General features: G+C 36.9%; 2 protein-coding genes across 2 annotated transcripts in view; both read right to left on the bottom strand.

Moving 5' to 3' along the window:
* LOC134844239 (uncharacterized) overlaps positions 1 to 12,928 on the bottom strand; it is a 13,455-nt gene extending 527 nt beyond the window's left edge. Inside the window, exons 1-4 of the mRNA XM_063860824.1 lie at positions 11,499 to 12,928; positions 9,078 to 9,251; positions 8,251 to 8,563; positions 1 to 135 (exon numbers count right to left, since the gene is read on the bottom strand). The exon at positions 1 to 135 is cut by the window's left edge and continues 527 nt beyond it. Coding sequence (XP_063716894.1) covers positions 1 to 135; positions 8,251 to 8,563; positions 9,078 to 9,251; positions 11,499 to 11,961 — 1,085 coding nt within the window. The 5' untranslated portion in view covers positions 11,962 to 12,928. The remainder of the gene's footprint in view (positions 136 to 8,250; positions 8,564 to 9,077; positions 9,252 to 11,498) is intronic.
* A 23,125-nt stretch (positions 12,929 to 36,053) lies between these two features.
* Positions 36,054 to 59,165, bottom strand: LOC134844434 (phospholipase D2-like). The gene is made up of 9 exons (XM_063861111.1): positions 58,884 to 59,165; positions 57,672 to 58,083; positions 56,896 to 57,234; positions 54,037 to 54,262; positions 52,888 to 53,795; positions 50,688 to 51,849; positions 49,984 to 50,210; positions 49,312 to 49,498; positions 36,054 to 36,332 (listed from the first exon to the last, which is right to left on the bottom strand). Exons 1-9 carry the CDS (start codon positions 59,089 to 59,091, stop codon positions 36,147 to 36,149), a joined length of 3,855 nt encoding a protein of 1,284 aa, XP_063717181.1. The 5' UTR covers positions 59,092 to 59,165; the 3' UTR covers positions 36,054 to 36,146.
* Between the last annotated feature and the right edge of the window lie 12,924 nt (positions 59,166 to 72,089).

Raw genomic sequence — 72,089 nt, 5'->3', positions numbered from 1 at the left:
TGTAGTGGTATTTCGTCGGCACAAAAGTGAGGAGAGGGCGGAGCGTCTAAGTCTTCGGAAGAATCGAGTCCGCATTCACCGCACAGACGTGGACAACTCTTCTTCAGGTAGCGCTGGTACCAAGATGTATTATCTCTATAAAACATAAACAGGTTACCTGATTTGCACCAATTACGGCCTATGAAAGATGATTTCCCCCCAATTTTGATCACCGGAAGCAAAACTTCTAGAGCTTCAGCTCTAATATCATTTAAAATCTCGTTCACTTGTTGATTGGATTCGAAAAACAACCTAAAAATTTTTATTTTTCGAGAAAATATTTTCTGAACTTTTGCATTTTTCAGACAAAATTCCCGAAAAATGATGATATATAACTCAAATTTTGATGACACCCAATTCAATAAAATTGAATGTTTTCAGTTTTCAGCGATAATTGACTCTCATTTTTGCTGTTTTTACACAACTCAATCACCATTCACTTTTAAAAAATGTATAGGAAATTCAGAGGACAAAGCTTTGTTTTAAATGAGAAACAAAATTGGATTTTTAATTGTATTTTTGTTTTTCTCTACTTCCAACGGGCTATCCTTATCTTTTTGCATGCAAAGATAATTGCATTTTTATGTTCAAGTCATGAAGTTACTCAAAATTATACCCACAATTTTTGCTATTTTTTATTTTTTTTGTATTATAGCTTCTGCTAGCTACTAATAGGTTCTCAGCAAAGCCTAAATTTGTTTCCCCAAGCAAGCCAAAATGTGTTTCCCCAATCAAAAGATAAAAATTGGAAACGCTTAGGTAGCGCATGAAAATCAAAGTTTTGACAGGTCTTCTAACAGTTTTTGAAAACTTTGGAACACAGTTGAAAAAGAAATTTCTACTTAGAAAAAAAAACAGTTTGTGAAATTTTTCGGAATTCTTTTTTATCGCTAGTTAATCAAAACATATAATTGAGTATTGCAGAAACAACAAAAAATTAAAAAAAATTTTTTGCTCGAATTGCATAAATAACAATTTAACAAAGGATTCTCAGTTCTGATTTCAGATCTGAAATTTTGTTTTTTAGGGTTATTTCAGATCTGAAATTTTTTACTTCAGATCCAGATTTCACATTTGAGAATCAACTTATGTAATAATTATAAAATTTCAGATCTTGCACAGAAAAACCCCTGGTTACGGGTATTTTAAGGTTATGAAACATACGAGCCAGGAAAAAATCTAGAGACAAGTGGCTAAAACGTAGCGCAGCTCCAAATGATAAGCTCAAATCTTTGATCTTTTCCTCATTTCTTTGATCTTTTCCCTCGTTGTTGATTCCGCAACACATTTAATGTTCCAACGAAATTTACGTTAAAGTATTTGTTGTGATTCCACAGAAATTTGAGAAGAAGGGTAACCATTTGCAAATTTTGACATATTACAAAGCATGTCTCAGAATTCCACAGTCATATACGGCCTCGAATTGATTTCAAATGAAAACAAGACTGCTCGTATCAGTGCAAAGCCCTGAATGTTCCGACTGCCTTTTAAGGTTTATGGAGCAGTAATAAAATTTAAAAATTCACTGAAATAAAACAAAATGAAAACAAAAAAATTTCTAAAATTTGAATTTTTTCATGAAAATCATCCCCCACACGCCATATAAAGTACATAAGGATAGATTTCGCTCCTTGTAACAAACTAACTATGGCAAATAAGCTTCTTTAACCAATTTGGAACGATTTCTAAGACGGATTAACTCTCCGCTTACGCGTTAATAGCGCGAATTATATCGCGCGTTAATTGTCCCAAATTGGCCAAAATGGCAGTCCTTTAACCCCCATAACTTTACGAAAAATGATCACAGGTGAAATATGTTTTCAAATTTAAGCTCAGGACAACAATACCGTTATTTTCGTATCAAAAGTCGGAACAAAAACAAACAAGACTGCTCGTATCAGGGCGAAACCCTGAATGTTCCGAATGCCTTTTAAGGTTTTTGGAGCAGTAATAAATAACATTAAAAAATTCAATGACACAAAACAAAATCGAAAATTTTTTTTCTTCTAAAATTTGAAATTGTTTATGAAAATCACCCCCCACACGCCATACAAAGTACATAAGGATAGATTTCGCTCCTTGTAACAAACTAACTATGGCAAATAAGCTTCTTTTAAGCAATTTGGAACGATTTCTAAGACGGATTAACTCTCTGCTTACGCGTTAATAGCGCGAAATATATCGCGCGTTAATTGTACCAAATTGGCCAAAATGGCAATCTTTAAACCCCCGTAACTTTACAAAAAATGATCACAGGTGAAATATTTGAGCTCAGGACAACAGTACCTTTCGAATGATAAAAAAATTCCAACAAAAATGGCTAGTTAAAAAGTCGAAATTTGTCTGAAGAAAAAAAAACCAAACCCACCCTGAGCACAAATATTTCATTACTTTCGTATCGAAAGTCGGAACAAAAATAGAATCTTCGGTTTGCATCAAAATTCTGGGTCGTTTAACAATTACATGCATTATACGCGCAGCCGTGCATATAGCAGAGAAATATCCAGCAAAAGTTTGAACCGAGGAACTGATTAAAAAAATTTGTCAATTTTTATTTTTTGAAAAGCATCCTACAAAAGTGATATTAGCTATCTCTAGCGTTATTAGCTGACCTATTTACTTACTTATAACATAGTTAAACGTTTGATTCGATTTTTCAAGAACCTTTGATCCTTAAGCGCTCCTTGCTGCTTTTTTTAAGCAATGAAAAATTTTATAATATAAGCCTGAGAGGATGAAAATTGTTTTCGATATCGAGTAAAAGCAGATAGAAACTTTTAAACGTTAGAGCGCAGAAAGATGAATGGTCATTGAATCACCGAATCACCATTTGACAATACTCTTAAGTTTATAAATTTTCGAGTAATTTTATATTTTGAACATGGAACAGTTTTCAACTACTAGAGGATTAATAGGATATATCAATCGACCTACTCTGATGATGATATGTTCTTCCTGATTTCGCAAGGAAAAATAATTTTAGAAAAAAATAGAATACACTCGAAGACAAAGGTCTCCCAGTGGTCGGAAAAAAAAATGTAATTCACATTTGACACATTTCTTGAATTTTTTCTGATTTCTATGTGGGCATTATAACATGCTGGGTACAAGCTGTAATTAAATAACAGGAAGAATATTGCTCATAGATTAGTCCACTATGAGAGATTGTGGCAAATTTTGAGGCCATACGAGTGTACAAAAACCAATCGCGAGAAAACCAATCTGAAAAACCAAACTAGCCATGAAAATACCCAACGGATGCCCGGCTTAATAGTTCCAAATTTTTGCTGCCGGAGATTTTTCTTCAGACCAACCTTAAAATCAATCTACGAAAAATTTTATCACTTCTGAAAACTTTTAAATTTTTAATTTTCTTATCTGATACTTTTTTGCCAGCAAAAGAGAGTTTGAGATAATTTTAAAAAACAAAAACATTTTCCTTGCATTTTTTGCTAACACCACACCATGCCTTGTTTTGGTCGAAAGGATAACACAACCACTTAAGAAGAAACCGCCAAGCAGTTTCCGTCAATTTAATAAAAACTAGCAAGCCCGTCTCCAACAACCAATTGGATAGCAAAAAGAAGTAGTTGCTTTTATTAAGCTACTCAAGCTTTTAAATCAAAACAATTTCAAGATATCCCATATCGTAAATCGTTATATAAAAATATATAAAAAAAATTTCAAAGACCAAATCGGTCCGCGAATTGTAGAAATTTGTCTACACCAGCCGGGTCTAATTAAAAAGTTGGAAAAGAAATAATTCAAGCTAAATCATGAAGCAATTTAGATTTCAGAAGTGACAATTAAAAAGTTTTCAGAAATGATAATTAAAAAATTTTCAGAAGTGATTATATTTTTTATAGATTGATTTTAAAGTTGGTCTGAAGAAAAATCAATCTATGAAAAATACTAGGCAACAAAACTAGGTTTTTTGAGGCAAGATAACCCAGTTATTCAACTATGAAACATTTCAAGTTATTTCATAGACTAATGGATTCGCGAAATGCTTAAGTTTTTCTAAGCAAGTTTTCCAGCTATGAAATTTTGAAACTTTTAGACAAACCATTCCAGTTAAGAAACGCTGAAAGTTAATTCATAAAGAAATTAAGATAGCGAAACAATTAGGTTTTTATATTAGGGCGATTAGACCGGGGATACTTTGAACCATTCCAAACAATTCATAGACCAAATCGGTTTTCGGAAAAATCTATTTTTTTTATTAAGGTAATTTTGCATTAAATCTTTGAAATATTTCAATTTATTTTATGAAGGGAATCGGTAGGTAAACGCTTAGACTTTTCTATTGGAGCAAATTAACCGATGTAGTTTTTATAAAAACAAAAAACTCATGACGTTCTAAGCAAGCCATTCCAGCTACAAATTTTTTCAAGTCATACCTTGGAATGAACCAGTTTCAGTTAATTTTTTTTGCACTCTAATCATTCGATGAAACTTTGAAATATTTCAAGTGTTATAATGAAGCGAACTGAATGGCGAAATGTTTAACTTTTTCTAAGCAAACAATTCTAGGTAAGAAGCTTTAAAATAATTCAAGTTATTCCTTAGACCGAATCATTTTGCATAACAAATAAATTTTTTTGATTGAAGCCATTGAAGCTATGATACTTGAAAAGTTTCAGGTTATTTCGTGTGGCGAATCGAATGACCAAATACTTAATTGATTCTATTGAGACCATTCAGACGATGATTTTTAAATATTTCACTACATCGACCGAACCAGTTTGCAATAAGTTCAAGATTTCCTGAGCAAGCTAATACAGCAATGAAACTTTTTCTCAAGAAATATTTTGTCTTTCTTAGAACGCATCGTTTTGCAAAAACTTAAAAATGTTCGATTGAAGCCATTTAAGCTACGATACTTTGAAATATTTCAAGTTATTTCATAGGGCTAATTGGATGACAAAAAATTAAAATTCTTTTAGCAAGCTATTATTAATGAAACTTTGAAATGTTTCAAGTCATTTCATGAAGAAAATCGGAAGAAAAAAAATTTAGTTTTTCTGCAAGCTATTTCAGCAACGAAAATTTCAAACAATTCAAACAATTTCATGAACCGAATCAGTTTGCCAAAAAGCTTCAGCTTGTCTTAGCAAGCTATTGGAGCTAAATTTTCTCAAGAAGAGCGTCGGCTTGCAACGTTTGAAATTTGATATTAAAGTCATTCAACTGATAAAACTTTGAGTCATTTCAAACTATTTCATAGTGAAAACCCGTTCGAAAAGTTCAAGCTTATCTTAACCCCGCTGAAAGAGCTGTGAAAGTTTGAATATTTAAGTTTATTTCATAGATCTAATTGTACATCGAAAAACTGAGTTTTTTGGGCAGCAATTTACGCTTTAAAACATCAAGTTATTTCACAGAACGAATCGTTTCGCAAAATATTGAATTTTTCTGCAAGCGATTAACATTCAATATTTCAGTTGTTCCATATATCAATTCAATTTGTAAAAAATTCAAGTTTTTCTTAAGAAAGCTATTCAAGCTATAAGACTTTACAAATTTAAAAAAACCAAATCGGTACTCTAGTTATGAAAACTTGATAGATGTCAAGTTATTTATAAGACCGAATCGGTTCACAAAATGATGAGTTTTTCTAAGCAAACTATTCAAACAACATAAACGTGAAAAAATCGAAGTTGTCTCATGACTTGAAGTTGTCTCATGGAAGTTGTCTCATCGAATCAGTTTGCGAAAAATTCAATTTTTCTCAAGCAAGCAATTCAAGCTATTAAATTACTGAAGTTAGTTTGAAGACAAAATCGACTCGGGAAATCTTTGTGTTTTTTATACAAGCTATTCCAGCTCTGCAATTTGGAGCTTTTCAAAATGCTTCATAGACCAAATTGGTTCGAAAGCTAAAGTTTTTGTAACCAAGCGTGTCCAGTTCAAAAAATTTGAAATATTCAAATTATTGTATAGAACAAACCGGTTTCGAAAATTTAAATTTTTCAAAACAAGCTGTTCAAGGTACGAATTTTCAAATAAACGAAGTCATTTCATTGAACGAAGTGGTTCGCTAAAAGTTTAAATTTTTCTAAGCAAGCTTTTCCAGCTCTCAAAATTGGAAGTCTTTCAAGCTATTTCATAGATCGAATCGTTTTGCGAAAAACTTAAGTTGTTCTAGGCAAGCTATTCAAGCTATGAAACTTGAATAAAATATTTCAAGTCAATTCAAAAAGCAAATCGTTTGCCAAAATTTTGCCTTACAAGGTGAAGAAGATTTGCTTTACTTCAGCTTTTTTTTAAAAACGATTCGGTCTATGAAACAGCTTGGAAATTCAGTTTTTTTCTGAGCACAATATTCATGCGATGAAACTTTGAAATATGTCAAGTTTTTTCATAGAGCAGATCGACTGGCTAGATGTTTCATTTTTTCTAAACAAGGTATTCAGGCGATAAAATTTTGAAAAATTACACATTAATTTTTAGCGCAAATGGGTTTGCAAAAAGCTTGCTTTTCTAGCAAGCAGGTTGCCATTTTTAGTTAGTTCGTTTCAGATTGAAATCAATCTGGAATAGTTCTAGAATGTTTTTGGCCTTCTCTTAAACGTCAAGCATAAAGAATTTTTAATAGGTTGCTTTCGACAAAAGTAAAACATAGCGTTTAGATAATAATGGCGTCCATAGCTTATTTCCCTTTTCAGTTAATATGAAAGATGATTTTCACCACAAATTAATTTGCCGCTAATGCGTTCGCAAAACTGTTGTGCATACTCATCGGTCCAAAATTGCAAATTCAGAGACAACATAACTTTTCGAAAAACAATCGCAAGTGAAGTATAAGTTTAGTTTTGAGCTCAAAACAGTGACATTTTTTGGCTGATTTAAAAAATCAAAAAATTAAACTTCAAGAATCACAGTTTACCCGGACAAAATATAGATATTTTTCCATCGGCTTGCTCGAAAGTCGTAGGCACGCAAATCCGAAAGATGGGCACGAAATCATAAGCAGTGAATAAAGCCTTTCTCCTTTTTTTATAGTTAAAAAATGGCACCCGTACCCAAGGGATTTTCTGTGCAAGATCTGAAATTCTTTATTTCTTACTTAAGTTGATTTTCAGATCTGAAATTTTTTATCTCAAGATTTTGATAAGAATTTGCAAATTTCAGACCTGAAAACTGGATCTGAAATAGAAAATTGCAGATCTGAAAATAGATCTGAGAAACCCTTTATTGAGTTATAATTTACGCATTTCGAGCAAAATTTCGTTTTTTACTTTTTGATGTTTCTGCAATACACAATTATGTTCTGATTAACTATTACGATAATCAGATATGATTAACTATCTGATTAACAAAAACTCCCGAATAATTTCACAGACTAATTTTTTTTCGAACTAAATTTCTTGTTCAACTGTGTTAAAAAGTTTTTAAAAACTGTTAGAAGACCTGTCAAATTTCATGCGCTACTAAGCGTTTTCAATGTTTATCTCATGATTGGGGAAACATATTTTGGCAGTCTCCATTTTGAGACATTGCTGAGTACCTGCTAGTACCTAACAGTAGTTAGAAAAAATTAAAAATTTTTTGTCAGAATCATTGATGTTTCAGATCTGAAATAACCAAGAAAAATTTAATTTCAGATTCTTAATTTAGATCTGAAATAGTTTTTTTTCTCATCTGAATTAACCAAAAAAAAACAAAATTTGAGATCTGAAATTAGATCTGAAATAACCCATTCCTAAAGTATGCAAGCGTTATTTTAACATTTCAAAAACAATTTTAGATCGGAATTAGAACATTCACTAGGTAGGGACCAGTTTGATGGCCCAAATGATGCGTGAAGAGGCACAAACTTTGGATATGACAAGACATGCGTGGGAGTGGGGTAATTTGAAAACTTCAGCTTCGAATTTAAAAAAATAACTTGATGCAATTCAAAAGACAGATGGTACTCCCATGTTACGAGTAGCCTTGTTTTCAGTGAGGAAAAATTATCACTCCTGATGAAATTTAATTTGATAGAAAACTTATAACGAATTACAAAACATGGTTGGTCTGAAGATGAATCATTTCAATGAATAGAACGAAACATTTAGATTATTTGTAGGTGGTAGTTGTTATGATAAAAGTTTAAAGTTTTACCTAAAATAGGAATATCTATACAAAGAAGTTCAAAAACTTCGAATCACAAGAAAAAAAGCGGAACATTAGGGCGTTATAAAAATAGGATCAAGTGAAACTTACTTGAACTGGGGTTGACAAATCTCGTACGATTTTGACCTCACGCATTTTCGACCGACCACCGTCTGACAGTTCTTCTCATAATCCGAAATGTAGGCCAGTCTCTTGTAGCCGATCTTGATCTTCTCTTTATTTGACTCCTCGTAGTAGAGTCTCTTTGTCTTGTGGTCGTAGGGTACGGCTTTCCTGCCCTCTAGCGACCAGTGGTAGAGTTGGGATCCCATCATGGACGGGAGGTCGTGAATGAGGTTGTGGTTATAGCAAGTGAACGACAACGAGGCACACTTATCTTGGGTCACGCAAGGGCACGGGGTTGCTATAGCAAAGAACAGTCAATTTGATGCTCAGTTTGATACTAAACTATTTTACAAAGATATCAAAATTTAATTAGAGAGAGGAGGTAAGTTTCTTAGTAATTTAGTTTCAATGGCTGCTTTGTTTTCTCGTAAAGCAGCTAGAAGTGTTCTTTCCAATTCAGTTCTATCAAAATTTTAGAATGAGAGAATCATAGACATCACTTAAAATCAGGCTAAAATGAAGAATTAAAAAATGTGTCGAAGAAATTAACGAAACTTCCGTCTAGCAAAGGACAGGTCGGTGGTTCGAAACCCTATGTATTATAATTCGTGCTTCTTTGAACGACTGGCACAGTTTTGGAAGATAAAGGTAAAAGTCAAAACAGTCATTTGACTAGATGATTGGAAGTTCCGAAAAAAACACAAAGTGTTAAAATCCAATCCTAGCAACTCCTTAATGTTGTTACTTTCAGTTTTGGATCGATTATATTGATAAAATGAGCACTTTGAAGTTTTTTCGGCAATAACACTCACTCTTTTCGTCTTCAACAATGTCCATGAACAGTTTGTGCCCGGCGAATAAGTTATGGTGCAACAGGTCGGCCGTGAGGGGATTTTTTTTGCTGTACTTCCGCACGAACACCTTGAACAAAGCTCCCACTCTCTTCAGGTCATCCTTCACACACCTGTGCATCTCTGACCTGTTTTCTGAACAAATAAACACGAATGAAGAACGCTTTCAAAGTGAACATTATTCTTTTCATTAAGATTTTTAAATCTGTTCTGTAATTTTTAATATCACGTCTTAGAGCGATCTTAGAACTATCCGTCCGTCCCCCTGCCGACCCAAAGGGTCCTAAAGATTCGACCCCCTGCCGACCCAAAGGGTCCTCCTTTGGTACTTTTTAAGAAATCTATTTTCGGCCTACCGATCCTAAAATTTTTCTAAGGGCGCCAGTATAGACTAACATTAAGGGGGAGCGCAGGCCAAAAAAACGCATTTTTTTTGTCGAAATTTTCTAAAAAGTGCCTAGAAAATTTGGCTAAAACAGCGTTTTTTAGTGCTTTAGGATAGTTCGGAAAATCAGTTTGGTCGACCTAAAAAAGGTCGTCAAAATTTTCGAAATGTTTTTGAAAATCCCCCCTCGAGAAAATCATAGATCTGCCCCTGCTAAGCCCTATAGGTTTAGCGAAATAATCCAATCGAGGATACTTCGAGGGTCTATGATTTTAAAAGCAGCTATGCACGAAAATTACTTAATTTTTATTTTATATTTAATTGTCTATTTATACTTAATTGTCTATTGCTCTATTTCAGCGAATCAGATCTTTCGGTCATCAGAACTTTAGGTCTGTCACAGGAACCCTAAGTCAAGGAACCAATTTGATAAACCTCATGAAAGAGCCCATATGAACAATCTCCCCCTTAATAGACCAAGTGAACAATCTCCCCCTTCAAATTAAATGGCATACTCAAGCCGTAAGGCCTCCTTGTACTATGCTCAAATCTGATTGGCTGAAATTCTCCCCCCTGAAACTAAATTGCAAATTCGAGCCTTAAAGCCTGCATGAGCTATGCTCAAACCTGACTGAAAAGAATTGATTTAGGGGGAGATTGTTCACTGGGTTCAAAGAAAGTAATATTTGTACGTCACAAATACTTAAATTCTATATCTTGAAAATCCTAGATCTGCATAATTAATATATTAGATCCGCGTCATGTAGACCTGATGTCTATCTCATAACGACTTAAGGCCTTTTTCATGAGGATTTCAGGCAGGAGCGGATTTAGGGGTGGGGGTGCGGGGGGTTGGCGGACGCCCTTTCCCCTCAGGGATTCGACCCCCTGCCGACCCAAAGGGTCCCCCTTTGTACTGTTTTGAGATATCCATTTTTGGTAGAGGACCCTAAAACTTTTCTAAAGGCGCCTACTAGTTTTGAGGGGGGAGTGCGCGCCGAAAAAACGCAATTTTTTTGGTCAAAATTCTTCAAACAGTGCCTAAAAACGCCTTTTTTGGCCTGTATTTTTTTTCAAAATTTTGCCTGCGGGACTTTTTTCAAAACAGGGTCTTTCAGGGTCTATATAGTGCTTTGGGAGAGCTCGGAAAATCAATTTGGTCGGCCTAAAAAAAAGGTCGACAAAATTTTTGAAATTTTTTCAAAAATCCGCCCCCCCCTCAAGAAAATCCTAGATCCGCTCCTGATTTCAGATATACCACACATCGATCTTAGTTCGACCTCATAAGGATCGTAGGTCTGCGTCATAAGGATCTTAGGTTTACGTCATAGGGATCTCAGGTCTACGTCATAAGGATCTTAGGTCTATGTCATGAGGATCTTCGTTCTACGTCATGAGGATGTTAGTTCTACCTCATAAGGATCTTAGGTCTAGGTCATAGGGTCTCAATTATACGTCACGAGAACCCTAGGTCTACGTTATAAGCATCTTAGGTCTACGTCATGAAGATCCTAGGCTTAAGTCATGAGGATCCTAGGTCTCGTCTTGAGGATTCTACTTCTACGTCATGAGAATCTTAAGCCCATGGGATACAGATCGAAAGGGGCTGACTATGAATAATTTTGAAAGGACCCTAGGATTACATTTTTACAACATAACTTGATGCTTTTTCTTTGAGTTTCGCTATTAAAACTTATACCGTGGATGATAGTGGGTCTCGAATCATCAAAGCTTCGCTTGAAAGACGGAAACACTTTAAAGGTGGTCCAGCAAATTTTAATAAAATTTGACAAAAATCTACGGCATGTTTTTTGAAACGGTATGTTTTTTTTCGAACGTTGAGCCTCCTTGAAACTTTTGGTAGAGTTCCGTGAGACCCTCCTCCAAAATTGGAGATGTCGCTATTATAGGGGATGGGTTTAGGAAGAGTTGATTTTAGGTTATGGATTGCGAGCGGAGGGGTCGCCATAATTAACTTGAGAAGAGTAGCCACTCACCTTCTGCTATGAGATCCCCTGTGTCCACCCCGCAAACATTCTGCCTTCGTAGTCTATAAAAGTGCAACTTCTGGGTCAAAAATGCGCCTAGCAGACCTTGGATGTAAGCTCCTTCTCTAGTCTGCGAAACAGTGACATTCCTGTCTGGAAACTGGGTCAAGTTGACGAACTTATAGCCGTCAGGGTCAAGCAACGTTCCAAACATATCGTATTGATTGCACACCCAGTAACTAAACTCTGTCTGAGTGTTACAAGTGGCGGCGATGGTGGTTAGCAAGTCTTGAATCATATCAATGAACACTTCCTCCGGCATTTCATCCAGGTCCCCGAAGAAGTCTCGGAGTGTCGGTATGTTGTCGGCTGCTAAGTCTCGCGCGACACCCGACGCCCCTACAGTTTTCGTGGTGAAAATTAACTGCAAGGTTAAAAAGAACTTACACACAAGTCTGTTTGTTGGTAACATTTTGGTTATAGTTTTGGGAATATTGTTTGGACTTGCGTTACTACGCCAGGAATTGTTTTTGTTTATTTTTGGGTAACTTACAAGTTTTCAAAACAGTTGTCATCAAGGTGCATACAAGTAGGTGAGGTAATTAGCCTTATTTTGGCAGAGTAAATCTCGATTTATGAATCTCAACTGGTGAGCTATTTGCTTGAAATCAAAGTGGGGCAAAATTAGCACCGATGGTCATAAAAAGTGGGTAGTTTCAGGGTGTGCGCCCAGTATTACGCAATGCTAGTAAGCCAGACACTTCTGTAGCTGCAAATCTCTCAAGCCTCGGCTAGGATAGCGGGCTTAGGGATTTATAACAATCTAATGATATATTGAACGGTGATAGCTATTTAGACTAGTTAGCACTAATACTTTTGAGCGATCTCAATGGTCTGCTTTGCGATATTTGGCGCGGTCCGGTCCAGCAGGCTTTAAAGCTGATAACTTTTTTGAAAATTGTCTCAAGTCTCGAGGCTTATTAGCTGTGTTGTGTTGTGTTGTGTTGTGTTGTGTTCTCTTGTCCAGACGATCGAACAGACCATTTGAGGAACTGAGAAGATTGCAGGATCGATAAAGTTTGAGCCTTCTAGTGTTTTTCTTTGTTCTTTTTATTGCCCTCAAATCACGAGTTTAGTTTAGGTGCAACGTCCTTTTGATCACGTCTGTTGTGCCCAGGAGCCGGGTAAGCAAGTTCTTGAAAAACTGGGTCAAACTTATGTCAAAGTACTAAAAATCAAAAATAATTTACAACACTATTTGTATATTTCAAAAATATGACAAAGTTTGCGTTGGACGAGTTTCCAAGAAAATACCAGCTGATCACAAATTAAACAGAAGATAGAAACTAGACTGAAATATCGACTTCAAAGGCTGATTTAAAGCCCGGTAGTATAAACTAAACCTTCCAAAAACTGACAAATCTGTTTATACCGACAAATAATTGATCACTTTGAGTTAAAATGACTGAAACTTAATTGTCATTCAAAAGAACTAAGATACCGAAATCAACCACAATAGGTTGAAAGCGGTACATTTCAGACCTTATATGACTAACTGAAGTCGCATATTGGAGATCAAAGTACTTTCATTTGGTCTGCCCGAGTCCTTTGAGATCGATAGTTCAAACCATCAGCAAAGAGAGAAAGTCAGGGTACCGTTTAGATAGCGCCCACGATGACTAACATCTTACGAGTTTTTAACCTTTTGTTACAATAGCAGTCATTATTTGCACCATTAATAAATTAAATTTAAGACAATCTGACAATAGTAAAAGCAGCTAGCAGCAGTTGAAACAATTGCTCAAAGAAGTCTAAACTATGAGAAAAATCAGTTTACAAAATGTTTCTTTACCATCCTAGCTTTAGGATTATGAAGGGATATGCTCACACAACTGCAGAAGCGCCCGGGTTGCCTTCGATACACGAAAATTGCTTGTAGAGGCAATTCCATATCTGGAGTTTACGGAAAAACTAATTATCATACAATTTTCATTCATGAAAGTAATATGATACGCAATTTTTAGATTTGTACAAAATATCGAGCAAAACCCAGAATTTGGGGGATTTTTTTATTACGAGGCCAAATTGTGCAGTGCACTGGATAGGCGCACAATTTTGTGTCTGTATGTTCCTGAATTCCAGTGACAACACTTTAAACATGTTCCAAAATGTAAGTGGATTCCCCTTAAAAAAATTCAGTGGATTCCGCGTACGATAACCAGTAACGTAAATTTTGTTCGCACATTGATTTTGTTGCAGATTCCTCAACGAGCGACTATAGCTAGTTGTTTCGGATTCTGCAAAAGTAAGCGGATTCCGCAAATGTAAGTGAGTTCCGCAAATTTATGCGGATTCTGCTGACAATTTGCGGAGTCCGCCTATAATTTGCGGATTCCGCTTACAATTTGCGGATTCCGCTTACAATTTGCGGATTCCGCTTACAATTTGCGAATTCCGTTTACAATTTGCGGATTTCACTTACAGTTGTGGATTCCGCGACCGCTTAAGTTTACTAAACATATATAAAATTGTTTGTTCATGGATTCCACAAACTGGGTCCGGATTACACATATTTTGTTGCGGTTTCTGCAAAGTTGCCTGTTTATAGAGCCATTTTAAGCAATACAGTATTTTAGCTATTTGTCCGTGGAATCCAAAACCTCAGAGAAGATCAAAGAAGAAAAGCAATGTTGCGGATTCCGCGACAAATCTGATTTTTGCCTGTTGCGGAATCCGCTTACAATTCACAAAATGCACAGTTAATGTTAAAGTCGCAGAATCAATTTTAAGCTCATACAAAAAGTTTTTGAAGAAATTTGCGTTCAAAATTACAAACATATTTTTTCTATAAAGTAAAGTAGGTCGTACTCATTTAATTTGCAAGTTGAAAGTTTTTTGAATAAGTTTGCTGGTTATTGTGCAAGTAGCACAGAATGTTCCAACCATAGTCTTCAAAAAGTACAAAGTGTTTTTTTTTCAAATTAGTGTAGGTTTCTCAGCGAGGTGTGATAGAAAGATAATACAAAAAACTAAAATTTAGGGACATTCGAACAGCAGTAGGCTAAATGAACAGCAGTTTTTTGCAGAAAATTTTAAGAACAAATTTTCAATGTCAATCAAAACATGAGTACAAGGGCTACAATTAGATATATTGCTATAACCTGTAATATAAGAATTGCTACATAATAAAAAAGACTATTGTGTTAACTGTTTACATGAGACTCGAGTGGACCCTTTTCTATTCTAAATTCGTTCACACTTAGGAATAATAATTTTTCAATTTATTATTCAAATCAGGTTTCAACAGGTACAAGAACTTGAAAGTTTAAACATCGAATCAAAATATCTAATTTGTCAAACTCTGTACGGATTTTTTTTCTATCAGTTGTTTCAACATTGAAAAAATTCAAAGAGTTTCATAAGAAAAGTACTTTTTGATCGATGGAAATTATTAATTATCCACGACACCAGTCGAGGGGAAGGTGGCTATTGTTTTGGTTTTTAAAATGGATGGATCCTCCAATGCTCTGAAAATTAAAGTACTGCATGCAGGTGAAACTATTTTGATTTCTTCCTGTTAAACTAAATACTGATTCCTTGATATGAAAAATCAATAAAATGGAAAAGTCAGTCTACTGAAAAAAAAGAAGGATAAAAATTAGAAAAGGACTAAAGTCTAATAGCAGGTGCAGAGAAAACTGTTTAAGATGAGCCTGTGTGCATTTTTCAGGGACGCTAATTTCTTACGCTCAAAAAGACGGCTAAACTATTGTATTCTGTTACTTATCTCCGTCTCTAAAAGTTGAAACTATAATTTCCTTATCGTAATTTTCTTTTAGAGTCACTCACTGCTTAAAGTTGTACCTAAAACAGTTTTCTTAAAACCAATAATTTAATCGAAACCGACACCGAAAGCAATATCTCTTGAGTCAGGCACAAGGCCCTAACTGACAGCGGAAACTGGAAATTGTACTTCTTCCCATCTTCTCTCCACCAATTCCCAACAAAATATTGAAGGAGAGAAAAGTTTTAAGAGAATCCTCCCGAAATCTCCTCACATTGGTGAGAGTTATAAACAGATTAACAGTTGTGCATAATCTTTTCGTTTTTCTATTCACCAACCCTTTTAAATTTATCGATTTGTATAAATATCATTTTGAAGCTAGAAGCAGATCGACTATGATCTATGATAAAATTGAACCGAGACTTATAATTTAAACTACTAATTGAAACAAACTTATCTATCAATCGACCCATCGTTTCTTTTAGTAAAACTGGTGCAACCAGTGAGACCAGATTTTTTTTTATAGATTTGCAAAGTAAATTCAATTTTATCCACTATTATCAAAATCAAAGGGAACCATCGCAATTTTTAAGAACTGGGTCATTTCCTAATGATTGAAAGAAAATCCAATTTTTTTTCGAATCGTCCTATTCTTGCAAGTTGGTAATATGTTGTTCAAAATTAATAATCAGCCGGTAGCCGGTCACCGTTTTTATCACAAGAACTTTTGAACTACAGTCCATCTTCTAAGTGTATATTGAAGTTCTTGTCAGATGTAATGAACATCTTTCTTATCAAGAGTTAAGCTTTTGCCTTGTTTCTAGATTTTAATTTTTTCCGACTTCTAACTGATTATCCACAGTTTTACCCCAGTAATATAGAATGCAGAAATTCAAAACTTGAGTAAAAAAGACATTTATTACAAAGAGAAAATGTGTCAACTAATTGATTTTTTTGCTCTTTTATTATAGTTGAAAATTGCAATTTTAAACCGATCGTCAGTATTCACTTCAAAAATTGATATAGTGGCTAGCCCCACACCAGTATTTTAAAATTTTATAGCCAAGTAACAAAAACTGGCCTTATTGAATTAAATTTAAAAAAATAATTGCCATTTGAAGCCTAATTCTTCTGTTTGGGCCATCATTGAATCAGAGGACTTTTCTTTGCTCTTCTTCCAAAATGGTATTCTCCATTGTCGATGAAATCATTAAAATTGTATGGTCTCCAGTTTAATATGTACATCACGTCATTTGCAAAGTTTTTTGGAAGCCTGATAAAATCAACCCTTCAACATTTTTGCTCGATATGTTATGAACACAAATTGGCTTTCAAAAATCAGCATAACAATTTGCGACACTAACCTCCCCATCTTGTTTGTACAGACTGTGACGAATTAACAAAGGAAAACTTCTCTACCCCAATTGTCGCACACCAGTCTACACTTTGTCTTTTTTATTATTTGCATGCATACCCCTTTTTTTTCTTGTTCATGTGCTACACCGGTTTATAAAACTTTTTCCAAGTAGAAAATACGCAAAACAAACAATATTCTCTAAAATAGGGCTAATAAAACGTCACAATCTATCTTACTTTTTGTCATTCTGGTGAAACTGTGTACTACACAGATAATACCACCCAATTTGATACAAAAGTACATCAAGAAGGTTGGAAAAGGTCTAATTCCCTTCGGTTTTTTGCTAGTACTTTTCAACCATAAAGGTACCCTATTAAGCCTGTGGATGATTTACGCTCTATTTCATTTTTTCTAAAGAATTTTTTTTGCTTTTATAAAACCCTTTTGATTATATAAGGTTGCCTAAATTGTGCAAAGAAAAGCAACGTTGACAAATTGGTGCAAAATTTTTTATATATTTAGAAAAGAAATGTGACCTAGTATCAAACTGGATTTTTCTCAACGCAAACCCGGCGCCAGAACCGGTAAAAAGATCCAGGTCTTTGCATAAAAAGAAAATCAGAAATAGAAAGAGGCACAAAAAAACCAGCCTCTCTGTCCTTGGGAGGTTGCCAATGGGAGCAGGGAAGTTTCCCGATATAGCCGAACGGTTAATTGTACAGAAACATCGTGACTTGAACCTATCTCATGGTAACCCCAAAGTTCTTATGACCCAGAAAGTTATTGTTTGAAGTCAGAAATCAACAAGTGGATGCTTCAGGAGACCTTCGAAACAAAAAATATTGCCACGGTTGGGCAACCATCCTGTTTCTGGAATTTTTTTTAACGAGTTTTTTTCATTCATGCACAGAACAATTCCTTTAAGCTAAAGAAAGAAATATCTAAAAAAGAGAAATACAAGGGAGTACCTAATCAAATCATGAGATACATCTCTGCTTCTCCCATTCAGCGGAATTACAGGTTTTCCCTACAACGGCGATCAATCTTGGGACCGGCTGACAAAAGCATTAGAAATAAAGCTACTGAAAAACAAACGTGGATGAATGGCAATTATTCTTCTAGATTAGAAAAAGTGCGACTGAAAAACTAACAAAAAAGAAAAACAGAAGAAGAGCAGAGACAATTAGAGGCAGTAGCAAAAAAAAAGATAAAACTTCCAAGAGACTATAATGTGGCCTTCGAGCAGAAACTTATAAATTTATCCAACTAACATTTAAAAAGAATTTCAACTTTGTTTCTACAAGTTCACCTTAACTTTGCACATTTTAGAATGTTTTTGTACAATTGTAAGTTGAAGCAATGCCCATTTTGGGGATTGTTTTCAAAACTGCTCATCTGAAAATTGCTTACATAAGATTCGAGTTGACTTTTTTCCAAATTAAATTCTTTTACACTTTAAGATAAGAATGCCTTCCAAATTTTTAGTAGCTTTTCGAAATCTAATAGGATTTTTTTCTATCCGTTTTTTTACCCTTGAAAAAAGGCAAAAAGTTTCATAAAAATTTAACAAATGATCGAGGGAACTTGATATTTATCCACAATATCAGTCAGGTGGAGTATGCTTATTGTGTTGGCTTTGAAAGAAGATGAATTTCCCAATGCTTTGAATAATAAAGTATCTAAAAAAGGAGGACTTTTCATGAGATCCAACAGTTAAATTAATTAATAATTGATTTAGTAAAAATTCAAAAAAAGGCAAATGTCTATCTCAAAATAGGCAAATTTTTTAGATTCACTAAATACTCTAGTAAAAATAATTTTCTTAAGCTAATTAAAGCAATCCAAACCGACACCAAAAGCAACCACCCTTGAGTCGGACACACTACCCCAACTGACAGCGGAGATTCTTGGCGAGCAGCAGACAGTAACTTCTTCCCATTCTCTCTTCACTAAATCCCAGCAAAATGTTGTAGAAGAGAAAAGTCTTGAGTTATTATAAAAGAAATCCCTTCCAATGGTAAAAGTTAACAATAGATGAATAGCTGTGAAAAAACCTTAAACATTTCTATTTGATCATCTTTTTTCTTTTACCTGTTTATAAAAATATCGTTTCAGCTCTAGAACCAGATTGACTATGATTTATGGTATAATTCAATCGAGACATAACTTATGCTACTAATTAAAACCAAAAGATCTATGAATCTACTTATTGTTTCTTTTAGTAGAAACCATTCCGATGATTATTTGTGGTACGTGTTTTTGCGTTCATTAAACACAACCGAAAACAAATTTGCTTCACATGTTTCAAATGGTCGAAAACGTGATCACAAACCAAAAAAATTTTTTGGCTAAATTCTTACGCTCAAAAAGACGGCTAAACTATTGTATTCTGTTTCTTATCTCCGTCTCTAAAAACTAAAACTACAGTTTCCTTATAGTAAATTTCTTTTAGAGTCACTCACGGCTTAAAGTTGTACCTAAAACAGTTTTCTTAAAACCAATAACTTAATCGAAACCGACACCGAAAGCATTATCTCTTGAGTCAGGCACACGGCCCTAACTGACATCGGAAACTGGAAATTGTACTTCTTCCCATCTTCTCTCCACCAATTCCCAACAAAATATTGAAGGAGAGAAAAGTTTTAAGAGAATCCTCCCGAAATCTCCTCACATTGGTGAGAGTTATAAACAGATTAACAGTTGTGCATAATCTTTTCGTTTTTCTATTCACCAACCCTTTTAAATTTATCGATTTGTATAAATATCATTTTGAAGCTAGAAGCAGATCGACTATGATCTATGATAAAGTTTAACCGAGACTTAAAAATTGAATTACTACTTGAAACAAAAGTATCTATCAATCGACCCATCGTTTTTTTTAGTAAAACTGGTGCAACCAGTGAGACCAGATATTTTTTTACAGATTTGCATAGTAAATTCAATTTTATCCACTATTATCAAAATCCAAGGGAACCATCGCAATTTTTAAGAACTGTGTCATTTCCTAGCGATTGAAAGAAAATCCGAATTCTTTTCGAATCTTCCTATTCTTGCAAGTTGGTAATATGTTGTTCAAAATTATTAATCAGCCGGTCACCGTTTTTATTACAAGAACTTTTGAACTACAGTCCATCTTCTAAGTGTATATTGAAGTTCTTGTCAGATGTAATGAACATCTTTCTTATCAAGATTTAAGCTTTTGCCTTGTTTCTAGATTTTAATTTTTTCCGACTCCTAACTGATCATCCACAATTTTACCCCAGTAATATAGAATGCAAAATTCAAAACTTGAGTAAAAAAGACACTTATTACAAAGAGAAATTGTGTCAACTAATTGGTTTTCTTTGCTCGTTTTTTATAGTTGAAAATTGCAATTTTACACCGATCTTCAGTATTCACTTCAAAAATTGATATAGTGGCTAGCCCCACACCAGTATTTTAAAATTTTATAGCCAAGTAACAAAAACTGGCCTTATTGAATTAAATTAAAAAAATAATTGCCATTTGAAGCCTAATTCTTCTGTTTGGGCCAACATTGAATCAGAGGACTTTTCTTTGCTCTTCTTCCAAAATGGTATTCTCCATTGTCGATGAAATCATTAAAATTGTATGGTCTCCAGTTTAATATGTACATCACGTCATTTGCAAAGTTTTTTGGAAGCCTGATAAAATCAACCCTTCAACATTTTTGCTCGATATGTTATGAACACAAATTGGCTTTCAAAAATCAGCATAACAATTTGCGACACTAACCTCCCCATCTTGTTTGTACAGACTGTGACGAATTAACAAAGGAAAACTTCTCTACCCCAATTGTCGCACATCAGTCTACACATTGTCTTTTTTTATTATTTGCATGCATACCCCCTTTTTTTCCTTGTTCATGTGCTACACCGGTTTATAAAACTTTTTCCAATTTTTTAAAAATTTTTTTAGAAAAATGCCGAATAGAGGACAAACCCGAATCATCGCCAACATTTCATCACTGACCTTTGAGCACGAAGCCAGTAAGAAGCAACTGAAAAGATGGACAGAATTGTGAATAGGCCAGTCCCAAACACATTGGAAATCGGAATTTGCTGTTTCAGTCATTTTTACTACTGAGTAAATTCATTTTGCGCTTATTGAATTTATATAATTTTTTAAACTATTTGTTTTTGAAATCTCAGCAAGTTAAAGATAACCCAAGTAAATCACACAGTGGGACTCATAGGTTAAATTACTATGAAGCATAAGCAGCAATGATCTCTTTATAAAGTTGGGCGGCAGTTGTTTTTTGATTTTGTCCCATAAAACCATTTCTGAAGAGTACCGATACTTGATTTTCATGACTCCGTTCAATGAGTTTGTCAACTAAAATGAATTTGGCTACCTGAAACCTTGAGTTAATATTCCTACATAGTTTCTTCAATTTGTGTAACTTAGTTTAGTCAATTCATTTGCTCCCATCTCTTATTCAGTCCGGAATAAACAATTTACTTCAATCTGATATTCAAAACTATAAGGCCACAAGCAGTCTCATATGGAGGTCAGATTGGCAATGACCTACAAAAACTGAGAACACCCTAGAAGCACCTAACCATTAGTATGATAGGAGCAAGTTACAAAACTGTTAAGAAATTTTTGTTTCGCCAAATCAAAACTTCCAAGTATGTATTGTCTGAAAAATAATCGACAAAATCATACTGATTTGCTCCGACCTTCTTCGTTGTCAAAAGTAGCATACTAAATTTGCTTAAAACTACAAACAAAACTGAACACTTTTTGATTAACAGAAATCAACTTGATCGCTTCTCGTAGCAAGGCAGTACTGATGCGAAGTTGTGTGTGTGTGGTAAGAGCCCGTTTTGTAAAGAAAAAATAATAATCGGAACTTAAAAAAGAGTTTGGAAAGATATAATGCAAAAATTCTAAACATAACTTGTTGAAATCATAGAACTTGTTTCATTAACTGGGGGAAAACCAATGTTAAAAATGAAACAAGGATAACCGGTCAGACCATATTTACAGAAACTAATAATATTTTCATTAACTGGGGGAAAACCAATGTTAAAAATGAACCAAGGATAACCGGTCAGACCATATTTACAGAAACGAATAAAATTTTCAAATTAGTGTCGTTTTTTGTACTTATATGAGAATACTACTCTCTGCTTAATAAGTAACTGGTTTGTTTTATACAGACAATTTTCGACTTACTAACTGGCCTTTTCTGACGGGATTTTTTGTTTATCATCTGAAGTCTACTGATCTCATTAGCTCAAAGTTAACCATATCTTTAAATTTCGACCTGTTATGGTTTTTTGTGAAGTTGTTCGGGATTCAATCTGGTCAATTAGGCAAATTTGGGATTGCTAACCAGCAATATATTTCGTGCTATTGTGCGCGGCAAATCAAATTGTTTAAATTTTGAAAATAAAGCGGAAAATTTATTGTTTGGATGGCTTTTCTTAATCAATCAATAGTCGAATTTTTAACAAACGTTTTTCATACCAACTAAAGAGATTTTGTTGTCTGGTGCTCAAGTAAAATTCAGTAATGATTGTTTTCGTAGCATTATATAGGTAGGAGCATGACTGATTTGGTGAATCTTGGGTAACCAGCCAAATGTTGACTTCGATTAAATCGCATAAGCGACAAACGATTGCTTTCCAATTTTATTTGAGGCAAGTCATTTGCTCTTATTACTAAAACACGAGACGCTTTATACAACTCTTTGTAGTGTTCATTAATCTATGCGGGGATAAATTGAATAGGTAAATTGTGAAAATCTTCCCCTTGTCAATTTTTGAAGCATTGTTTTTACTGGCCAAAAATTGCAGTCGTATTAGTCAGGGCTTCGCCTTGAGATACTTCTAGTCTTGCTAATGAGTGTTGTCATTGGTAATTAATTTTTGTGGTAAAAATCGAATATAAGTAATACAATTACCCTGGTCTTGGAATATTTATGCTGGGTGTGATTTTTTTATTCAGTCATTTTTCACCGATAGAAATAATAATTTTCAACAAAAGTTTTTTTATTACCCATCGAAAATATCGACTTCCTGAGTTAAAATGTATAAAGATTTTTCACTCTAATTATTTTTTGTAAAGTTCTGGGTATCTGAAAATTACCAAATTTCAATGTTCTGGACTAAATTATGCGCGCTTTGAAGAGTTTATTCATAATGCTGAGAGCGTAACACGACTTATTTATGAGTGGAGAATTCTCCCACACAATAAAATCGTTCCATATTGAATTGAGGCTAGCTAATTGGTCGTATTAATTTCCTACGAATCAAAGTTTTACACTTCGATGTTATCCAAAATGTATAGGTTTTCATTTTTTTTCCACAAAAACTATTCTATATGAATTAAGGGACAGTCGGATTATTCAGGGCTTTGCCCTGATATACGAGCAGTCTTGTTATTTATACAAAATAATATCGGATGTTTCATTTATCAAGTTTTAGGAGGGCAACAGATAGATGTTAGAGGAGTCTAGAGACTATCTAGAAATGCTTTCAAGAACTTTATAATACAGCAAAAAACTTTTCAAAATTCAAACCTCCTTTTGACTATTAGAACTGGGGTTTTGTTCATTTTGATATGGTTTTCGTACACATGATTAAGTTATTTTTAAGAGTTTTGGTGGCTAATCCTCGGAATTTTCCTCAACATTTTCCAGAGCAACTTCAATAATACACATTATTGTCTCGAATTCATTTTGTTTATCTTATATCATCGCGTATAAAAAAAACTATTCTTACATAAGATGCTTGTTGAAGCCTCAAAGCCAAAATTATTGTAAAAATTTCATACAACGAACGTTACTCGATCGCTTTACTCTCGAAATTGAATTAAACTTCAAAAAATTTAAACCAAATTGTCGCAAAACTCGGACAATTTTTAAAAGTTGTTTGAAAGTCATTCGAATTGCGACTGCAAGGGCTTCAAAATGATATAAAGTTCAATTTAATTCAATAGTTATTCGTGGTAAGTATTTTGGGTGGAAAACGAAGAATTAAAACACTCGACTTCAAAGTTCTTCCCCATTTTCATTGGTTGGAACAATGAATTAAATTCTTATTTAAAGTGCATACTGACATTATAACTATGGCACGCATTATCAAACCGGAATAAAGATTTTTTCAAATTTTTAATTAGTTTAACAGAATTATTTGAATCATTTCCTATGGTTCATATGAATTAAAAGTTCCGACGTTAATTCAAGCATGTGGCGAAAAGGTAACGGATTTACCTATAAAAACAAAGATCAATGGGTCAAATCCGGCCAGAACCTGTTTTTGTTGTCTGCGCGTCCCAAAAATTTTGTCACGATTCTGTTTTTCTGCCTTTTTGTCGGCTTAATTACACCAGCACCAAATTTACCCAAGAATTAAAAGTTACCAGTGTATTCCGGTTTTGGGCTTATTCAGTTAGAAAAATTTATACATTTTTTTGCTACTTTGCGAGTTTTTTTCATGCTTTTCTATAAAATTTAATTCAGGAATCTTTGTCCTGTTTCACAATTTTTATAACTTGTTTTTTTTGCCAAAAACACTTTTTTTGAAGTTTCTTTTCAATTTTTGGTTTGTTTTTCATTTGATGGCAACCATAAAAACAAATTTTACTTTTGCAAGTAGTTCGCAGCTCGGCTTCGCCTCTGTGTTTAAATGACCTTCAAATCAGCGACTTCTTTTGACTTTGAACGTCAGAAAAATTTCAAATGTTTCTCATTAAACCTGTTGGTTTGGTGGTGGTATTGGTGTTGATGATGCAAATCGATTCATAAGAACTCAGTGTTAGGGTAATGGTAATATGATGGCTGGAAGACATACTTTTTTTTGTAGTTTTTATGTAAAACTGTCCAACTTTTTGCAAAACAGATCGGGCGTGTTAAATATGTGATGATTATATAATCGATGCAGTGAGTGTGGAGTGTCTTTTGGAACGGAAACTGTATGGTGATTATCATCATGATAGACTATGGAGAATGTTTTTGCAGAACAAATGAATCCTTGTCATTTTTATTTCCTTGCCACACATAAAGCTAAAACCTATCAAAATCTGGGACAAAATGAAGGTTTTTGAAGGTTTTAAATTTTACTGCAATGACCTTACTTCAAAAAGCCTTACAGATTTCGAAACATGCATATCACTGATTTTATTCAAATCATTGAACAAGAAGAATTGCTGACTAATTTGCTAAATACGCCCCATATTATCAGTTTTTTGTAGTTTCTGCGGAACCATTCGCCGATACCTGTTCGTTAACATCGAATGGCCAAATGACTGTCATGATTGACGGCCGGGCAAAAACTGATACAACTTTATCATAACAAAGGAGTTGATGTGTTAAAAATTGGATGTTTATTTCCCAACCTAGCAAACATATGTTTGCACCAACCTACACAAATTCTATCCATTTTGCAAGAGTGATAACGATTTGCATACAAAACACCAGAAGAAAACACTTGTGGACCTTCCGTTGAACTCATTATAACAAAAAATCAACAGGACCGTACATGACTTGCGACTTCAATCTGGATAGCCGAAACTCATAGTTAGACAAAACAGTACTCGTAATTTTCAGAATATGGTCATGTCTTGTTACCAAAAAACGAGACCAGATTGCGGAATAAAGACCTTTTTCACTTCTAGAAAACAAACAAAAACCAACTGTGTTATTGTGGATTGTTATTCTGATCATCGTAAAAAAGTTTTCCAAGCATTAGAGGCGCTACTATATTTTATGCTCCTGCCAAGAAGGCCGACGACTACCTTCGACAGAACAAGGTATTGAACAAGGTTACAAAAAAGGAGATGGATCACTTGATACGACATGTGGGAATGTGAGGGGTGGAAACTTCTCAAGACCATTGATAAGATCAAACAGCATGTCAGAATAGACTGCTTTGAATAAATTTCAGTTTGTCCAAAACAAGCATTGTTTTTTGGCCACCTTCATTGGAGTTTTCTTGTGCCATGCCAGATGAGCAAAAACCAAAATTTTCAAATTTTTTTATGGAAATTTGGAAAACAAGGATGCTGGAAGAAAAGGTTTTGGAGACTATATGAAATTTAAGCACTCGAGACTGAAAACATCCTCAAAGAATGCAGATATTGAAGATCCAGCTAGAAAATGGATAATTAATTAAAGCGCTCCCTTAATTTTTATACGAATATCGGCTTGCAGTTTACTAAAACTTACCGTTTTGTTCAGTAATCTCCACAAAAAACCTTTGAAAAAGTCGTCCAGTCAGTCGTTGAAGCTATATCAGAAAAAGATAAAAATCCTCGATGAAGATTTGTAGCAGAAAATCAGAAACGGAAAGAGGCACAAAAAACCAGCCTCTATGTCTTTGGGAGGTTGCCAATGGGAGCAGGGAAGTTTCCCGAAGTAGCGGAACGGTTAATTGTACAGAAACATTGTCACTTGAACCTATCTCATGGTAACCCCAAAATTCTTATGACCCTGAACATTATTGTTTAAAGCCCGAAATCAAAAAAAATATTGCCACGTTGGGCAACAACTCTGCTTCTGGAATTTTTTTTAACGAGTTTTTTTTTCATTCACGCACAGAACAATTCCTTTAAGCTAAAGGAAAGAAATATCCAAAAGAGAGAAATACAAGGGAGTACTTAATCAAATCATGAGATACATCTCAGCTTCTCCCATTCAGCGGAATTACAGATTTTCCATACAACGGCGATCAAAACTGGGACTGGCTGACAAAAGCATTAGAAAGAAAGCAACTGAAAAACAAACGTGGATGAATGGCAACTATTCTTTCTACATTAGAAAAAGTGCGACTGAAAAACGAACAAAAAAGAAGAACAGAAGAAGAGCAGAGACATTTAGAGGCAGTAGAAAAAAAAAGATGAAACTTTCAAGAGACTATAATGTGGCCTTCGAGCAGAAACTTATAAACTTATCCAACTAGCATTTAAAAAGAATTTTGAACTTTGTTCTTACAGGTTCACCTTAACTTTGCACATTTTACAATGTTTTTGTACAATTGTAATCATGTTGAAGCAATGCCCATTTTGGGGACAGTTTTCAAAACTGCTCATCTGAAAAAGGAGGTGAGTTGTAGTATTGCAAATGCTACACTAGTACAAAAGGCTATTGTTTCAATTGCTTACATAAGATTCGATATGACTTTTTTCCAAATAAATTTTTTTTACACTTTAAGATAAGAATGCCTTCCAAATATTTAACATTTCGAAATCTAATAGGATTTTTTCTACCGTTTTTTTACCCTTGAAGAAAGGCAAAAAGTTTCATAAAAATTTAACAATTGATCGTGGGAACTTGATATTTATCCACAATATCAGTCAGGTGGAGTATGATTATTATGTTGGCTTTGAAAGAAGATGAACCTCTCAATGCTTTGAATAATAAAGTACCTAAAGCAGGAGGACATTTTATGAGATCCAACAGTTAAATTAAATCATAATTGATCAAAAAAAGGCAAATGTCTATCTCCTGATCAAAAATAGGATTTTTTTAGATTCACTCAATACTCTAGTAAAAATAATTTTCTTAAGGTAATTAAAGCACTCCAAACCGACACCTAAAGCAACCACCCTTTAGTCGGACACACTACCCCAACTGACAAAGGAGATTCATGGCGAGCAGCAGACAGTAACTTCTTTCCATTCTCTCTTCACTAAATCCCAGCAAAATGTTGTAGAAGAGAAAAGTCTTGAGTTATTATAAAAGAAATCCCTTCCAATGGTAAAAGTTAACAATAGATGAATAGCTGTGAAAAAACCTTAAACATTTCTATTTGATCATCTTTTTTCTTTTACCTGTTTATAAAAATATCGTTTCAGCTCTAGAACCAGATCGACTATGATTTATGGTATAATTCAATCGAGACATAACTTAAGCTACTAATTAAAACAAAAAGATCTATGAATCTACTTATTGTTTCTTTTAGTAGAAACCATTCCGATGATTATTTGTGGTACGTGTTTTTGCGTTGATTAAACACAACCGAATACAAATTTGCTTCACATGTTTCAAATGGTCGAAAACGTAATCACAAACCACAAAGATTTTTTGGCCAAAGCCAGAACTTTTACATTTTTGTTTTCGTATGCTACTACAAACATAAATGTACTGAAATGCAGTCAATTTTTGACTACTACATTTCTTCAAAGAGAAAATCTAGTAGCGGTATGCAAAAATTAATGCATTTTGTTATACTACTGCTTAAATGCAGCAAATGTTTCTGCAGAAATGGCATCTTTCTGAATTCAGTTTCTTTTGTGTTTTTTTTTGCTAAACCTATGAGTGCTTTTAAATAAAAGACCTTTGCTAAAAGTGTATTTGAATAACACAAAACTTTAAAACAAAGCTCGAAAATTTTGCTCATAAAAAAACGGTAGCCATACTTTTTATTCTCATGAAAAAAACTTCATCCTATAAACGTAACCATTTAAAACAGCTTGTCATCGATTTTTCATACTGTTTTTTGTATGTATTGAATTGTACAGAATTGGCAGCTAAAAATTGTATACGAAGTTTTCATGATAAGCTTTTTGTTCAAACCGGGTTTCTTAAGGTTTTAGTTGTTTTGAAAACAAAGGTCCCAGGGTTAGTCTCAAGCAACCTTTGTAGTCTGTTATTTCAAACAGAGGCAAAGCGGAGCTTCACACCATTTGCGACGCATCAAAAGTATCAGTACATGCTTTGACAACTAAAATGAGTTTGCCTACCTGAAACCTTGAGTAAACATTCCTACATAGTTTCTTCAATTTGTGTAACTTAGTTGAGTCAATTCATTTGCTCCCATCACTTATTCAGTCCGGAATAAAAAATTTACTTCAATCTGATATTCAAAACTATAAGGCCACAAGCAGTCTCATATGGAGGTCAGATTGGCAATGACCTACAAAAACTGAGAACACCCTAGAAGCACCTAACCATTTGTATGATAGGAGCAAGTTACAAAACTGTTGAGATTTTTGGTTTCACCAAATCAAAATTTCCAAGTATGTATTTGTCTGAAAAATAATCGACAAAATCATACTGATTTGCTCCGACTTTTTCGTTATCAAAAGAAGCATACTAAATTTGCTTAAAACTACAAACAAAACTGAACACTTTTTGATTAACAGAAATCAATTTGATCACTTCTCGTAGCCAGGCATAACTGATGCGAAGTTGTGTGTGTGTGTGTGGTAGGAGCCCGTTTTCTAAAGAAAAAAAATCGGAACTTAAAAAAGAGTTTGGAAAGATATAATGCAAAAATTCAATGCATAACTTGTTGAAATCATAGAACTTGTTTCATTAACTGGGGGAAAACCAATGTTAAAAATGAAACAAGGATAACCGGTTGCTGCGCAAATAGCTCAGAATGTTCCGCCCATATTTACAGAAACTACATAAAAAAGTTCTTCAAACGAATAGAATTTTCAAATAGTGTCATTTTTTGTACTTATATGAGAACACTACACGCTTGCTTAATCAGTACCTGGTTTTTTTATGCAGACAAATGTTGACTTACAAACTGGCCTTTTATGACTGGGTTTTTTGTATATCATCTGAAGTCTACTGATCACATTAGCTCAAAGTTCACCATATCTTTAAATTTTGACCTGTTATTGTTTTTGTGAAGTTGTTCGGGATTCAATCTGGTCAATTAGGCAAATTTGGGATTGTTAACCAGCAATATATTTCAAGCTATTGTGCGCGGCAAATCAAATTGTTTAATATTTGAAAATAAGCGGAAAACTTTTTGTTTATGGCTTTTTGTAATCAATCAACAGTCGAATTTTTAGCAAACGTTTTTGACGGAAAGTTTTCATACCAACTAAAGAAATATTGTTGTCTGGTGCTCAAGTAAAATTCAGTAATGATTTTTTTATAGCATTATTTTGATAGGAGCACGGCTGATCTGGTCAATCTTGGGTAACCAGCCGAATATTGACTTCGATTGACTCGCATAAGCGATAAACGATTGCTTTCCAATTTCATTTGAGGCATGTTCTTTGCTCTTTTTAATAAAACACGAGGCGCTTCATACAACTCTTTTTAGTGTTCATTATTGTATGCGGGGATAAATTGAATGGGAAAATTGTGAAAATCTTCACCATGTCAACTTTTGAAGCATGGTTTTTACTGGCCAAAAATTTCAGTTGAATTAGTCAGGGCTTCGCCTTGATATACTTCTAGTCTTGCTAATGAGTGTTGTCATTGGTAATTGATTTTTGTGGTAAAAATCGAATATAAGTAATACAATTAGCCTGGTCTTTTTTGAAATAAAATTTAATTGTTCCCACTTTCGAAGAAAACGGAATATTTATGCTGGGTGTTATTTTTTTATTCAGTCACTTTTCACCGATAGAAATAATAATTTTCAACAAAAGTTTTTTATTACCCATTGAAGATATCAACTTCCTGAGTTCAAATGTATAAAGATTTTTCACTCTAAATATTTTTTGTAAAGTTCTGGGCATCTGAAAATTACCAAATTTTCCATGTTCTGGACTAAATTATGCGCTCTTTAAAGAGTTTATTCATAATGCTGAGAGCGTAACACGGCTTAATTATGAGTGGAGAATTCTCCCACACAATAAAATCGTTCCATATTGAATTGAGGCTAGCTAATTGGTCGTATTAATTTCGTAAGAATCAAAGTTTTACACTTCGAAGTTATCCAAAATGTATAGGTTTCATTTTTTTTCCACAAAAACTATTCGATATGAATTAAGGGACAGTCAGATTATTCAGGGCTTTGCCCTGATATACGAGCAGTCTTGTTATTTATACAAAATAATATCGGATGTTTCATTTATCAAGTTTTAGGAGGGCAACAGATAGATGTTAGAGGAGTCTAGAGACTATCTAGAAATGCTTTCAAGAACTTTATAATACAGCAAAAAACTTTTCAAAATTCAAACCTCCTTTTGACTATTAGAACTGGGGTTTTGTTCATTTTGATATGGTTTTCGTACACATGATTAAGTTATTTTCAAGAGTTTTGGTGGCTATTCCTCGGAATTTTCCTCAACATTTTACAGAGCAACATCAAAAATACACATTTTTGTCTCAAATTCATTTTGTTTATCTTATATCATCGCGTATAAAAAAAACTGTTCTTACATAAGATGCTTGTTGAAGCCTCAAAGCCAAAATTGTTGTAAAAAAATTTCACACAACGAACGTTACTCGATCGCTTGCTTTACTCTCGAAATTGAATTAAACTTCAAAAAATTTAAACCAAATTGTCTCAAAAATCGGACAATTTTTAAAAGTTGTTTGAAAGCCATTCGAATTACGATTGCAAGTGCTTTAAAATGATATAAAGTTCAATTTAATCCAATAGTTATTCGTGGTAAGTGTTTTGGGTGGAAAACGAAAAATTAAAACACTCGACTTCAAAGTTCTTCCCCATTTTCATTGGTTGGAACAATGAATTAAATTAAATTCTTATTTAAAGTGCATACTGACATTATAACGCTGGCACGGAAAAAATATTTTTTTTTTCAAATTTTTAATTAGTTTAACAGAATTATTTGAATCATTTCCTATGGTTCATATGAATTAAAAGTTCCGACGTTAATTCAAGCATGTGGCGAAAAGGTGACGGATTTACCTATAAAAAACAAAAACCAATGGGTCAAATCCGGCCAGAACCTGTTTTTGTTGTCGGTGCGTCCCAAAAATTTTGTCACAATTCTGTTTTTCTGCCTTTTTGTCGGCTTAATTACCACAGCACCAAATTTACCCAAGAATTAAAAGTTACCAGTGTATTCCGGTTTTGGGCTTATTCAGTTTGAAAAATTTATACCTTTTTTTGCTACTTTGTGAGTTTTTTTCATGCTTTTCTATAAGATTTGATTCAGGAATCTTTGTCCTGTTTCACAATTTTTATAACTTGTTTTTTTTGCAGCTTCTTTTCAATTTTTGGTTTGTTTTTAATTTGATGGCAACCATAAAAACAAATTTTACTTTTTTTACTTTTGCAAGTAATTCGCAGCTCCGCTTCGCCTCTGTGTTTAAATGACCTTCAAATCAGCTACTTCTTTTGATTTTGAACGTCAGAAAATTTTCAAATGTTTCTCATTAAACCTGTTGGTGATGCAAATCGATTCGTAAGAACTCAGTGTTAGGGTAATGGTAAGATGATGGCTGGAAGACATACTTTTTTGTAGTTTTTATGTAAGACTGTCCAACTTTTTGCAAAACAGATCGGGCGTGTTAAATATGTGATGATTATATAATCGATGCGGTGAGTGTGGAGTGTCTTTTGGAACGGAAACTGTATGGTGATTATCATAATGATAAGACTATGGAGGGTGTTTTTGCAGAGCAAATGAATCCTTGTCATTTTTAATTCCTTTTCACACATAAAGCTAAAACCTATCAAAATTTGGGACAAAATGAAGGTTTTTGAAAGAAAAAATTATAAGAAAATAATCTAAATCACTGCATCCTATAATAGTTTTACTGCAATGACCTTACTTTAAAAAGCCTTACAGATTTCGAAACATGCATATCACTGATTTTATTCAAATCATTGAAAAAGAAGAATTGCTGAGTAATTTGCTAAATACCCCTCATATTATCAGTTTTTTGTAGTTTCTGCGGAACCATTCGCCGATACCTGTTCGTTAACATCGAATGGCCAAATGACTGTCATGATTGACGGCCGGGCAAAAACTGATACAACTTTATCATAACAAAGGAGTTGATGTGTTAAAAATTGGATGTTTATTTCCCAACCTAGCAAACATATGTTTGCACCAACCTACACAAATTCTATCCATTTTGCAAGAGTGATAACGATTTGCATACAAAACACCAGAAGAAAACACTTGTGGACCTTCCGTTGAACTCATTATAACAAAAAATCAACAGGACCGTACATGACTTGCGACTTCAATCTGGATAGCCGAAACTCATAGTTAGACAAAACAGTACTCGTAATTTTCAGAATATGGTCATGTCTTGTTACCAAAAAACGAGACCAGATTGCGGAATAAAGACCTTTTTCACTTCTAGAAAACAAACAAAAACCAACTGTGTTATTGTGGATTGTTATTCTGATCATCGTAAAAAAGTTTTCCAAGCATTAGAGGCGCTACTATATTTTATGCTCCTGCCAAGAAGGCCGACGACTACCTTCGACAGAACAAGGTATTGAACAAGGTTACAAAAAAGGAGATGGATCACTTGATACGACATGTGGGAATGTGAGGGGTGGAAACTTCTCAAGACCATTGATAAGATCAAACAGCATGTCAGAATAGACTGCTTTGAATAAATTTCAGTTTGTCCAAAACAAGCATTGTTTTTGGCCACCTTCATTGGAGTTTACTTGTGCCATGCCAGATGAGCAAAAACCAAAATTTTCAAATTTTTTTATAGAAATTTGGAAAACAAGGATGCTGGAAGAAAAGGTTTTGGAGACTATATGAAATTTAAGCACTCGAGACTGAAAACATCCTCAAAGAATGCAGATATTGAAAATCCAGCTAGAAAATGGATAATTAATTAATGCGCTCCCTTAATTTTTACACGAATATCGGCTTGCAGTTTACTAAAGCTTACCGTTTTGTTCAGTAATCTCCCCAAAAATCCTTTGAAAAAGTCGTCCAGTCAGTCGTTGAAGCTATATCAGAAAAAGATAAAAATCCTCGATGAAGATTTGTAGCAGAAACTATGAATTTACGGATTTTTCTTACGGACATTGGGGATAAACCAAAACAAAACAAAAACACGAAATAACAGAACGATAAAAAAAACTCAAATAAATAACTCACACTTGTTGAAATGATTGAGAACGACTGAGAACGTCTTGTATGAGAATCACTGAACTCATAATTGTTGATTGTTTTGTAATGCAGTGCGCAAAGCTGAGATTATTGAAGCTCTACCATAAATTTTGACGAGTCCTGTGATGTAATTAAAGGTGAAGAATTGGTGATGGACACAAACTTTTTGAATTAGTTTTTGCGGAAGAAAAATGTTTTGATTGTAGTCAACCAGATAAGAGAAGAGAGCCAATTGTGAAAAACTGCGTTCTCAAGGCAAAAAGATGCAAAAACTAATTTCTCCTCGAACTTAATGCAACTCACTTAAAAGGCACAATGAACGGAAAAGGCACAACCAAATAATGGATCGATCCAGACACAAGATTACCAAATACTTCAAGGATGAGAAGACTCACAAAACTATCGTTGAACCCTTGCTAAAAAGGCTGAATACAATTGCGAACAAATTATACGAGGTGGATTTGTTAAAGTCTTCAATTGAGCACAGAGAACCAGTCATTGTTGGACTTTTTAAACTTCAGTATGAAAAAGTTGAGAATGTTGGAGCTTTTTATAATTTTTTTGACAAGTTATGTGATGTAAATAATTAGTTTTTGAAGAAATGGAGCTGGACACAGATTCATTTTAATTAGCTCCTGCCGAAAAAAAATTTCGATTTTAATTCAACCGGATAAGGGAGCATTTTTGATGATTAACTTGAAAAGAAATCAAGAACTAGCTAAACAAATAGGCAAAATTTTTTGGAACTGAACTACTCATCCAAACAGGAATACACTGTACACTGAAAAAGTTTTTTTTATCAGTATATAATGCACAATTTTATGGCAAATTTGGTGCTGCGGTAATAGCTAAATTGAAAAACAAAACAGACAAACAGATGTCCGGCAAAGGTTTTTTGATGCGCTGATATTTTTCCGCTGACAAAAAAAAAACAGGTTTTGTCCGTATTCGAACCAGATACTTTTTTTAATAGTTAGGTCCGCTACCTCTTCGCCACATGCGCGAATTAACGTCGGATTTTTTGTTCCATTTGAATCAACGGTATAATTATTCCGATGGTTCTGTTAAACTAGTTGTTAACCCGAAAAGAAGTCCATATTCCGGTTTCATAACGCTTGCTAATCTCCAGCGTATTATTGCCACTATGCAATTTGAATGAAAATTCAATTCATTGCTCAGACCATTGAAAATGGGATAGAAAAATTGAACATAACATTTTGTTATTTTTTCGTTTACCGCGCAAAATACTTACCACGAAGCTTAGTTCAGTTTCGAGAGTAAAGCAATCGAGTACCATTCGTTATACGAAATTTTAATAATTATTTTGACATTGAGACGAAAAACAACTTGATTTCACAAAAAGAAAATTAGTTTAGGAAGTTCAATTCAGCGCTTATTTGGCCAGAAAGTTTTTTATAGAAAAAAGATTAAAGTTATTAAGCAGTTTTTTTGTTTGTTACTCATTTATTGAATATTTATGCAATCGTTTGTAGCTAATTCACTAACCTTCTATGAGGGTAGGAGTTAATGAACTAGGCTCTAGTACATTTGTATAGTTCTCTTATTAAGACGCGCACTAAAAACGATACTAATTTGAAGAAGAAAAAGAACAAAGCTTTCGTAGTATTTTTTATGAATGTGGTCGGAATAGTCTGCGCTACTTTTACAGCAACCGACTATCCTTGTTCCTTTATGGAAACTAATTGTGTCCACATTTCAAAAGCCAAATTACGGAGATCTAATACCTTAGATCAAAAATTTTAGTTCAGATCCACAAATAATCGATTGCGAAGCAAAACGATTGAACATTTTAAAAATCTTTTCAAGTAACAAAGTGACGTAATTTTGGAAAATTATGTTCTATAATATTTCGAAATTAAAAAAATCCCTTATAACCCTCCCCCCCTCGTATAATAAGTTTATTTTAAAAAATCTTAACAGCCCCCTCATAACAGCCCCCTCAAATCACCCTGTAAAATGAAAAAAAAATATAAGAGGAGAACTTTAAGTTTTTGTTCCGACTTTCGATACGAAATTAACGGAATATTTGTGCTCGTGGTGCTTTTTCTTCAGACAAATTTCGACTTTTTAACGAGCCATTTTTGACGGAACTTTTAATCATTCAAAAGATATTGTTGTTCTGAGCTTAAATTTGAAAAGATATCTCACGTGTGATCATTTTTCGTAAAGTTGTGGGTGTTTAAAGATAGCCATTTAAGCCAATTTGGGACAATTAACGCGCGATATATTTCGCACTATTAACGTATAAGTGGAGATTTTATCCGTCTAAGAATCGTTCCAAATTGGTTGAAAGAATTTTATTTGCCATTATTTGTTTGTTACAGGGAGCGAAATCTATCCTTTTGTACTTTATATGGCGTGTGGGGGGATGATTTTCATAAAAAATTTCAAGTTTCAGAAAAAATTGTTTTTTTTTTTTAATTTTCTTGTTTATTTATTACATTAATTTTTATAGGTTATTACTGCTCCATAAACCTTAAAAGTTAGTCGAAAAATTCAAGGCTTCGCCCTGATACGAGCAGCCTTGTTTACATTGATAACTGGCCACTTGATAAATGGTCCCCGGTTGTAGTGCACAGACAACGAAGGTTGAAAAACTTTGTTTCTCCATCATTTAAATGGTCTCCAGACTCTAAAAACTCAACTTCATTTCAGTTGGCTGGACAAAAAGTGTGATTGTTAAAATCATATATACGAATTCAAATGAAATTTCAATCTAATTTTAGCACCACAGTCTTTCGGGAGCAAATGCTTCGATATTGACATTCAGATCGCCTATGTCTTCAAGGCTGAGGAAGAGTGTGGGAAATAAGACCAAGTAGCCTTTCACTTCTTTGGCCAGACGCAACGTAGAGTTTTCTCTGTCGGTGTCGGCAAGCTTCGGTCGTCTGAAGTATTCTCTCAACCCCTAAAATTTTCAAGACTTCTTTGGACAGGGCTTGCTAGTTTCACTGCAGCTATTATTGTAATAAATAAGCGCTTCATTGTCGAAAAAATAATTGCCAACAAATGGTAGCGCGACAACTCGCAACGAAAGACCACTCGCAAAACAAGACAACTCGCAAAGTCTTAAGAAAGAAAACTCGCAAAAAGAGACAACTCGTATAAGACTCGGAAGAAAATTAAATCTCCCTATAACCTAAATGTGAAACAAAAAAGCGGCAAAAAAATCAAAGCCTTGGAGGCGTCACAAATTCTTTGCTGTTAAGTAATTTTACAGATCAAAGTTATATGAAGAGCTTCCAGCTGCGAAATTAGATCTTTGTTTTGATAGTTTTTAAGAGTTTCTGATATCCTTTGTTGCAATTGTTCATATTTCGGACATTTATAGTGTTTTTCTCCGGATTTGAACCAAATCAGGCAATTTTCCGTTAAAATTTGCTCGTTCCTTATTTGCTGAATGAATTTAGAAACAGTCTGGTGAGCATATCCCATTACTAATTGAAAAATTCTATGTCCTTCTTCGACGGAAATATTGGTTTTTCGATTTGCATTTGATAGCATTGCTGATCTGTTTCCATATAACCTGTCTGAACTCTAGATCTTTTCGTCCACGTAAATATTCCCCCACCCAAGCTTTTTTTCGAAATAATCGAGATATGAATGAGCGGATTATTCTCTGTTGCTGTTGCGTAGAGAGCTATGCTTCGACATCCAAAGAAATGGGGACAAGATCAGTACAACGCAACAACGGAATTTTTGAAGGCGCTGGCACCTGAGTTCTAGACGTGTCCTGAGGGTTTCCAGAATTGGACGATGAAATTGTGAAATCGACGACCGGGTTAAGGCTTCCTGTGTTTGATTCGGGTCTGATGTCCTGAGCGTCCATAGGGACTTTCACCGATCCATTAGCCGATTGATTCGAAGTAATTGGAGTAAAAGTGGTTTGAGAAGCCACAAGTTTTGAGCGGAGGGGCACCAAGACTGTTTTGCTTGCTATGCGGGTGCGGGAACTGGATGGTCGTAGAGACCTGTGGTCATCAGGAGACGAAGTGGAGGAGCTACTGGACCTGGTTGCCTTTGCTGCGCGTTTCCGCCCCCATCTTGGTCGGGGAGACCTGCTTGCCTGAAAAACCTGAATTGAATGGTTCAAGGTGAACTGCAACACGATTTCTCCGAATGACTTTATGCTCATCAAATAAATCCGTTGTCCCAGTAATACGGATGCTTTTGCCCTTAAAAGGTTTGAATAGCTCCAGTTCCGATTTCTTTTCTAGAATTTTGGGGAATATCTCGACTTTTTCCGGAATATGAAGAACTAGGCTATCTAAATAACGTTTGCTACTCGACGTTTGTAGTTGTTCCGCTGGCATCTGAGTACTGAATCTGAGGGTTTCGACCGACTGATTCGACCTTAAAGTAGCGGCTAAGATTTGATTCCTTTCAATCACGGTCTTGAGTGTGCGGAGTCCTTCATCGTGAAAGATTGTCATTTTAAGAGACAAGCACTGTTTTGCTGACTTAACCAGGTTTCTCCAAGGCCTTGTAAATTGGAGTTATGACAACTGAAATAGATGGTCCATCGAAATACGGACACACCGATAGGTTAGATTGCCACTTGCGGACGATTTTTACTCTGGATCGACTGTCACAGTGTTCTCGACGCTGCTCCGCTGTTAGAAGGTCCCACTTCAGCTGTTGATTATCTAAATTAAAAAGTGAAGAAAGACGTTCAGCGTTAAAGGATATTTCAGTATTTGGTTTCCGACCAAATTCTAAATCAAACGAAAAAAAAATTACCGTAACCATAAATTTCAGTATTTGGTTTCCGACCAAATTCTAAATCAAAAGAAAAAAAAACGAAGAGCATCCTGAATATTAGCAAAACCCGGGCATAGTTTAGCTGCCCCCAGCCTATGTTTGACAGTCTGGATAAAACGTTCCAACTGACCGCAGCCCCGATGATCTCCAACAGGACAAAAATGTTGGCGGACAATTTTCTCCTTAGAAAAAAAAAATTAACCAACTTAATTTTAAACCCCGAATATTGGTCTGTTTTGATTGACTTAGGACTGCTTTATTTTTGTGTAAGGACTCAAGGAATTTGATGTTTTTCTTACCCCTAGTTGAGCGTGTGAGCATAGCTGATGGATACATAGAATATCGGTCAACTGCGACCAGACTGTACATTTGATTGTTCACATGATCTTGAAGGGGACCGGCATAGTTCAACTGGACTTCCTTATTCGGATCTAGTAGTCTCGGTGAAAGCTGGAAAGAATCATGCGATAGATTAGACTTTAGTTACTTACCAAAATTGGTACACTGAGGGCAATTTTTGCACATTTGAAAGATATCTTGGTGCATCTGAGGCCACCAAATGTATTGTGCCGCGTCTACCATTGCGAGTTGTCCTGCATGGGATCTGTGAAGCGTTGCCAGGACCGCCATCTGCAATACACTAGGGATGGTCATCCGATTTTCCACCTCTCTTCAACCGTCCACAACTGACGAACACTGTCAGAAAGATTCGAGATACGTATCGATCCGGCTCTAACCTTCATAGTAGTTGTTAATCAGGGTCCCTTTCATAAGACGAAGGCTATGACCTTCGTATGCAGACTCTGACAAAACGTCCGCTTCGAAAATTACCTTGAGACCAGCCAGTGACTTCCGATCCGGGGAGACCAGCGAACTTTTCAACATGCTCAAGCTGAGTCCTTGTTAACGTTGCATCCTGTTGAACTCTGTGCGGCTCCTTCCAGATTCTCATCGGCTGGATAGAAGGTTTGTCAAAAACCTGCAAATACACGGCTTTTAACGCCGCTACTCTCTCAGCAGAAGACTTCTTCCGTGGGCAAGCTGCGCCCAAAATTTTCGAGTGTGGCCCGCTGTTCACCGTGAGCAACGGTCTGACCAAGGGAACAAACTGATTCAATTGTCGATTGAAGCAATCGTCTTTGGCAGTAGACGGAATCATCATTCTCTGAAGAAACAATAGGTTAGTAAAACCGACGCCGCGAACTCGGAAGTTCGATACAGGAATAGACCAGCGAAAAAGCTGGAAATTAGAAATGAGACAGATAGCACGAGAAGATTATTTTGAAGTGGCAGCAAATTTCGGAAATATGCTGAGAGATTGGCAGTTGTGAATGAAATACATGTGCTGCTATCTGATTGGACACGACTTTGTGAGAGAATTAAGTCGTCGTCTCGTGCTGACTTATCAGGCAGATTTTTTTTCACTGATTGGTCGAAATGGCTGTCATTCAAAAAGTAACCCTTTTGCGGCGACGAGACAGTTGTGCATGCATTTGATTTGTTCAATGAGACACACAGAGCCAGTATGAGAGGTGCTACCTGATTGGTCTATAATTGTAGAGTCCGGCATATTATCCCGGCAAGAATTAAAATGGCTACTGTAAATGCAATTGACCGGGGAAAATAAAAACTGGGAAGAACCAAACGATAGATTAGACTTAAGGTCTTTACCAAAATTGGTACGCTGAGGGCAACTTTTACACATTTGAAGGATATCTCGGTGCATCCGAGGTCACCAAATGTATTGCGCCGCGTCTACCAATTCGAGTTGTCCTGCATGGGATCTGTGAAGCCTTGTCAGGATCGCCATCTGCAATAAACAACGTATAGTCATCCGATTTTCTACCTCTCTACAACCATCCCCAACGGAAGAACAGTGTCAGAAAGATTCGAGATACGTATCGATCAGGCGCAATCCTTTATAGTTGTTGTTAACTAGGGCCCTTTTCATAAGACGAAGGCTATGACCTTCGTCTGTAGACTCTGACAGCACGTCCGCTTCGAGGATTCCCACGAGACCAGCCAGTGACTTCCGATCCGAAGAGACCTGCGAACTTTTCATTATGCTCAAGCTGAGTCTTTGTTACCGTTGCATCCTGTTGAACTCTGTGCGGCTCCTTCCAGGTTCTAATCGGCTGGATCGAAGGTTTGCCAAAACCCGCGAATACACGGTTTTTAACGCCGCTACTCTCTCAGCAGAAGACTTCTTCCGTGGGCGAGCCGCGCCCAAATTTTTGAGTGTGGCGCGCCGTTCACCGTGAGCAACGGTCTGTCCAAGGTAACAAATTGATTCAAATGTCGTTTGAAGCAATCGTCTTTGGCAGTAGACGGATTCAACATTCTCTGAAGAAACAAGAGGATAATAAAACCGACACCGCGAACTCGGAAGTTAGCGATATACAAGAATAGATCAGCGAAAATGCTCAAAGTTAGAAATGAGACAGATAGCACGAGAAGATTATTTTGAAATGGCAGCAAATTTCGGAAATATGCTGAAAAATTGGCAGTTGTGGATGAAATACATGTGCTGCAATCTGATTGGACTTGACTTTGTGAGAAAAATAAGCCGTCCTCTCGTGCTGACTTATCATGCAGATTTTTTCACTGATTGGTCGAAATGGCTGTCTTTCAAATAGTTGCCCTTTTGCAACGATGAGACAATTGTGCATGCGTTTGATTTGTTCAATGGGATGACTCCAGAATTGACTCCCTCTGGCGACACAGAGCCAGTATGAGAGCTGCTACCTGATTGGTCTATAATTGTAGAGTCCGGCATAGTATCCCGGCAAGATTTAAATTGGGTACTGTAAATGTAATTGACCGCGGAAGGTAAAACCTGGGAAAAATCAAACGATAGATTAGACTTTAGTCACCTACCAAACTTGGTACATTGAGGGCAAGTTTTACACATTTGAAAGACATCTCGGTGCATCTGAGGCCACCAAGTGTATTGTGCCGCATCTACCATTGCGAGTTGTCCTGCATGGGATCTGTGAAGCCTTGCCAGGATCGCCATCTGCAATAAACAAGGGATAGTTATCCAATTTTCCACCTCTCTACAACCATCCCAAACGGAGGAACAGTGTCAGAAAGATTCGAGATACGTATCGATCCGGCTCTATCCTTCAAAGTCGTTGTTAATCAGGGACCCTTTCATAAGACGAAGGCTATGACCTTCGTCTGTAGACTCTGACAACACGTCCACTTCGAGGATTCCCACGAGACCAGCCAGTGATTTCCGATCCGGGGAGACCAGCGAACTTTTCAACATGCTCAAGCTGAGTCCTTGTTACCGTTGAATCCTGTTGAACTCTGTGCGGCTCCTTCCAGGTTCTAATCGGCTGGATCGAAGGTTTGCCAAAACCCGCGAATACGCGGCTTTTAACGCCGCTACTCTCTCAGCAGAAGACTTCTTCCGTGGGCGAGCCGCGCCCAAATTTTTTGAGTGTGGACCGCTGTTCACCGTGAGCAACGGTCTGACCAAGGGAACAAACTGATTCAAATGTCGTTTGGAGCAATCGTGTTTGGCAGTAGACGGATTCATCATTCACTGAAGAAACAAGAGGTTAATAAAACCGACGCCGCGAACTCGGAAGTTCGATTCAGGAATAGACCAGCGAAAATGCTGGAAATTAGAAATGAGACAGATAGCACGAGAAAATTATTTTGAAATAGAACCAAATTTCGGAAATATGCTGATAAATTGGCAGTTGTGAATGAAATACAAGTTATCCAATCTGATTGGACGCGACTTTGTGAGAAAATTAAGCCGTCCTCTCTTGCTGATTTATCATGGAGATTTTTTTCACTGATTGGTCGAAATGGCTGTCATTCAAACAGTGGCTGGCCCTTTTGCGGCGATGAGACATTTTTGCATGCGTTTGATTTGTTCAATGAGATGAGTCCGGAATTGACGCTCTCTGGCGACGCAGAGCCAGTATGAGGGCTGCTACCTAATTGGTCTAAAATTATTATCCCGGCAAGAATTAAATTGGGTACTGTGAATGCAGTTGATCGGGGAAGTGACTGTTAAAGGATATCCAATAATAGGAGGGTTTGCTGAATAGGAAAAAATTGAGTTACAAGACGGAATACCCTTAGAAGATGGAGCGTTGACCCAACCATCGAGAAAATCGCAGGTATCGAAAAATTTGGGTGTACACTTGTCTAAACACTTTTCATCAATAAAGCTCGGTAAAGGTGCCTCGAACGTAGGGAAACGAGATAAGTAGTCCACCAATCCTAAATTACACGCCAAAATATGTACGACTTTGAAATCGAACGGTAAGAAGCGATCTGCCCAGCGTGGATATTGATGGGTTTTATTAACCCAATTAGTGCTAAAAGCCAAAATAACTGCTTTTTGCCTTTTAATATTTCAAAGTTGCTAAAGTATTCACAGGAACAGACGATAGCAAGCAGCCCGAATTCGTTCATTTACACTTTTTCTCCGGGTCGTTGATGAACCGTGACCCAAAAGCTATCGGTGCCCAAATGTCCGCTTCCATTTCTTGTTCGAGAGCGCCCCCTCCTCTCCGCCCCCCCGACCACTATGGCTACTTGATCCATGTCCTGCAATTTTGATGCGCCCGAATGTGTCAAACTCCCAAAATTTTTCTGCAAACTGGACGTAGTTTGAGCCCATTTCTCCTGTAATAAAGCAGACTTCAGAATATCTTCGGGAGTAGCACCTGAACGGATACATAAATCACGCTGGATATCTTGAAAGCGCATTACAGCTTTGAATATATATACCTTACTTCTTGTTTCTCTTGGTGGATTGTCCAATCACACAGGGCTGGCTGACCCGTCAGACGCAGAAAGAAGGACTCTAGAATCGCGTTCGGAGTGGACAGCGTTATAGACTTATAATTGTTCTAAAATGTAATTCTTCTCTTTCTCGAATAATAAACGCAGTTTTCGATAGAATCCTGAAATGAAATTGCACTACGGTCCTCGTGAGGTTAAAATTGAAAAAAAAATTGTTTTCGGCCCTCGGTACCAAGGCAAAAGAAAAATCTGGATTTAATTCTTCGATCTGGCCTCGTAAAAATATACAACCGGAGCTATCCTGGGGCCTTTTGCTCAACTTTTCTAGTTTATTTCATCTTTTTTACGAACTGCTGCGGCGTCGCGGTCTAGTTGATTTGCTCCGGCTGTCGCATCTTCGCTGGGGCCAGGATCTCTGGCTTAGGAGCGGTCTCGTCGTGTACTGCCTCCGGAGTTTTCGGCAGCAAGCGCGGATCTCATCTTTCCAGCAGCCGGTCCAAGAAAATTGGCCGGTCCAAGATTCCGAACTGCTGGGCGGATCTGAGGTAGGCTTGAGCCAAAAGGCGGGTACTCCCAATAGGTCGGCTCGGTCGCCCGTGACCGTAACTGCTGGCTGCGCCTTGTGGTACCACAAGAAACTTGAGAAAACTACGACAGAATTATAGCAGATGTCATGATCAATTAATCTAGAATCAACCTAAATCTTTTGAAGGATGATAGAGAATGAGTGACTTGAATTGCTTCAACTTCAGTGGTGGTATGGCAGGTCGTCAACAACCTTGATAGCCAGAATGCGATAGCTTTCAATAGATAGTATGACGTAATGAGATACAAAGCAGCATCACTATATCACAAAGTTGAACGCAAAGAAAGTTTTAAATCCTCCTGCAATACAAATAAGAACATTTTTTTGCCGACCAAAAATATGCCGAATTATGGCGGGTTGTAGATTTTGCGGTGCGTTTAGCATCCGCCAGGTAAATCGTCCTAAAAGCTAGAAATAGCCTTTAATAGGATTCAAGCTAATCTTATAATGAAAAACAATGGAAGTTCAACAATGAAATTGGAACGAAAACCAATAAAGTGAAAAAACTGAAGTATCTAAATACATGCCAAGCAAAGAAAATTGGCACGGGCAAGAAGCTAGTACCCGTGTAGCTCACAAAAGAGCTTCACAAAAAATTTGTCGGCCTTTTATTAGGACAACCAAATTGGTTTTCTAAGCTCTCAGAAATTAGTATAAAGACCGCATTTAGTCAAACTTTTCTGCGCCGAAGGCAAGTTTTTGAAAAAACAGGCCAAAAAGGGCGTTTTTAGGGACTTTTTGAAAAATTTTGATCAAAAAGTCGCGTTTTTTTGGCGCGCGCTCCTCCCTCAAAATTAGTAAATTTTGGCGCCTTTAAAAAAGTTAGAGTCCGTCAGCCAAAAAATGATAGCTCAAAATAAAACAAAGGGGGGACCCTTTGGGTAGGCAGGGTTCGAATCCCTGAAGGGGAGAGCGTCCAAAACCCCCCCCCCCCCTCCCAAATCCGCAGGTGTGCTCAACACTATTAGAAGCATATCATGCAAGCTCAATTTCTATGACTTTAGGTTCTTACCGCAAAAGAGAGTATATTGTTAGATGGTACAGCGTTGAATATGTCCTCGTAAGCCTTGGTGTTTTTGGCCGCCCTGGAGTACCAAGTCTGTTTGAAGAAGTGGTCACAAACTGGGTCATTGTAGATAGTGTCATCTATGGGCATGAGGTGTTCACGGAATAGCTTCTGACGCAGGCCCCAGCAGAACCTTGCCAAAACACAAAAAAATTACATACTACAGTTGACTTGATGGATCCACCGGCAATGTATAAACCGGTTGATGTCAGATTAAAAAGCGCTCTGAAGTTTTGAAGAAAAATCATGAAACTCTTTCAAAAACAAATAGTTTATTCTGGTAAAATAATACTTTTTCGTAAAATAATACTTTTTCATAAAAATATTTTTCCTAAAATTACTATGAGCTATTATGCGATGGTATAAAAACAAGCCGAAGTATCAACCAGCCGAAAATACGTAAGCGTTATATAGTAGTAAGAAACAAGTATATGTAACAGTTACGAAAGAAAATTAGTTCATATGATGTATTTTCGGGCTGGCTCATTTACTCCGCGCATTTTCGGCTGGCTTATACTTCGGCTGGTGTATTTATTCTCTATTGTTTGACTAGGAACATAAATTATATAATAGATGTTTAAGTTATGGCAAGAGAACTTACTTTCCGGCTGCGTATGGCTTGCCATCCATCTGAGACTCTATGAACTCCTCGTCTCGGAACGGATACATAAATCACGCTGGATATCTTGAAAGCGCATTACAGCTATGAATATATACACCTTACTTCTTGTTTCTCTTGGTGGATTGTCCAATCAAACAGGGCTGGCTGACCCGTCAGACGCAGAAAGAAGGACTCTAGAATCGCGTTCGGAGTGGACAGCGTTATAGACTTATAATTGTTCTAAAATGTAATTCTTCTCTTTCTTGAATAATAAACGCAGTTGTCGATAGAATTCTGAAATGAAATTGCACTACGGTCCTCGTGAGGTTAAATTTGAAAAAAAAATTGTTTTCGGCCCTCGGTACCAAGGGAAAAGAAAAATCTGGATTTAATTCTTCGATCTGCTTCGTAAAAATATACAACCGGAGCTATCCTGGGGCCTTTTGCTCAACTTTTCTAGTTTATTTCATCTTTTTTACGAACTGCTGCGGCGTCGCGGTCTAGTTGATTTGCTCCGGCTGTCGCATCTTCGCTGGGGCCAGGATCTCTGGCTTAGGAGCGGTCTCGTCGTGTACTGCCTCCGGAGTTTTCGGCAGCAAGCGCGGATCTCATCTTTCCAGCAGCCGGTCCAAGAAAACTGGCCGGTCCAAGATTCCGAACTGCTGGGCGGATCTGAGGTAGGCTTGAGCCAAAAGGCGGGTACTCCCAATAGGTCGGCTCGGTCGCCCGTGACCGTAACTGCTGGCTGCGCCTTGTGGTACCACAAGAAACTTGAGAAAACTAAGACAGAATTATAGCAGATGTCATGATCAATTAATCTAGAATCAACCTAAAACTTTTGAAGGATGATAGAGAATGAGTGACTTGAATTGCTTCAACTTCAGTGGTGGTATGGCAGGTCGTCAACAACCTTGATAGCCAGAATGCGATAGCTTTCAATAGATAGTATGACGTAATGAGATACAAAGCAGCATCACTATATCACAAAGTTGAACGCAAAGAAAGTTTTAAATCCTCCTGCAATACAAATAAGAACATTTTTTTGCCGACCAAAAATATGCCGAATTATGGCGGGTTGTAGATTTTGCGGTGCGTTTAGCATCCGCCAGGTAAATCGTCCTAAAAGCTAGAAATAGCCTTTAATAGGATTCAAGCTAATCTTATAATGAAAAACAATGGAAGTTCAACAATGAAATTGGAACGAAAACCAATAAAGTGAAAAAACTGAAGTATCTAAATACATGCCAAGCAAAGAAAATTGGCACGGGCAAGAAGCTAGTACCCGTGTAGCTCACAAAAGAGCTTCACAAAAAATTTGTCGGCCTTTTATTAGGACAACCAAATTGGTTTTCTAAGCTCTCAGAAATTAGTATAAAGACCGCATTTAGTCAAACTTTTCTGCGCCGAAGGCAAGTTTTTGAAAAAACAGGCCAAAAAGGGCGTTTTTAGGGACTTTTTGAAAAATTTTGATCAAAAAGTCGCGTTTTTTTGGCGCGCGCTCCTCCCTCAAAATTAGTAAATTTTGGCGCCTTTAAAAAAGTTAGAGTCCGTCAGCCAAAAAATGATAGCTCAAAATAAAACAAAGGGGGGACCCTTTGGGTAGGCAGGGTTCGAATCCCTGAAGGGGAGAGCGTCCACAACCCCCCCCCCTCCCAAATCCGCAGGTGTGCTCAACACTATTAGAAGCATATCATGCAAGCTCAATTTCTATGACTTTAGGTTCTTACCGCAAAAGAGAGTATATTGTTAGATGGTACAGCGTTGAATATGTCCTCGTAAGCCTTGGTGTTTTTGGCCGCCCTGGAGTACCAAGTCTGTTTGAAGAAGTGGTCACAAACTGGGTCATTGTAGATAGTGTCATCTATGGGCATGAGGTGTTCACGGAATAGCTTCTGACGCAGGCCCCAGCAGAACCTTGCCAAAACACAAAAAAATTACATACTACAGTTGACTTGATGGATCCACCGGCAATGTATAAACCGGTTGATGTCAGATTAAAAAGCGCTCTGAAGTTTTGAAGAAAAATCATGAAACTCTTTCAAAAACAAATAGTTTATTCTGGTAAAATAATACTTTTTCGTAAAATAATACTTTTTCATAAAAATATTTTTCCTAAAATTACTATGAGCTATTATGCGATGGTATAAAAACAAGCCGAAGTATCAACCAGCCGAAAATACGTAAGCGTTATATAGTAGTAAGAAACAAGTATATGTAACAGTTACGAAAGAAAATTAGTTCATATGATGTATTTTCGGGCTGGCTCATTTACTCCGCGCATTTTCGGCTGGCTTATACTTCGGCTGGTGTATTTATTCTCTATTGTTTGACTAGGAACATAAATTATATAATAGATGTTTAAGTTATGGCAAGAGAACTTACTTTCCGGCTGCGTATGGCTTGCCATCCATCTGAGACTCTATGAACTCCTCGTCTCGGAACGGATACATAAATCACGCTGGATATCTTGAAAGCGCATTACAGCTATGAATATATACACCTTACTTCTTGTTTCTCTTGGTGGATTGTCCAATCAAACAGGGCTGGCTGACCCGTCAGACGCAGAAAGAAGGACTCTAGAATCGCGTTCGGAGTGGACAGCGTTATAGACTTATAATTGTTCTAAAATGTAATTCTTCTCTTTCTTGAATAATAAACGCAGTTGTCGATAGAATTCTGAAATGAAATTGCACTACGGTCCTCGTGAGGTTAAATTTGAAAAAAAAATTGTTTTCGGCCCTCGGTACCAAGGGAAAAGAAAAATCTGGATTTAATTCTTCGATCTGCTTCGTAAAAATATACAACCGGAGCTATCCTGGGGCCTTTTGCTCAACTTTTCTAGTTTATTTCATCTTTTTTACGAACTGCTGCGGCGTCGCGGTCTAGTTGATTTGCTCCGGCTGTCGCATCTTCGCTGGGGCCAGGATCTCTGGCTTAGGAGCGGTCTCGTCGTGTACTGCCTCCGGAGTTTTCAGCAGCAAGCGCGGATCTCATCTTTCCAGCAGCCGGTCCAAGAAAATTGGCCGGTCCAAGATTCCGAACTGCTGGGTGGAATTTGAGGTAGGCTTGAGCCAAAAGGCGGGTACTCCCAATAGGTCGGCTCGGTCGCCCGTGACCGTAACTGCTGGCTGCGCCTTGTGGTACCACAAGAAACTTGAGAAAACTAAGACAGAATTATAGCAGATGTCATGATCAATTAATCTAGAATCAACCTAAATCTTTTGAAGGATGATAGAGAATGAGTGACTTGAATTGCTTCAACTTCAGTGGTGGTATGGCAGGTCGTCAACAACCTTGATAGCCAGAATGCGATAGCTTTCAATAGATAGTATGACGTAATGAGATACAAAGCAGCATCACTATATCACAAAGTTGAACGCAAAGAAAGTTTTAAATCCTCCTGCAATACAAATAAGAACATTTTTTTGCCGACCAAAAATATGCCGAATTATGGCGGGTTGTAGATTTTGCGGTGCGTTTAGCATCCGCCAGGTAAATCGTCCTAAAAGCTAGAAATAGCCTTTAATAGGATTCAAGCTAATCTTATAATGAAAAACAATGGAAGTTCAACAATGAAATTGGAACGAAAACCAATAAAGTGAAAAAACTGAAGTATCTAAATACATGCCAAGCAAAGAAAATTGGCACGGGCAAGAAGCTAGTACCCGTGTAGCTCACGAAAGAGCTTCACAAAAAATTTGTCGGCCTTTTATTAGGACAACCAAATTGGTTTTCTAAGCTCTCAGAAATTAGTATAAAGACCGCATTTAGTCAAACTTTTCTGCGCCGAAGGCAAGTTTTTGAAAAAACAGGCCAAAAAGGGCGTTTTTAGGGACTTTTTGAAAAATTTTGATCAAAAAGTCGCGTTTTTTCGGCGCGCGCTCCTCCCTCAAAATTAGTATATTTTGGCGCCTTTAAAAAAGTTAGAGTCCTGCAGCCAAAAAATGATAGCTCAAAATAAAACGAAGGGGGGACCCTTTGGGTAGGCAGGGTTCGAATCCCTGAAGGAAAGAGCGTCCACAACCCCCCCCCAAATCCGCAGGTGTGCCCAACACTAATTGAAGCATATCATGCAAGCTCAATTTCTATGACTAGGTTCTTACCGCGAAAGAGAGTATATTGTTAGATGGTACAGCGTTGAATATGTCCTCGTAAGCCTTGGTGTTTTTGGCCGCCCTGGAGTACCAAGTCTGTTTGAAGAAGTGGTCACAAACTGGGTCATTGTAGACAGTGTCATCTATGGGCATGAGGTGTTCACGGAATAGCTTCTGACGCAGGCCCCAGCAGAACCTTGCCAAAACACAAAAATTTAAATATTACAGTTGACTTGATGGATCCACCGGCAATGTAAAAACCGGTTGATGTCAGATTAAAAAGCGCTCTGAAGTTTTGAAGAAAAATCATGAAACTCTTTCAAAAACAAATAGTTTATTCTGGTAAAATAATACTTTTTCGTAAAATAATACTTTTTCGTAAAATAATACTTTTTCGTTAAAATTTTTTTCCTAAAATTACTATGAGCTATTATGCGATGGTATAAAAACCAGCCGAAGTATCAACCAGCCGAAAATACGTAAGCGTTATATAGTAGTAAGAAACAAGTATATGTAAAAGTTACGAAAGAAAATTAGTTCATATGATGTATTTTCGGGCTGGCTCATTTACTCCGCGCATTTTCGGCTGGCTTATACTTCGGCTGGTGTATTTATTCTCTATTGTTCGACTAGGAACATAAGTTATATAATAAATGTTTAACTTATGGCAAGAGAACTTACTTTCCGGCTGCGTATGGCTTGCCATCCATCTGAGACTCTATGAACTCCTCGTCTCGGAACACCAGTGCCACCTCGCTGTCCCTGTCCCCCATGAGACTCCTGTCGTTGATGTTGGCACTGCCTATGATCGCCACCCTGTCATCCACTATCATGATCTTGTCATGCACGAAGATTATCTCTGTCACTAGCTTGTCGTTCAGAGTACTGTGGGTCCGCAGTCCACACACCTTAAGCCATTCTTATATTTTTAAAATTCAAGCTTAATTGGACTATACGAAGAAACTATAGATTCAAATAAAGGAAACTGTTTTAATAATACGAATTCAGGAGATAGTTTTACCTATACAATTAGTTAATCAAACTGCTTGTACAGACAAAGTCACCGAAGATCATGCAAAAATTTATATGCTATTCGGGGTATGACTCTGAAAAACCTCACACACAAGTTGCGAGATGATATCAGACTTGAACGCAGGTGTTATCTCTAGGAAATAAGGAATACATGTTTTTGTAAAGTTGCTTTGGCTGATGCTCTCTAAACTGCTTCAACCATCTGGTATCATATCGTTTGATTGCAAAAAATATACTATTTGATATCGCGTTGTCAGTGAATTTAAATTAAGTTAGAAAAACACAATAAACAATCAAGTAAAATCATTCAGTTCAAAAGGCAAAAAGAATTATTGAAAGTACTCAATTCTAACCGACAGGTAGTCGTGAACAGGCACTCTTTTTGCTGCAAGTCTGCCAAACAGACTGTCCTCTCCTTGACATAGGGTTCTGTACATCCAGTTCTGGATCTTCTGAGGCACTGCTCCCCCAGTTTGCCCAATTTGGCCCGGGAAACCCGGCACCAACGGCAAAATAATAAAGACTCTAAACTTTGGTTTAGCTGCATTGTTGAAAGCTTGCACAATTTTTGCTTCTATTTTTGAGACAACTTGGTTGAAAAGTGTTATACCTCCATAAGATGTTGAAGATACAAGAAATTGATTCTCTATGAAAATAAAATGCTCAGCGGAATCTATTGCGTTTATGTATGCTTCGTAAATTGATCGTTCTCGAATGTTCTCGGAGAAACCTCCCGACCAGGACCCTATTGAACGCACGACTTGACATGTCGCTTGGAAGGCATCTTTCTCAACGTGTAGACGTTTTAACGATTGAAGAGTAACATTCGCCGTGCTCTTTGGAATCAACAATGGATATGAGTTTTTCACACGGTATAGACCAAACTTTTTACTTTTGTAAACAGTGCGAATCATGTTCCAGCGTTGTATGAAGTGTCTCGCAACATCTCGCGCACATGTTCCATATACAACGCTTGAAACATCATGCCATGGCATTCTGGGAGTCGTTTTGCGGTCAATGACCATGTCGAAAGGCTGACTAACATCGGTGTGGTCTTTCTTAATGATGTTTACATAATCTTGCCCGACCCATAAGTACTGGTCTGGCTGCTCGCTTATCTCGGGCTCCGGGTAATCTGAATCAACTCCGTCAGTTGAATCTTGGCTATCTTGCGGTTCAATAACGTGTGGTTGGCGGTTATTCACAAGTCGGCTCGCAACTGACCTACTGCTATTTTCGTTTCGCGGTAACAGAGGCTGATTTTCTTGCATGATGTCTTCTATTATTTCCTCTTTTGATGGCTTGAGGTTTCGGTACTTGTTCTTTCTATGAAATTTTGGTATCTTCCGGCGCGACATGCTGCGAGCTTTAGTCGTAAGATTGTGTCGCATCTCGGCGAATGAGTCACGAGGGAGCCGCATGAATAAGTGACTGGCGCGCATGCGGACTGTCTTCGAAGCATTGTGATCAATGGGAGTCGCATCTGATCCGCCTGTATCTGTAAGTCGGTGCATCCTGTAAACAAATTTCAGGTTATTTTCTCTTTTTTCAATCAAATAGACGTTCAAAACATTGCCCTAACCTTGCAAAAACATTAGTGTTGTTATCAGGGGCGGATTTAGGGGGGAAGGGGCGGGGGGGGCGGACGCCCCCCCCTCAGGGATTCGACCCCCTGCCGACCCAAAGGGTCCCCCCTTTGATACTTTTTCAGAAATCCATTTTTGGCCGACCGACCCTAAAATTTTTCTAAAGGCGCCTTGGGCGCCAATATATACTAACTTTGAGGGGGAGCGCGCGCCAAAAAAACGCGATTTTTTTGTCAAAATTTTTCAAAAATTGCCCAAAAACGGCTTTTTTGACTGTTTTTTCAAAAATTTGCCTGCGGCGCAGAAAATTTAGCCAAAGTAGGGGCAAAACATTGCTTTGGGAGAGCTCGAAAAATCAATATGGTCGACCAAAAAAAAAAAAAGGTCGTCAAAATTTTGGAAAATTTTTTGAAAATCCGCCCCCCCCCCCTCGAGAAAATCCTAGATCCGCCCCTGGTTGTTATCTGTTTTCAGATCAACTTGGCACTCTTGTCGAATAATTTTCCTGATTATTTTAATTATTTTTGGCACGCAGAAAATGTTTTTGGGGTATATATTTTGTTTTCATGCATTCATTCAGTGATTGAATCCATCCTGCGCTTATAAAAAGTTTTTTAATTAACCTTCTGATTTTCATCTCCAGTTCTATCAGTTTTGTTTTGTCGGTGTTTCTATAAACTAAAACTTCATATTAGATGATTGGTTGCACGTAACTTTTATAAGCAACAATGAATTGCTGTTCAGTTAGAAATTTAAATTTGCTGTCGAGATGAATTCCAAGATAATTGAAACATTCTGCTTTTTTTATTTGGGTTGCATTTAAAAAGTTATTAATACGTCTTTTTTTTTAGCTTTTTGTGTCCGACAGTGGCCCATGGTCTTGGTTTTTTTACATTTAGTGTCAATTTGTTCTTTTTTATCAATCATTTACCAAATGCATTTATCCTGGATGAAAGAATGATCTTACATGTCATCCCATCTTCCAAAACAGATGTCAATTCCCCCGACATAAGCTACCAGCTGATCCACAATCACCAGCTTCTCATGATGTGCCCATAATATATGGGTTCCAATATAAGGATGGCGCATGACCTTGATATTCGGGTGCATTGACGTCAGCACCTTCTTCGCATGTTTACTCTGCAATCCGACTGCCCATTTAATTTCCTTGTATAGAAGGATATAAATACGAACCCCCTCTTTCGCTTTAGTGGCCAAAACATTGTCAAGTCTATACTTGGGATCTAATTTGTGAACGTTGTTCCGGTCATACTTCCTTATAAGATAATACTGAGGCGTGAGCCACCAATCTGTGATAAAAATTTCCTCCCGTGCGCTCATTAGTGCATGATATAAGGACTGGAAGTATTTAAAGCCATCGATGAAAAACATGCAACGACTATTTGGTCGTTCGGGGGCGAAAGAACTGTTTGGCAAATGTTCAATGTTGGCGTATTCACATGTGTTTTTGAGTCGTATAAGCGATTCGTACCACGGTTCGACTTGTTTGTTGTACACCTGATAGTCGGATATTTTGTTCATGTTTCTGACTCGGAGCCGATTGCTGGCTAGTTTCTCTATTTCAAAAGCCCGATCTACAAGAAGTACGTCAATTACTCGGGCACCCACGGCGTGAATTAGGCACGAATCTTTCAGAAGGAGCCACCCGGATAGCTTGAACGTACGTCGGCAGAACATTTTCTCGTGTCTTGTTTTTCTGCCTTTGACTGTCGTTTCGATCTGTTTCGGGCCAATATCTTTAATGAAGGAAAAGAAGGAGCACTGCAGAAACCTGAAGGTCGCTGTCTCGTTTGAGTGGAACGCGATAAGTTGTTTTAAGTAGAGCCAAAGTTCGTCTTGAAACTTTCTGAGTTCCTAAAATTATTTTTTGTCTCATTTTGAAATATACGATATTTTTTTCTGCCCAAAAAAAACTGCCCAAAGCAGTTTCATCGGTTGACAACAATAATAAGTGCCATCGCTTTACCTTTTTAGCAATTTTTTTTAGATTTTGCAGCTTACATTCAATTCATGTCTTACCATAATTATTGTTTACTTTTTCTCTGATAAAAAATAGTTAATTTGAACAATCTGAACTTATCCGAACGTGTCTTACATTTCCGAAGTTAGAAGAATTAGAATCTCCGGGTCCTCCGTAAGTGAGTCTGTTGATGTTGGGTAATTCTGGAAAAGATCTGCTGGTATCTGTGGCCCTGTGGGCTAGCTGCTTCACTTTAGACTTAGCCCTTGCAGCCAGTAGACTCCTGTGAAGACTGGTTACTTCGGAGTAGCTTTTATTCACTTTCCAGATCGTATCTCCATGTCGAAGGACAATGCCAACCCTAAAAGAGGACGTTTTCTGAAACAAACTCCCGCATGTGATGTATGCGTGGTAGAAGCTGTTTGTTTGCAGCAATCCAGCGAAGCATATCAACTCAAACAATACTTCAGTATAATACGCCTTAAGGGAGGAGCGAACATACAATCGCTATTCATCGATAAGTCATCTCAAACCCTGGCCACCCAAAGAGTCTTTCCCGGGTCGAGGTGTTCGTTCGACTCAAACAAAAATAACTATGTTTTGACCGACTCTACCAAAAATAGCTATGTTTCGACCGACTCGACTGAAAGTAAAATGTGCTCGACTGTGTTCGACTCAAACTAGTTACGTTTCGACCGATTCGGCTGAAAGTAAAGTGTGTTGGACTGTATTCGACTCCAGCGTCCTATGTTTCGACCGATTCGACCCACACTGACTATGATTCGACCGACTCGACCAAAGAAAAAATGTTCTCGACTGTGCTTGACCCAATTATGCTACATTTCGACCAATTTCACTTAAATTGGCTACGTTTTTGCTTATTAAAAACACTTATATACTGGATGTCTCTGCTATTTGCATCTGAGTTGCGCATTTGTAGGCAAAAAATTCAATAAAAAACCGAATTCCAAACTTGTTTCAGCTAGTTTAGATAGTGTTCTATTAGGTTTCGAGCTTATGTTGGAGTAGATTTCGATATAGTTATCGAGTGTTTCAATATTGCGTCCAAAAATGTTTCGAAATTCTGATAAATTTTGTTTCGATAAAATTTTCGACCTTATCAGTCAAAATGTTTCAATTTTGTGTTCGATTTTGTTTTTGAGTATGTTTTTGATCACACTTTATGTTCGACATAGCGCTCGACTACGAATAAAAATAGTGTCGACTATGTTTCGACCACACTTTTTGTTCGACTTATTGTTCGACTAGATTCGAAATGGTGTTCGACTACATTTCGACCATGTTTTCAAATATGCTTCTAATCTATGTTGGGCCAAAAAGTCTGTTTTCGAAGATGGATTTTGGGTTGAACAATATCCTTGTGTTCGACCGAATTCGATTGAAACATAAGTCGAACACCTCGACACGGGTCCTATGATAAACTTACGCCCAGCTACGGATGATTAAACCTAAATAAATTCTGGAGCCGCATTTTACACCTCTTTTCGAAACCCTCATTTTGCAAATCAAAGGTTTTGAAAAAAAAGCATTTTGACACGGTTTGATTGACAAAAATTTGATTCTCGAGTGATCTATCACAATAGGAGGCAGATTTGATTAAATTAGCTGGACCAGTCTTTTTTATAGTTCAAACTGTATTTTCAATTTTTTAAAGGCCAAAATTTTTGCAAAAGAAATGTAAAATTTGAATTTTCGATTTAAATTCCACCTGGAACAGTAAATTTGTAAGCAAAAACTATCTAAATAGCATGTACAAGAAATTGAAAACAAATGACTATATTATGCTCAAAGTTGCTACCTATTGTAACATATTACCGATTCTTTTTCGTTTTTAGAAAATCTTGGCGGACATTTTTAAGTTGTTTACAAAAGTATCAGACTTTCTCTTTGTTCTCGAGCAATCAAATTTTTATGCTTGATGCTTTAGAATAAGGGATAAAATACAAATTTGTGAAACTAATTTATTCAGCAGGTCATCTAAATAGTTCATCTAGGTAGGTCATCTAGATAAGTCGTCTAGATAGGTCAAGATTGAAGCAGCCAACAGCAGACAGAATTTAATCAGAATCAGGGGAAGAGGGGAACGTTATTATGCTTGCAGCAGCGTTGCAATTCCGTCTAGCCTTTTTAGTTGATCAGCTAAAATTTCATTTAAGGCGCCAATTTTTGAGCCAACATTTCCAAAAGGTCTTATTTCCAAAAATTTGCTAGTGGCGCAGAAAATTTTGGCAAAATAGGATTTTAAAAACGCTCCGGCAAAACTTCGAAAAGCTCATGCGCACGCCACTGTATGCTTGTAATCAAATGAGGTACGTCGGCGGTGTTTCTATGGATAGCTCTTTTTTGAAAATCGGTAGAAGGTTTTTTGAGACAAAGCTAAATTTTTTGCAAAAAGTGATATAATTTTCCGAAGCGTCTCAAAAAAAATAATAAAAAACCCAATTCTATACATTTGCATAATACCTGTTTTTATCAAACTGGAATTCTAGGCAAACAAGCCAAGCATGGCACTTGAAATTCAAATTAGCAACTGAACAAAATTTATGAAGCAGTAACAAGGCCAATAATCTTTGAGCAGACACCAGTTGGGCCGAAAAAAAATGATTTTGTAAAAAACTTTAAAAAGTTGTTAGTCCCCCTGAAACTACCCGTTAGTGACTAGTACCCATCCAGTAGTTAAATTTGAATTTTCATAAAATTGAGCATGTCAGCTGCATAGTGATTCAACCGATTCTGTTAAACTAGATGTTAACCCGAAAAAAGTCTAAACTCGATTTGATAACGCTTGCTAATTGCAAGCATAATTACTTTGGCAAATTGCTTTGACTGATTAAAAGAAGTTGAAGTTTTTATGAAAATTACCAATGAATGTTCACTTTTTGATAGTCAATCAAGGTGTCGTAAATTGCACTAACAAGGCTACAGCGTAACTTTGGCAATTAAACAAGGATTAGGCTTAAGTTAAACACTAACATGATGCGGGACACTCTGTCTTTGAACTCCTTTGTATGGGGCCTGATATACCTCAAGTCACTATCGAAACTGAATGACACCTCGGTCACCTCCGGAGCCTCAGTGCCGAAAACAGTCGCACGCTTCCTCAAGTCCCGAGAGAAGATCCCCTTGTAAGTCGGAAACAATGGCATCTCGGTGTCTTCGGTCGACACTTCGTTCACAATTTGCTCGCTGGGGTCGTTCGGGTCTAGAGTGTGAACACTTCTGTTGTCATCGTCGTCTGTTGTTACTCTGTACTCGGGAGTAGCTCGTTTTGTACCCTCAAACAATTGGTCTATACTGATTCCTGATCGAGGTCTAGAACAATGGACATTAACGGTTGATAAATATACTTTTACTTTCGATTTGTATTCCTGCAGTATTCCTGAATTTGAATACCAATTGATTGACGCATTTCATCAAACAAAAATCTCAGTCAACTAATACAAACGTCACAAACAGTTATAAAACCTTAGCTCAAAGATCTCAACCGTGTTCTCGACGATACATTTCTGTTTTAAGTTCAACAACACGATTTATAAAATAGCTGAGATCTGTCTCAAAATCCAAAAAAAAAATACATTAAAAAAAGAAGTCGTCAGGGTAATGATCCATTGCTAATGAAATTGTTTGTATATCTTGACCTAAAAAGTCTACTGTAAAATCTACTGTGACCCATAGCATCTACAACAAAAATAATTTTTTAAAACTTGTTTACAAAGATGAATAACACCAGAAGTATCAAAATTATGTACCGCTCTTTCGTTCTTGTCGTCAGCGAATCGCATCTTCTAAGTAGAGTTTGGTTCTGAGTTCTCCGTTCTCTGACATCGGGATGTTCTCTAACAGAATACGATTTGTGCAACAGAGATCCCTTGACCTTTCTTGGAATTGAACCCAACCGGTTGGACCACCGAGACACCGGATTTAATTCCCTGGATGTCGAGGCACTGTCACTGGACCCATAGTCGTAATGGATCCGATTTTCTGAGAGGGCTAGATAGTCCAGATTGTTTTGATGCATCGATGTGGCCTCATTGACCGAAGTCCAGTATGTGTGTTGCCTTTTGAATGCTTGTAAGCGCTTAGTGCCCTCTGAAGGCAGCTCATCTGGCACAACATCTCTCGACTCACTTGTAACCTCTAGGTCATCTTCGGTAATTTTTGCTAAAAAATTACGCTTACAGAGAATTAACTCAGTTTGATTGAAATATTTTTTGCTATTTATTTTGGTAGCATTTATTTTGGGTTGTTTTGGTAGCAATATTTTTGGTTATCTTAAAGTAGCGTTATTTTTGCGTTATTTTGGTACCGTTATCTTTGATTATTTTTTTCGATATATTGCTGTAATGCTTTTAACTCCATTTGAAAACGAAGTTAATAAACATAAAGAATCAATGAACGCAGTTAAACAGAACAAAAACTGACTTGTTTTATGAAAAAAAATTCAACTTTCGAACGTCAAAGAAAATAAATAAATAGCCTTCAAGCTCTTTAAACTCTTAGAACAGTTTATGACTGACACATTTTGATAAAATTTGAGTAAACTGGATCTGATCTATAAATAATTTTTTTGTTTCGCTGGTAAATCTAAAATTTAAGTTCAACTTCCAAACTTGGTGGCGATCGCGTTTTTCGTGACCTTTATACTTTTGCTGTTCGATAGTGGAGCTGCCTTCCTTTTAACAAAGGAAATGAACTGAGTTTAAGAAGAAATCAAAAGTCAAATAAAGAAAGAGTAAAAATTTCTCCTGAAACAAAAAAATCATTACAACTACGTTCATCGACTCTTAATTAGCTTGATATTTATGAGAATAGCGAAATTTTAATTTAAAAAAATTGTCATATTTTTTGAAAATGCTTTTCGAAATATTTTTCGTATGGCGAAAACAAAATTGTTGATAAGTCTGACCTCAGTCTGACCTTCAATTGGAATAAAATAAAGCAGTTCATCGGCAAAATCTAACCACTTGAAGCAGCATTTGAATGCTGTTGTGACTGATTGTGTTCGTTGCTATTATTGAAAGCTGTTGTTCCAAATAACTGAGGGTCCTGTAGGTCACAATTCGTATCTGAGTCGTTAAAAAACTGCCCGAACCCCAAACTGTCGTTGCTTGCTTCCAGCTCAGATCCATGCTGGCTTTTAAACGAAAACTGTTTTTTCACAGTTGCCATAGATTTGAACTAACTCTAAAGGATTTCAGTGTTCTCAGCGTCCAAACTAGCCGATCGCTCATTGAGTTAACTTTAAACTTAACGTCAGAGTGAGTTTCAGAGTGAAAGTCAAGTATGGCAAACTATACGACAGTAGAACACTGAAAATTAAGATCAGTTACATTTAAAGCAAGAAGGTTCGTAGTCACTGTATGTGACCTAAAGTAGCATTAATTTAGCAATTATTATGAAAGTAATAAATGAGCTTAGGCAATGGTTGAACATTCATTCAAATATGACGAGGTTTCATATGTTGTGTTGTAGTTTCGCATTTATGGCCCAACTTTTGTTATTTGCAGAACAAACTTGATTTGTCCGTGTTCAACAAAAAGTAATCACGACTCAAATGATCTTCAATGATACATTTGAGGAAATTAAATGCTGAGAAAATTTCGACTAAAAGTGCGAAAATCAATTTTTATTTTATGGTGTATTTTTAGCATTCAAGTCAATTATGAATGACTTACTTCTAATTCATGTATAATTCAGAGTTTTTTTGCATAGCTAAACCTGTGATGTTTTAGGGCTATTTCAGTAAGGATTCTGTGAAAAATCAGAGCTAAAACATAAGAATTTTTAACTGAGAAAAAAATCCTATAACTTTATGTCTTCTTAGCATAAATGGCGATCGCTGTTTTCTCACTTTTTTATCGCTAATTTTCAATGTGAACTCAATCCGGGTAAGTTATTATGAGCTCGATAAATTATTCTACAAAATCAATCCCAAATGCATTGACGCAAGCTGGTTCGGCTAATTTTGACACATGGAAACAAACGTGTTTTTAATCATGTACCTAAATTACGAACCAACTTTTGGTAACGTTTTAGAAAGAAAGTACAAAATCCCAGGTGGGTATGCAAATCTTTCCCAAGCCTAAAATGAAACACTGTATTAACAATTCACCCCGTACCCAACGGAGGCTGTTTTTCTAGATAGAATTTTTTTATAGATTATCTAGGCTAGTTTTCTCGTATTTTCTGCGCAGAAATGATCTATATCTTTTCTAGTTTAGAAATCAACAGTTTCTAGAAAAAAATAGCCAGAAATCAGTTCACTGCTCAACCGCAACGAGATTAACATGCTTCGAATATACACAATCACAGAAGCAATACAATGCAAACTACTACTTGTTATAACAAGTGTTATTTTGCTCAAACTAGCACGCATCAGCAAGGGCTGTAGCCTAGTGGTTAGCACAACCGCTTAGAAAACTAAAGGTCAGGGGTTTGAGCGTCATCGGGAGACTTTTTTCTAGCTAAAAATAGCCTAAACTTTGCTAATTTCTGATCAGAACTAAGATGAGAAATAAAAAACTTTAGGAAAATCCTTGCTTTGTTTAAACATGTCAAAAAAAAAATTCTGAACAGAAACTAGATTAGATATAGTGTTTCAGGTCAGAAATGAAGAATTTTCTCGGTACGGGTCATAACGAAACTTTTTCAGCTGCGCTTTGAGCTGCATCAAATATTTCAAAAAAAATTTCTGACATAATACTATGATGTTTCAGCAGATTTCCAGCATTGAATCAGAAGTATTTATTCTAATTTTTAAAATTTGGGTAAAGACAGAGTTAGTTATGAATTTGTTGCTAACAAACAATGTAGCGTGTAATAGTTCTTGATTCTTAAAAACGCCTGTTTCTTTTAATGCGAAAAAAAATCCTTAATCTGGAAAAATCCAGGGAACTTTTTGCGCCGCATCAATAATGATAAATGAAATAAGAAATGAAAATGGAAACAAGCAACGCAGCTAATGTGCACTTCGCAAACTCAACCAAAAACGATTTAAGGATTTCTAAAAAGGCAAGAAAATAGAAAAAAAAGTATTAAAAGATAAGACATCGTTTAAAATTGAGAAACTACTAAACTCCGCAGAGAAATTGAGTATAACAAGAGCGCTCATATACCAGGGCAAAGGCCTGAAGGTTGTTCCAAGTGCCCTTTAATCGATATCAAGGATCAACCATACAATCCCTCCCTCTCCAATTGATTTAGGGGGGAGAAAATATGATTTTTTTCATGAACTAACTTTGAGAATAGCCTAGATTTATTCAAAATTATTGGTTTCACTGAAAAACAAAAACAAATTGTTTTAAGCCATTAATCTAAGCAATTAACAGTATACAAATGTAATCCCGTATACAAAAATGTAAGAACCAATTTTATTTGCTCGATTGCATCAAATGCACAATTTATACAGAATCAACTTTCAGAAAGCATTCATTGCTTGGGAACAACCTTCTGCGGTAGGTCACTTAGATGGGAGAGATTGTACGGTTGATCTAGTATCAAATAGTAGTTAAAAATACTGAAAACCATAAACATTCGACGATATCAAACATCAAGTTAAAAGTTAGAGTAGTAAAAAGTTATTACGACTGATTAGCATGCCTCAATTGAATTTGGAACAATTTTGAACTTCGGGGATTTTTCTGTGCATAAATATTTTGTGCTACACTTTCAGCATTATGAAAAAATCTTCGAAGCAAGCATAAATTAGTCCAGAGCATGGCCAAATTGGTATTTTTGAAACTCCCATAACTTTGCAAAAAAAATTTTGGAGGTTAAATATCATTTTACATTTGAGCTCGGAAAACTGAAATTTTTAATTGAGTCTGAATTTTTGTTGGTAATGACTCTGATTTTGACATGACAAATTTGATTGAATAAACTTTTCTTTGACTAAATAAGAAAAAAATGTCGCAAAAAGAAATCAAAAAGCATACTAGCAAGAAGTTCAGTCTGATTCTACTCCTCAATATTTTAGAGCCAACAAAAAAAGAAACTATTGCAAAGTTGCCTGGAAGCAAAAATAAATCAAAAACATTTTTTTCCGATTGTTATACAAATCGGCAAATTATAAAAAAACCACATTTTGTTTTACAGGAAAAAAAACTAAAATTAGAGATGACCAAATAAAAAAATGACAATGTCAAATTTGGACAAAAAAATTCAAATCTTTACGTTTCTCTGAAAGTAACTTTAAAGTAATTTAAATTTAGGTAGCCAGTTTTGGGCGAAAAAAAACAAAAATCTGATCTTAAAAAATTTTCAGCTTGAAAAAAAATTCCAAACAATAAGTTTCACCATTTTTCAATTCATAAACAATTAAATTACATTTGGACAAAAAAAACAATATATATATGCAAAGAAAGCGCACATTTGAACTATTTCCAAACTTTATTGAGCACAAAAACAAATTGAATGTTAGCTGGACCTTCGAAACAACTTTGATGGAAACAAGTCTAAGCCTTGAAGTTAATCACTTTAAAATGATATAAAGTATCTGAAATAAAAAAAATAGAGAAATAACAGAAGTGAATTAGAAAAACTGCTTAAATTAACTAACAACTACATTTCCTTTCCAAATGTACTTCAAGGCTTTGAATGAAAAATCATCACCCTTTTCTGATTTGATAGCACTTCAATTTTGCTAAGTCTCAGTACAGTTTTCCATCTGTTATTTGCCTCTGAAAATTTTAAGCTAGAATGAAATAAAGCCGTTTCAGTTAACACTGCTGATTGTCAAAAACTGCTAAAAGTTTCGGAGTTCTTGATTGCTAATTTTTGTGGCAATACTTAAACGGCCAAAAACTAAGCTTTGATCGATCCTTTGTTAGGAGACCAACAACGAAATTGTTATGATTTTGACTGCTAATCACTAAGATTAACCGATAGGAACAGGTAGTTATTTGGAGATAAAATCAGCTTCTTTCATTTTATGAATTCTATAAATCATTATATAAACCCAGTAGATGGAGGATTCAAAACGAGGTCAATCGCTCCATCATGCTTTGCCTATAAGTCAAGCTAAAGAATTAAAATAATAAAAGTATATGTCTACTTATTTCAAAGTTAACTTCACGTAAATTAAGCGCTAATATTTTTCACCTTAAACTTACTTAGAATATTGAGATAAATACATGTCATATAATAGCTTTCAAAAACTCATCTTCAGCTCTTTACTTTTTACCTGACGTTGTTAGTATTGCAAGTCAAAAACGTGTTAAAATTTTGGCTTACATGTTGACAATAAACTTTCTTTTAAGTCTCACATCAATTATATTCGTTCAGCTGCGTCCGCATTAGCGGGGCTTTCGTTTAGACTCAGATACTTCTTAAACAAATCTCTGCTACTGCGTTTTTTATGACTGGTATATTAAACTTAAAATAATATGGAATTTTGGTTTATGATTGCGCAAAAAAAACTGATTTAAGCAAAATCAAGCTACTGCAAAAAATTGCTTAAGGTCCATTAATTTTAAAAGCAAATTTGAATCTAGCGATCAACTTTTTGTCGAGGACAAAACTTTAGATGTCTAAAAGTTGCAGATATATGATCTATTTAAGTTTTCATTAAAAAAAAACAAATTCTTGTTTGAACTCAGAGTACGTTTCAAAAATTTTTGTTGAAAATGCAAATAACCGTAAAACCAGATCAAGTGATTGGAACCTTTTATATTCAAAGCCAGTCAAAACTAAGTTTGCCCACAAATCATTGAAAGTTAGAGGAGACATCTTATATAACCATCTGAAAAGTCGAATTTGATCCCTTCTAATTTGGACTCAAGTGCTTCTATCCAAGACTTTGTGCATATTTTAAAGACAATATTCTAACTTGTGAGAATCAAATAGAAAAGTTATTTTTCTAATTGAGCTTCTGTTTGTAATTACGAACACATAAAATTGGGACGTTGTCTATCGCCATACGTGTGCGATTGAAATATGTTATCATTTGCTACCTGTCTGAGAAAGGGCAACTAATTAAATGTATAATTTGTCTGTCGGTTATCCTCTTTGGTGCTAAAACTGCATGTATGTACGTTTATGCAGAGAAGAAATTTATTACCTGAGAAAAACGGCCAGGCCAATTTGACGAGAGGACTGGTAAGCAAAACGGTGATCAAACATGCCAGAGAAGGCTAGCAAAAAGGTAGATCGGGCGACAGCATATCTTACACTGATCATCGAGAAGATACGGGCGAGCGATTAATAGCCGCTTACGCTGTTCGACTCAACTACGCGAAAAAAAAATTGCCAGTTAAGGCTAGCGGTTGTGCAGAGGGCGTCATTTTTGTGCATGTTGAGTGATAGGTCAAACTCCTTCCGCCAGAAAGTGCATTCGCGAATAGTTTTAAGTGCATGAATCATTTTTAATATCACAACTTTCGTCACTTAAAAATAAATACGTTAAGCTTGCATTGCTAAGCCGACAACAATAAGGCGTGAGTGCTTCAAATTTAGGAGCCACAGCCCTGCTGCTGTAAACTCTTTAGAGTTTATGGATGTTTCTTCCAAATAGATTGATCAATTTACGGGCACCTAACGTTGCCGCAAACATGTTTGGAGTTGCGGATCATTCTTTCTCAGGGGTCAACGCGGTGTGGCGCTCTTTGGTGATTGACTTGTATTTGCTTTCCTTTGTGAGAGACGGTGCACGCTTGCTCCATTCACGAATGCAGTGGATCATCTTTACTTCTGCATTATCAAGTTACGACCATTTTTGTTCCGACTTTCGAAGAAAACGGAATATTTATGCTCGGTATAGTTTTTTTTATTCAGTCAATTTTCACCGATCGAAATAATAATTTTCAACAAAATTTTTTTAAACCCCATTAAAGACATCGACTTCCTGAGTTCAAATGTAAAGAGATATTTCACCTCCCATCATTTTTTCTAAAGTTCTGGGGGTTTGAAAATTGCCAAATTTGCCATGTTCTGGACTAAATTATGCGCGCTTTGAAGAGTTCATTCATAGTTCTGCGAGCGTAACACGAATTATCTTTGCGTGGCGAGTTATCCCGCACAACAAAATTGTTCCAAATTAAATTGAGGCTAATTGGTCGTATAAATTTCGTACGACTCAAAACTTACCACTTTGATATTGTCCAAAATGTATAGGTTTTCAATATTTTCTTTTCCCGAAAATTATTCGATTGGAATTAAGATACACTCGGACTTAAGAAAAGACTGACGGCTCGACTTAAGATAAGACTTAAGCGGCGCGACGTAAGAAAAAACTGACGGCGCGACTTAAGAAAAAACTGACGGCGCGACTTAAGAAAAGACTGACGGCGCGATTTAAGAAAAGACTGACGGCTCGACTTATGATAAGACTTAAGCAGCGCGACTTAAGAAAAGACTGACGGCGCGACTTAAGAAAAAACTGACGGCGCGACTTAAGAAAAGACTGACGGCGCGATTTAAGAAAAGACTGACGGCTCGACTTATGATAAGACTTAAGCGGCGCGACTTAAGAAAAGGCTGACGGCGCTACTTAAGAAAAGACTGACGACGCGACTTAAGAAAAGACTGACGGCCCGATTTAAGAAAAGACCGACGGCTCGACTTAAGATAAGACTTAAGCGGCGCGACTTAAGAAAAGACTGACGGCGCTACTTAAGAAAAGACTGACGACGCGACTTAAGAAAAGACTGACGGCGCGACTTAAGAAAAGACTGACGGCGCGATTTAGGAAAAGACTGACGGCTCGACTTAAGATAAGACTTAAGCGGCGCGACATAAGAAATGACTGACGGCTCGACTTAAGACAAGACTTAAGCGGCGCGACTTACGATAAGACTGACGGTGCGACTTAAGAAAAGACTGACGGCGCGATTTAAGAAAAGACTGACGGCTCGACTTAAGATAAGACTTAAGCGGCGCGACTTAAGAAAAGACTGACGGCGCTACTTAAGAAAAGACTGACGACGCGACTTAAAAAAAGATTGACGGCGAGACTTAAGAAAAGACTGACGGCGCGATTTAAGAAAAGACTGACGGCTCGACTTAAGATAAGACTTAAGCGGCGCGACTTAAGAAAAGACTGACGGCGCGACTTAAGAAAAAACTGACGGCGCGACTTAAGAAAAGACTGACGGCGCGACTTAAGAAAAGATTTAAGCGGCGTGATTTAAAAAAAAACACTTCAGCGGCGCGACTTAAGAAAAGACTTAAGCGGCGCGACTTAAAAAAAGACTGACGGCGCGACTTAACAAAAGACTTTAGCGGCACGACTTAAGAAAAGACTGACGGCGCGACTTAAGAACAGACTGACGGCGCGACTTAAGAAAAGACTGATGGCGCGACTTAAGAAAAGACTGACGGCGCGACTTAAGCACGCGGCGCGACTGCGAAATCCAGTCTGAAAACGGTATGCAGCGCGACTTACAAAGTCTTTTCTTAAGTCGCGGACCTCAACCCGGGCATGCAACTTATGACAAGAGAAAAGTTGTTCAATATCTTTATGCGGCCGATTACTCATGACATAGTGCGGAAATGCTTTCATTGGTCCCAATTAACGAAAGAGACTTTAGTACAGCAAACCACAATGGAACTAGACAACTAGGGAATTAACAGACGCACCATCAGCATTCCGCGTGAATGTGGAATATCAACAATTAAGGGATGATAAGCAACGATACAATTTTGTGACTGGTCAGTGACCGTTGCTAATACAAAAAAAACAGAATGAGCAAGCATAACGAGCTAAACGCTAGCCAAACAATGAATGATTTCGAATGACGTTACGGTGAAAATGGGTTTTACAACTGACGTCCAAAATTTTTTTGAAAGGCCAGTCATTTGTCAGAAAATCGAGTCCGATGACGCAACTAATTTCATGCAAATTCTCGGTCGCAATCCGGAAAGAGCTGGGTTATCGTACCAAGCGACATGAGACGGTGATCACCTTGAATTTTTCTGACATTTGGTTGGCGACGGAGAGTTTTCGGTTTGAGATGAGCCATAGAAGCACCGTATTGCTACCAGACCACATGTTGTTGAGAAATTCGATGGCGCGATGATAACGGATCGTTATAACAATTTAATTGGAGATTGCCGCGATGGTCACTATAAATAGTTTGGACAATAAAACGAAGGACGGAAGACACCTTAGTCTTACAGTCTGTACTCTATACCAAGAGCACGAAAAAAAACCGCACAAAAGATTTATCTCTGGAGAAGGGTGACCGAGCATGATCAGTTGGACGTTTTTGTTTTTAACATTGTAATTAACTTCGAGAAAAAGCGAGTGAAGACTGGAATTCCAATCCATAAACCGCGTCCAGAAAATTCGGCCAAAGACAATTCAGCCGATTTGAAGTTCATACAATTCAGCCAAAAGTATGCAGACAATTCAGCCAATAATTGTGACTGCCGCAGTCGCGCCAACGTGTTGCAAGCTAGCCAACAGAGGGTAGGACTTTATACGAAATTTAGAGCCAGTTAACCACCGGTGACCTTAAACCGAGAAATAACTCCAATTCCGATTTTTTTTCTCTCGAATCTAGCGTTATGTAAAACTCGCTGAATTGTCTCAAGCTGAATTGTCTCAGGCTGAATTGTCTATATATTTTTGGCTGAATTGTCTGAATTTTAAATTGGCCGAATTGTTTGTGCGCCCCATAAAATATTGTAAGATCTTTAGTAGTAGGTCCAAATGTAAGCAACTGGTAAAACTTCTAATAGTTTCCTGAAAAAACGATCTGTGTTTCTCGTAACAACCCTTCTCACAAAAAATTGATAATTTTTGTCCTAATTTAAAATCTCAAATTTTTATTCATGCCATGGAGCCATCCCTATGGTTACATACACCTGTTTTTAATTCAAACTAAAATTAATTCAAACTAAAAATTAATTCAAACTAGTTTGAAATGCATGTGCCGTGTTGTTTTTTCGTGTGAATCAGGTGAGATGGTGTACGCTGGTATCACTCACCCACTCACGAATGCAGTGGATCATCTCTTTTACTGCATTATCGTAGTCCATTATCCTACCAAAGGACAGAAGGGGTTCTAACACTAGGGAAAAAATGCGCAAACCTTTTATGCTTGTATCCGATAGACCACTTAGAGAATTAAAAGACAAACCCACAGCATTTCGTGTTAAAGGTTAAAAATCCACAATCCACATCGACAACATTTTCTGATAAGCGCCTGATACGGCAGGTGAAACGAAAGATAAAGTCGCATTCCGGATAGTGAGTTCAATTATTATCAGCCCAATTCTGAAGTCGGGTTTCATGAATGACGTCCAAAAAAAATGTTAATAGGCCAATCATTCATTAGAAGATTAGGTCCAAAGTCGTAACTTTTGTCAAACTCTTGGTCAAAATACCGCGGGATCCGGAGACAGGTGGGTTATCGTCACAAGCGATATGAGACCACTCGTGAACCGTGGTCATACCAAACTTTTCTCAAACTTGGTCGGCGACAGCGGCGGCAACTACTCATTCGAAAAGAGACATTGAAGCACCATCAGTCCACAAAAAGGTATTGAAAACCTCGATGATAACGGATCGTTATCTAATTTTTGAAATGAATACTGCCGCGATGGGAGCTAAGCTGAACTGAACGAAAGAAAGAAAGTACAAAAGAAACCTAGGTCTTACAGAATCTATACCACAAGCATGAATAAACGCAACCGCTTAAAATAATTTTTGAGAGGAAAGACCAAACATGAGCAGTTGGACGTTTATAGCTATCACAAGGAAATACCTTCAAAAAAGCAACTAGAGATAGGAATTCCAGTCAATAAAACTCATTTAAGATCTTTAGGAGGGGGTACAATTGTAAACATCTGTTTCCACAAAAAAAAACGATCTGTGTGTCTCGAAACAACCATTTTCATCAAAAAGGGGCGTTTGTCATAAAATACTTTTTTAAACTTGTAATTAATGTCATAGAATCAGCCCTACGGCTCCTACATCCCTATCATGGAACCATACCCAATCTATAAGTTCTTGATAGAACTTAAAAAACTAACTTACACTAGTTGAAATAGCACCTTGGCCATAATTTTCAGTCCACAAGAAGGTATCAAGAACCTAAATGACCGAATTTATCATTTTTGAAATGAATATTGTCGCAAAAGCCACTTCACTCGTAAAATTATCTTCCCGAGTCGCGGCACCAAAATATTCTGCTCAATTTATACAGTTGAAACAAAACAGAATCGGTTTTAAACTCACGAAATATGCTCGAAATATTGTGACATTAAACGTATCAAGCCAAAATAGCGGGGTTGATCATGCGCTGATTTATGATTTTTTTCTATGATATCAATTTCTTTTCACGCGGTTGAATTAACAGAAACTCAATTGCAAACCAATTTTGAACCGATTAAAATATTGGCATTTCATGTTCTGTCAGGTTCGGCTCAAATAGGATCGACGTAGGTGAGAATCGAACCCACGCCGAACTCCCCGGAACGCACTATGTATACGCTGGGCTATACAGCTGTTACTGCCAAGCGACTATACTAGATTTATACTATACTAGCTTTCATACTTTCAACTTTAATGCTATGTAGCCTTAACTTCCTCCACCCCCGAAAGAACGAGAACCGGAACGAGCTTAACGAGCGGCCGAGTCTAGTTTCCGGAAACAGTCCTTAGGTTTGCGGAGCGTGCGGTGTTGTCTTTGTCGTAGTTTAGCGACATTATGCGTGCTAGTGGGTAGTGGCCCCTAGGGCTAGTCGTTTCAACTAACCACAGCAAATCTCCCGTTTTCAAAGAATTTTCGGGAGGAGCATGCCACTTAACTCTTTTATTGAGTGTCGGGACGTACTCTTTTAACCATCGCTGCCAAATTGCATTTGCGTACGACTGCGCACGGGCATAGCGTTTAGAGTGAGAATAGTTCTCACTCGACCTTAGAGTCGGGAACGTTAGACTGTGCTGACCTAAAAGGAAATGATTCGGCGTCAATGCCTCAAGACTATATCGGTCGTCAGAAACGGGAGTGAGCGGACGGGCGTTTAGTGAACCTTCAACTAGGCACATGGTTGTGTTCAAAATCTCGTCAGTCAACTTTCTTGACCCTTACACACGCTTACAAGAAGCGCTTACAACTGCGCATCATTCGCTCCCATGCTCCACCTTGATGTGGTGCACTTGGTGGATTATACTTCCACTTAATGCCTTTGTGTACGAGCGACAGTGGAGCTTCTGTATTCTAATTTTTGATGCACAGGAGAAGCTCTTTTTCGGCTCCTACAAAGTTCGTTCCGTTGTCCGACCAAATTATTGAGGGTGTTCCTCGCCTAGAAAAAAAGCGCTCGCCATAGCCATCACACATGAAATTGTGTCCATGGATGGAACCAACTCAATGTGAATTGCGCGAGTCGTACAGCCAGTAAATAGAAAAACCCAGCGTTTCTCGGAAGATCGACGAATGGTTACAAGAACCGGTCCAAAACAATCAACGCCGCAGTTCGAGAACGGTGGCTGGCGGTAACCTAGACGCTCTAAGGGAAGGTCAGACATCATTGGAGTAACGGTTTCCGCTTTACTCTTTCTACAGCATACGCAATGTGTTTCAATAGCTTTTAGTGCAGATCTCAAGTGTAGTACAACAAATTGCTGATGAATTACGGAACGAAGGTAGTCGACGGACTGATATTCGTGCTTGATGTGATAAAAACGGAGAAACAATCGGATTAGGCGATTGCGGCTATCCAAAATTATTGAATGGTGAGTTTCAAATGCGGTTGCGGAGAGACGTTGGATACGGCCGGTAGATCTAATTAAACCGTTCGGTCCGATAAAAGGCGAATACAATGATATACGGCTCGATGTTTTCACATATTTTCCAGCTGCTAATTGTTTAATTTCAGCTGTGAATGACTCTAACTGCGAAAGTTGCAAAAGTTTTTCCTCTGCATTGACAAGTTCTGCTGGATCAGTTATGGCCTTATCTGGCGATCTGAAATGTTTATGCTTAGGTGAGAGTCTCAACATATATGCGACCAGCCGCTTTATCTTGGAAAACGAGCTATACTCTTCCCAAGGGAAGGCAAAGTCAGTCGAAACTGCAGTGCACGGAAAAATGGAAGAGACCTCTAAACCCTCATTCAGATCGTAGACCAGACCATTCCGGCGAAACTTCTCAGTAACTTCCCTATTTGAATTGAAAGGCTTCTCAGAAGTTTTCAAAAAGGAAGGACCGTTCAGCCAACTGCTTTGCTTGACGGAATCAGCAGTAATACCTCTAGTTACGGTGTCAGCGGGGTTGTCTCCACTCAAAACATGGAACCATTGGTCAATTGATGTTGACTCCAAAATCTCGGCTACTCGATTGGCTACGAAAACGGGCTGTCTGCTTGTCGAGTTCAACCACTGAAGGACTGTTGTGCTGTCAGTCCACATGAACTCTTTGGAAATACTCAGTGTCAGAGCTTTCTCGATATCATCCTTCAGGCGACTAGCAAGAAGCGCAGCTTGAAGTTCCAACTTCGGAATTGAAAGCATCTTCGTCGGGGCTACTCTTGCTTGACCGAAGAAAAACGCTTGTTGACATTTGGAGTAGGCGTCTTTCTGAGCTCTAAAGAATGCTACAGAACAGAAAACGTCCAATGAGCTATCACCGAACATGTGCAGCTCAACCTCATCTACTGGGAAGTCAAAATAGCAACGAGGTATTTTGAGCTGCCCTAAAACTGGCAAGCCGAAGTGCCATTCAGTGAATCTGCAGCACAACTCATTTGGCAGTGGATCGTCCCACTGTTGGCCACTCAATCTCCAGATATCTTTCAGTAGCAAACGTGCGCGTACGGTATACGGGCGACAAAATCTATGGGGTCGAACACGGAGGACCCAAAACTAAGAACCGATCACTGTGTAACAGAGTCTTTGAGTTCGCGGTTAACTCCTCTGCTCACAATCAACGTATCGGTAACGTGGTCCCATTTGAGACCGAGAACATGCGATGCGGTTTCCGGATTAATCGCATCGGTAAGAATTTCCTTACGGTTGTTAGTGCTGGTATTAGGGGGATTTAGTTTCAAGGAAAAATTGGATACGGGTTAGGGTTAAGGTTAGGTCACGTCTTCAACATTGCACTTGAAAGTGGTGGCTCGAACACCAATTGGTGATGGAAGTGGGCCACTGAGAACCCAGCCAATGGGCATACGGACAGCGACAGGAACATTTTGATTTCCTCCTTGGAAGTAAACGAGAG

This window comes from Symsagittifera roscoffensis, chromosome 4 (genome assembly GCF_963678635.1).
Source record: "Symsagittifera roscoffensis chromosome 4, txSymRosc1.1, whole genome shotgun sequence".
Taxonomy (NCBI): Eukaryota; Metazoa; Xenacoelomorpha; order Acoela; family Convolutidae; genus Symsagittifera; species Symsagittifera roscoffensis.
The sequence above is the reverse complement of the archived record's forward strand: the minus strand, read 5'-3'. Positions and strand labels throughout refer to the sequence as shown.

Coding starts and splice junctions, on each gene's coding strand:
- LOC134844434 (XM_063861111.1), bottom strand. CDS start 59,091: ATGGCAACTGTGAAAAAACAGTTTTCGTTTAAAAGCCAGCATGGATCT. Junction 53,796..54,036: donor ATTCTTCTAACTTCGGAAAT/GTAAGACACGTT, acceptor AAATAATTTTAG/GAACTCAGAAAGTTTCAAGA. Junction 51,850..52,887: donor TTTGGAAGATGGGATGACAT/GTAAGATCATTC, acceptor ATTTGTTTACAG/GATGCACCGACTTACAGATA.